The sequence below is a fragment of the Zingiber officinale genome, chromosome 5A, assembly GCF_018446385.1.
Source record: "Zingiber officinale cultivar Zhangliang chromosome 5A, Zo_v1.1, whole genome shotgun sequence".
Lineage (NCBI taxonomy): Eukaryota > Viridiplantae > Streptophyta > Magnoliopsida > Zingiberales > Zingiberaceae > Zingiber > Zingiber officinale.
In genome coordinates this window covers 121447087-121519175 of record NC_055994.1, presented here as the reverse complement: position 1 = coordinate 121519175, position 72089 = coordinate 121447087, and the positions used below count along the sequence as shown (strand labels likewise).

At 40.7% G+C, this 72089-nt stretch overlaps 1 protein-coding gene across 1 annotated transcript; it reads left to right on the top strand.

The window, feature by feature from the left end:
- The first annotated feature begins 37854 nt into the window (after positions 1-37854).
- On the top strand, positions 37855-40204 carry LOC121983183 (exocyst complex component EXO70B1-like). The gene has a single exon (XM_042536138.1). It carries the CDS (start codon positions 37992-37994, stop codon positions 40032-40034), a length of 2043 nt encoding a protein of 680 aa, XP_042392072.1. The 5' UTR covers positions 37855-37991; the 3' UTR covers positions 40035-40204.
- The last annotated feature ends 31885 nt before the right edge of the window (positions 40205-72089 follow it).

Genomic DNA, 72089 nt, shown 5'->3' with positions numbered 1-72089 from the left:
GTGTGAGTTCAGAGAACCAGGTAAGGAGGAAGAGGGATTGGCTGCAGCGATGATTCTGTGCAGTTTGACCACGATCCGTGACAGCAGAGAACAGGGGCTTAAGAAGCAGTAAAAAGCGAGTGGAAACAACAAGAAAGCAAGAAAGTGAAAAAAAGGGAAAAAAACGTTCTGTTGATCGTTGAGGTGTGCTAAGTTCTTGAGCTCTCGGGTGAGAAACTGCTATCTGTGAGTTCTCTGTTTCCACTGATCCTCGCGTGGTTGTAAGCGTTAGTTCATTCTTCTTTGCCACCGAGCTCTGTAAGTCTTGTGCTTTAACATATATATTTCTTGAGACTTTGTGGAGAGGTTACTCCACCGAGAAGGAGGATCTTTAGCCGGAATTTATCCGGGGTGTGATCTACCGAAGATCAAGGGGTCGTCCACCTTACGGACACGCCGAGGAGTAGGGGCAAGTTATCCCCGAACCTCGTAAATCCGTGTGTTAGTGTGCTTGTTTCCTCTTTGTTTTAGTTTCCTAATTCCGCTGTGCTAACAAGTTTCTTTGTAGAAATTTGTGTTTAAGTTTTTAAGAGGCTATTCACCCCCTCCCCCTCTAGCCATCTAAGATCCCAACAAACACTTCTAAAAAATCTGTTGTATTTTAATTATAATGCAACACTTATTTGAAAGTGTTGCATGTTTTTTTAAAATTTGATATATATGACAACAATTTACTAAAGTGTTGCACCCAAAGTGACACCTTAGGCTAATTTTGTAGTAGTGATTGGACGAAATCCTAGTGTCGAGGCACTAGGTGAAAATCTCAGGGGTCGCAGACACCGGGTGAAAGATTGGACGGGTTGGGGATCGAACGTTCAGCATGAAATCATAACATCTCGAACGTTGAGCAAAAGTCCATTCGATCTAGAGGATCGATCTGACAAAAGGTAATTTCTCCTGAGAGGAATAGTTGAGATTGCATTCCTCGTTGAGGGAACAGTAGGCGTCGGTTTGACTTAAAATTTTTGAAAAATCAGAAAGTCAGAATTGGATAGTTCGGAGACTATCAAATAGTTCTATTAATCATATTTTATCATGCTAACTTTGTTTTATAGGGTATGTTTGGTATTTAAGATTAACGTATCTTGTAGGGAGTGAAAAACATACAAAAAAACTTGAGTGAACAGTGTTTAAGACACCTCTGAGACTATTGGAGGCACCTCGGGTGGCTTGGCCGAAGGCCCGTACAGAATAGGCGCAGAGGCGCCTTCAAAGCACCTAAGGTGCTTTGGATATTGGATGGAAGACGTCTTCCATGAGCTTTAAGGCACCTTCAAAGGGATAAACTTCGTAGAATGTGGGAGTAATCGTCTCCATAGATTCGGGGATAAGGATCTGAGCTGGAGGCGCCTTCAATGGGGTTGAAGGTTCCTTCAACAACCCATAAAAGGTGTGCTTGACCAGAGGCTTTGATACACTTCATTTTTGCATCCTTTCTCCTGTACGCTGCTCCAAGGACAATCTTGCTACTCCGCGACGTGACTCCGACGACCGAAAGCACGACATTCCAGATCCTCAAAAGTCGTCCGTATATTTTCAATTGTAGTACTTAAACCATCAATCTATTGTACTTGTCTTTGTAAAGATTTTTTGAATTGATAGTGAATTGCCCAACAAAAGCGATCGATGACCGCGGGCCTTGGAGTAGGAGTCATCAAAGGCTTCGAACCAAGTAAAACTAACATGTATTAGCGATTGTTTTACCTCCACTATTTTGCTTACTATTTTCGTTGCATTTATTTTGTGTTTTTCGAAAAGTGAAAACAAGTCGCGAGTGTTATTCACCACGTCTCGATTCTACAATTGGTATCAGAGCGAGACTACTCTGAATTGGTGAAACCACCAATAGAGCAGGAGGTTCCTTTTTGAAAAAGAAAATTGTATATCGTTTTTGTTTAAAATTTATTCTTACACCTTTCGTTTTTTCCACCTATTTTTTTAAAAAATTCACTTTTATTTTTTCACCATTAGTCAGAGTTGGTAAAATATCGCATTTTACAAATTTGTTATACTATATTATTATTATTATTTAAATTAGTGAAATACCCTTATTTTATTCTTCTCTAGCACTACTAATCCAACACCAAGTCTTGAAACATTTGTCATTTTTTTTATTGTGTGGAAGATTTTTCTAAATGGCCCACCAAGAAGGTTACATCACCGCTCGTCCATCTCTTTTCTATGGTGAAGACTTTGAGTATTGGAAAAGTCGAATGGAGTACCATCTCAAGACCCAAGTAGAAATGTGGATCATAATCTAAACCGGATTCACATTTCCCACAGAAGATAGATTATCCATCCCCTGCAACAAGTGAGATGCACAAACAAAGAGGAAGATTGAAGCAGATGTAAAGGCAACCCAGACTCTTCAATGCAGCTTAACCCAAAAAGAACTGAACCGGGTCATCCCCTTCAATAGCGCCAAGTAATTATGAGAAAAATTAATCGAGTTGCACGAGGGCACCTTCGACACTAACGTACATAAACGTGGCTTAATATTAAATAAGTTATATAACATTAAAATGTAGGAAGGTGAGTCGGCGAGTTAGTTACACGTTTACATCCAAGATCTTCTGAACAACCTCTAAGCGATCAGACAAAAAGTGGAGAATTACGACATCATCAAGTACGTGATAAACACCTTTCCTAGGAATACACTTTGGGCATCAATGGTTGATGCTTACAAGATATCCAAGGATCTTTCCATAATTAGATTAGATGAATTATTTTCTAAATTTAAACTTATGAACAAATTAATACTACTCAGGTCGAGAAAGGTATTGCGCTACTTGCAAAGAAACTCATAAACTTGAAGTCGAAGCCTAAGTACAGAACCAAACCTCAATCTGAAGACGAATTGGATTCCGAAGACGAAGACGAAGACGAAGTCACCACCGAACTAGTCAAACCAGTTCGAAAAGTACTTAAGAAGAAGGTGTCTCAATTGGGCATGAAGGCCAAATCCGAAGTTATCTGCTATGGCTGCAATAAGAAGGGACACTACAAGCCGGAATGTCCAAACCAGAAGCAAAGAAGAAAGAAGGCTTTGAAAGCAACACGGGTTGAATCCTCGGAAGACTCTGACGAACAACACAAGCAAGCAAGCTCCCTTGCTCTACTTGTACAAGCATACGTTGCCGAAATTGAGTCTGAGTCCGAAATCGGAGCTGAATCAGAAATCGATTCTGAAAGAAGCCACGGATCCGTATTCATTTCTGAAGGACCAAACAATATTGTAAGTTCTCTAGTAGTTGGTACTCAAGTAGATGAATTACAAAACTAAATTACACACTTATTGAGAAAGTTGGTTGATCCCGTCTGGAAGCTGAGTCAGACAGACCGTCGGATGAGGTGGATGGATTGTTGACCGAGTCGTGATGTCTCGGAGGGGGAGTGTGCTGAGATGGCTTCCGTGTTGAGCAAGTCTTCAGAAGTCCTCTGGTCAACGCTACCAGCATCCAGCGACCGAGTCCCCCCGATCTCTGGTACCCCGAGGCTTGAGGCAGATCCAATGGACATATAAGTAACAGACTAATAATATAATAATGAAATAAATGAGAGGCGAATACGAAAAATATACCCTGGCCCAGAGGGCACCCTCGGATGGGACGTTGCTCGAGTTGTCGTGACCCGAAAGAGTAGAGGACTTGGCACCGAATGAAGAGCTGGATCTGACGACGCGGAGCCAGGTGCGGCACATAGCTGGAAGACGAGCTGCAGGTCGGGTAATACTAACGGCACGTAGATCGGGACACGAGATCGGCACATAGACCGGGACACAAGATTGCCACGCAGATCGAGACACGAGATCGTCACGCAGACCGGGACATGAGATCAGCACGCAGACCGAGACATGAGATCAGCACGTAGGTTAGGACACGAGATCATCACATAGTCCGGGACACGATATCGGCACGCAGACCGGGACACGAGATTGGCACGCATGCCGGGATACGGCGGACGCGCCCATGTAAGACAACGATACAGGATCAAAACATAACCTCGGCTCGCAGGCCGGAAAGCAACAAAGACAGAGCACGATCAGACCAGAGTCCACGGGCAACAAGGGCCTGGAGGTCTGACCCACATCGAAAGAACACGACATCCGCGCTTGAGCAGCAGCGTCCTCAGCCAACTTTGCGAGGAGAAAGAAGGAGGAAAGGTGGGAGGCTTCTCCGGCAGCAGTGTCACGAGGAGGAAGAGTCTCTCCGACGGCAGGGTTGAGAGGAGGAGGAGGGAGAAAGGATGGGCTGTGGCTGTCGCCGGGAGGAACTTCACATGAGGGAAGGGGGGTTATGGTCGTCGCCGGGAGGAGAAAGAGGAAGAAGGGAGCGGTAGCCGTCGCCGGCGAGGTGTTGCCCGAAGGTGGCAGCGAGAGAGGGAGAAGAAGGCTTCCTGCCTTCACTGTGCGTCGAGCGGTAGAGGAGAAGGAGAGAGGAAAGGGGAGAGGGGCGGCGATGAGTTTATCCGGTGGCGGCATCTTGAGGAGAAGGAGAAGGAGCAGTTGCGAGTGCTGGCGAAGAGCGGAGCATGAGGAAGAGGGGAGGGGCAGTGGCCGGTCCGCAAGGAAGAAGAGAGGGAGAGGAGAAGAAGTGGAGGTCGGCAGACGGCGTCGGCGAGGAGCTTGGTAGCGAGATCCCCATGACGTCGACAGCAAAACACGAACGAAGCCCCCCTTTCGCATGCTACAGTGTCCCCTCTTAAAACCCTACCCTGTGCTTTTACCAAATTACCCCTCCCTTTTCCACTAATTACCTCCTTGCCTTAAACCATATCCACATCACAAGCCTCCCCTTCAAGTTTAGTCGAAGGAGACACAAGTCCGACTGACTAGACCAAGCCTCAAAACAAAATCGCTACCGAACGCGGAATCAGATCACTGGGTTTGTCTTATCATGTCGAACGAGTAGATGTGGCGTTTCCAAGCAAGTGACTCAAATAATATCGAGTGAGTGGCGAGAAATAATACAAAGCGCATGCCGAGCAAGCGATCGATCAGATGCTGAGGGAGACCGAGTGATACAGGGAAAGTGTCGACCGAGCGATAGTAGACCACGACCGAGAAAATGTCAACCGAAACATCAGGAGAACGTTAATCGGGTATAGAGATGCTAGGTGAGCAGTCCCGAGCGCACGATCGAGCAACAACAAACCACGACCGAGCAATCGAAAAGTGTCGACCGAGCGCCAATAAATCGCGACCAGGAAAATGTCATCCGAACGATAGTAAATTGTAACCAGGCAATAGAGAGATGGATTGACGAGTAAAGCCATGAGCGCGACCGAGAAAATACCGACTGAGCATCAATAAATCACGACCGGGCAATACAGAGAATGCTGCCTGGGCAATAGGGAGAAACCCAAGCTAGCGGAACGACAATGGACAAGAGGTGACAAACGCGCGATGGAGAAAAAATGTCAAGCGATAGATCGATCGACATAAAACGAGTAGCAAAGTGGTACCAGTGAATGGTCGAGCAAACGACCAAGCAACATCGATGAGCAAAACATGAATGGCGAGTGTAGGGCAGAGCAGCGAGTGAGGAGTGAGTGTCGACCAAGCAACAGTGGTGAGTGAAAACACGAACTGAGAGTGCCGAGCAGAGCGGTAAGTGAAGCGAGTGTGATGAGTGTCGGGCAGAGCAGCGAGTGAGGAGTGAGTGCCAACCGAGAGGTTGTTGGGCGTGAGAGCATGCTCACTTATAACTCGCACTGGGGTGAGAGTCTGGGACCCGACCTGCCGATCGTTGGGCGTGAGAGCATGCTCACTTATAACTCGCACTGAGGCGAGAATCTAGAGGCGTGAGAGCATGTTCACTTATAACTCGCACTGGGGCGACAGTCTGGAACCGGACATGCCGGTCATTGGGTGTGAGAGCATGCTTACTTATAACTCACATTGAGGCGAGAGTCTGGAGGCATGAGAGCATGCTCACTTATAACTCGCGCTGGGGTGAGAGTCTGAAATCTCGACCGGGAGGTGTTCTGGAGGCCTGACCAAGAAATGCTCTGGAGGCCTGACCAGGAAATGTTCTGGAGGCCTGACCAGGAAATGTTCTGGAGGCCTAACCAGGAAATGCTCTGGAGGCCTGACCAGGAAATGTTCTAGAGGCCTGACCAGGAAATGTTCTGGAGGCCTAACCAGGAAATGCTCTGGAGGCCTGACCAAGAAGCAATCTGGAGGGCTGACCAGGAAACAATCTGGAGGCCTGACTAGGAAACAATCTGGAGGCCTGACCAGAAAATGTTCTGGAGGCCTGACCAGGAAATGCTCTGGAAGCTCGACCGAGAGTTGGTCTGGAAGCTCGACCAAGAGATCGTTAGCGATACTCCGATCCGAGATCAGTGGTGATACTCTGACCCGAGACCAGTGGCGATAACTCGACCCCGGTCGAGGGATAATAAGCCTTGAAGCCCATATCAATATGAGAGGATAGAGCCTTTATCATACCTGATGGTAAAGTGATGTCAACCGGCTGGCTCGAATCCTAAATGCCCGTACAGTTAGTAAGAGAAATAGTATCGATCCCTTGACTCCCAAATGTCTGCGGAGTCAGGGAGAAGAATAATCTGAGCCCTGACCGTCAAAGGGAGTGAAGCCCATACCCATATAAGGGAGCAGAGTCCATAGCAATAGAAGGAAGCAAAGCACCGCGGGTGAAGGGAGCAGAGCCTGTAGACGTAAAAAAGTACGCCAAACAGGTGGAGCATACAAAGCATATAGTAATAATAGAATGAAGTGCCTATAGCAGTAAAAGAATGCAGAACCCCATGGTGAAGGGTGCAGAGCCTGTAGCAGTAAGAGGATGTAGATTCTCCTGGTGAAGGATACAGAGCCTGTAGCACACCTGATCGAGGAGCTGGGCCCTTGGTCCCTGATTAGAGAGTAATGCCCCTAGCTTGTAATCAAAGAGCAAGGTCCCTAGATCCTGATCGGGAAGTCGTACTGCGAGTCAATGATCGGGGAGCTGTGTCCCTAGTGTAAGAGCAGAGAGCTGTGTCCCTAGTGTATGAGTGAGGAGTTAGGCCCCTAGTGTCTAATAAAAAATCGAAGGCCCTAGTCTTTGACCAAGTACTAGGATCTTACTCTCTTATCAGGGAGCTATAGCAGCTCCTATAACCGTAAACAGGGAGCAGAGCTGGTAACGTACCTGATCAGGGAGCCGTTCCAACCAGCTAAGGGTTGGTCTCGATCCCTTGACTCCTGAATACCCATGGAGTCAGGGAAAAAATGTAACGAAAAAACTAACCTGTCGGCCAGCTAATACTCCAACTCAATTTCTCGACTCCCAAATTCCTGTGGAGTGAATGTAGAAGATAATATGTCTATCAGGATCCTTCGGGACTGTGATAATGGCAGAGAACCTTCCGACGTCGTCCATCTTCACGTTCCAGAACAGGTGAAGGAGATTCCTACAGACGGCGCCAAATTTGATCCCATCCGGAAGTTGAGTCAGACAGACCGCCGGGTGAGGTGGATGGAATGTTGACTGAGTTGTGATGTCTCGGAGGGGGAGTGTGCTAAGATGGCTTCCGTGTTGCCCAAGTCTTCAGAAGTCCTCTGGTCAACGTTATCTGCAGCAGCGACTGGGTCCCCCCGGTCCCTGGTACCCCAAGGCTCGAGGCGGATCCAACGGACATATAAGTAACAGGCTAATAATATAATAATGAAATAAATGAGAGGCAAATACGAAAAACGTACCCTGGCCCAGGGGGCGCCCTCGAATGGGATGTTGCTCGAGTTGTCGTAACCCAGAAGAGTAGAGGACTTGGCACCGGATGAAGAGCTGGATCTGACGACGTGGAGCCGGGTGCTGCAAAAAGCTGGAAGACGAGCTGCAGGTCAGGAAATACTAGCGACACATAGACTGGGACACGAGATCGACATACAGATTGGGACACGAGATCGACACGCAGACCGAGACACAAGATCGGCACGCAGACCGAGACACGAGATCGGCAGGTAGACCGAGACATGAGATCGACACGTAGGCTGGGACACGAGATCGACATGCAGACCGGGACACGAGATCGGCACGTAGACCGGGACAGGAGATCGACACGCAGGCCGGGATACAACGGATGCACCCACGTAAGACAACGATACAAGGATCAAAACATAACCTCGGCTCGCAGGCCGGAAAGCAACAAAGACAGAGCACGATCAAACCGGAGTCCATGGGCAGCAAGGGCCTGGAGGTCTGACCCACATCGAAAGCACACAGCATCCGCGCTTGAGCATCGACGTCCTCAGCCAGCTTCGCGAGGAGAAAGAAGGAAGGAGGAAAGGTGGGCGGCTTCTCCAACGGCAGTGTCGCAAGGAGGAAGAGTCTCTCCAACGGCAGGGTTGCGAGGAGGAGGGAGAAAGGATGGGCTATGGCTGTCGCCGGGAGGATCCGTGAGGGAAGGGGGCTATGGCTGTCGCTAGGAGGAGAAAGAGGAAGAAGGGAGCGGTAGCCATCGCCAGCGAGGCGTTGCCCGAAGGTGGAAGCGAGAGAGGGAGAAGAAGGCTTCCTACCTTCACTGTGCGTCGAGCGGCAGAGGAGAAGGAGAGAGGAAAGGGGAGAGGGGCGGCGATGAGTTTATCTGGTGGCGGCATCTTGAGGAGAAGGAGAAGGAGTAGTGGCAAATGCCGGTGAAGAGCGGAGCATGAGGAAGAGGGGAGGGGCAGTGGCCAGTCCGGCAGCGACCACACGCAAGGAAGAAGAGAGGGAGAGGAAAAGAAGTGGAGGTCGGCGACCAGTGCCGGCGAGGAGCTTGGTAGCGAGATCCCCATGACGGCGGCAGCAAAACACGAACGAAGCCCCCCTTTCGCATGCTACAGTGTCCCCTCTTAAAACCCTACCCTGTGCTTTTACCAAATTACCCCTCCCTTTTCCACTAATTACCTCCTTGCCCTAAACCATATCCACATCATTGGCCAAATCCAATATCCGTGTCAAGTCACGCCAAAAGGAGGTAACAACCCTTAAGGAGGAGACTAACCTGATCTCTTTAACTGAACAAGTTCAAGATAGAACCTTAACTCAAGTTCAACAATTTGAGGAAGAGAATTCCAATTTAAAAACTCAAGTCAAAGAACTCAAAGACTCATTGGAACAGTTCACTTTAAGTTCCAAGAACCTTGATCTGATTCTTGAAAAAACAAAGGGTCATATTCAATCGATTCGGAATCGGATATAAAGCCAAACAAAGATTCAGATCATACCTATCTTTAGTAAATCGATCAAATAAAAACGTAGTCCAAGCATGGGTCTCCAAGTCTTACCTGAGTATTCAAGTTGAACTCAATCAATATTGGATCCCTAAGAATCAAATCTATTACCTTGATAGACCTTATTGAGACTATAATCCAATGGGAGCTAATAAAAAAATCATTTTTGTTATCAAGTAGACTTGTTTGATATTTAATTTACTGCTTTCCCTATACATGCTTAGATTAGGATATATAAGGACTTAGGCTTGATCTACACTTGACTAGTTAGACCTATGATTTTCAGAAAGAAAATTAAATATTCAATTTCCTTAAAAGACTTTGTCTAGAAGTGGTTGTTGTTCCAATACCCAAGAAGGTCTAATGCCTCGCCACAACCTGGAAGCCAATTATTGAAATAAATATTTAAATTGACTAACTGTAAAATCTTAGTCCAACTCAAATATAAATCAATCCTTAAATTTTAATCAAACTTGAAAATATAATTAACCATCTCACAAAACAAATAAGGTTCTTTGATTGACAATTTAGAAAAAGGGTGAGATGAATTTAGATTTAAATTAGTTAATTAAAGCTTAAACCTAAATTAATCAATGAAAATATAATTCAATTTAATTAAACTTAAACCAAATCTTAATTTTAATTTTAAAATCTTAACTATTTTGAATATTAATTAATTTTTATATTATATTTTTTAAAAAAGTCTAATATCAAAATCTTAATTATTTTTAAATATTAAGTAATTTTATATCATAATTAATCTTCAAATTTGAATTTCAAAATATAATTCAGACTTAAATATCTTTCAAATTTTATTTTTAAGACTCAAATATAAATTTAATCTTAATTATTTTCAAGAAGTCAGATTTACATAAATTTAAAGTTCAATATTTTTAAATTCAAACGTACATATTTTATTTTCAAAAAATAATCTTAAATATTCTAAAACTTAAATTCAAAGATAATGTTCTCAAACTCAAAATCAACTTCAAAATTAAATTAATATTAACTCAATCTCACACAAACTCATAAGCCTAACATGTTTGACAACTTAGAAAGGGTGAGATGGATAATAAAAAAATAAATAATTATTTTAAATATATTCTTAACTTTTTATTCTTGGACTCTAGGATTCCCAAACTTAGATAAGTTACCTAAATTTTTTTTTGGTATTAATCAAGGGAGAGAAAAAAGAGAGTTAAGTTAAATATTTTTATTTTCAAATGTTAAAATATTTTTTAAAAGGATGTTAAGTTTTTCTTTGTATAACTATTTTTGAAAGTTTAACTATTTTTTAAAAAATAATCTTAATTTTTTTTTGAAAATGCAAATTTAAATAGATTTTTTGGAAAAATAAGTTTTTGAAAAAATTAACTAAGTTTTTCTGAAATCTTTTCAAAAAGCTAAATATTTGATAAAGTTTTTTTAGCTAAGTTTTTAATTAAAGAGAAAGCTAAGTTCTTTCTCAAAACCTTTAAGTATCCTTTAAAAGTTTTCTTTCAAAGCTTTATAAGAAAGCTAAGGGTGCGTTTGGTACGAGCGTTTTTCATTTTCATTTTCTGAAAAATACACGTTTTCTAGAAAACAGAAAAATCAATTTTTTGTCATTTTCTATTTTTCTAGAAAACGCTATCTATTTTTTTAGAAAACAGGCACGAAAAATATAAACCAAACATCATTTTTCAGAAAACGCATGTTTTTCAGAAAATGAAAATGAAAAACGCGCATACCAAATGTACCCTAAGTTTTTAAAACTAAAAGTTATAATTTTTTGAAAAAATAAGTTTCAAAAACTATGTTTTTAACTGCGTTCCTTCTAAAAATTTAAGTATTGTTCAAAAGTTTTTTCACAGCTTTTAGCTATTTTAAACTCCCTACTTGAATTTTTTTTTTAAAAAAAAACACTCTCCTTTTCAAAATCTTTCAAAGTAAAACTTCTACTATCCGAAAAAAAAAGTTTTTTGTTCGAAAGTATTTTTTAAAGCATTTGAATAGCTAAAGTACTTTTCCTCCCTAAATTATTTTTTGATATATGTCAAAGGAGGAGAGAATTGTCAAAAGTCAATGGGGAGTGATAAATTAAGGGAACGCTAAAATTGCTTTAGTATGAAAATTGCTATGTTTTTTCTTTGAAATACTATATATTTTTTACTTAACTTTTGAACTAGGTTGCCATAATTAAAAAGGGAGAGATTGTTGGTGTAGGGAATACCAAATGATCAAACCTAAGTTTTGATTATGACAAAGGGCTCAAAGTTAAGGTTTCTTGTTGTCTAACAAGTTGAATTGAGTGTATAAGAAAGTCCTAAGTGATCTTAGGAAAGGGAAAGCCCTAGTTGAGGCTAGGTAGGTGGAAAGCCTAGCTGCGGTTAGGCGACAAAGTCCTGGTCCGGGGGACTGGGCAAAGCCTTGGCAGGTTGAGGATGTTGGGAGAAATCCTAGTGTCGAGGACAGTTGGTAAAAATCCTGGGGGTTGCAGACACCGGGTGGAAGACTGGACAGGTCGGGGATTGGACGTTCAACATGAAGTCCTTACATCTCAGATTCTAAGCAAAAATCTAGTCGGTCTAGAAGATCGGTCTGACAAAAGGTAATTTCTCCTAAATGAGTAGGTGAGGATGCATTCCCCGTTGAGGGAACAGTAGGCATCGGTTCGACCTACGATTTTTAAAAAATTTAAAACTTAGAACCAGATAGTCTAGAGACTGTCAAACAGTTCTATTAATCATATTTGATAGTGCTAACTTTATTTTGCAAGGTGTGTTTGGTATTTTGGACTAACATATCTTGCAAGGAGTGAAAAGTGTTGGTGCGGGAAGCATCCGACGATCGAACCCAAGTTTTGACAATGACAAAAGGATTCAAAGTTAAGGTGTGTTGTTATCTGATATGTTAATTGAGCTTTACAGGAAAGTCCTAACTGCGGTTAGACAGGTAAAAAATCCTAGGGGGCGGTAACCCTAGGTCCTAGGGGGTGGTAACCCTAGGTAAAAAAGTCTTGGCGGGTCGGAGCTTCGGGCAAAAACCCTAGGGGCGATAACTCTAGGTGGAAATCTTGGTGTCGCGAACTAAGTGGAAGTCTGGACAAGTCGTGGAGCGAGCGTCCAGAATGAAGACCGGAAGATTCGAGCGCCGAGCAAAAGTCCTGTCAGTTGGGAGGACCAAACTGGCAAAAGGTAACTTCTCCTGAGTGGAGTAGGTGAGGACACGTTCCCCGGAAGAGGGAACAGTAAGTGTCGGTTCAACCTAGGGTTTCCGGTCGAAAATTTGAAGTCAGAACCGGGCAGTTCGAACACTGTCAAACTTAAGTTTCTAATATATTTTGTTTAGTTCTAACTCTGTTTTGCAGGAAACTAACAGTTTTGTGCAGGGGTAAAATTGATAGGGATCGATCGACCGAACCCTCAAGCCAGCAAATCAAATTTTCAGAGATTGGACCAGGCTCGACCAGAGGATCGGTCGACCGAACCCTGAGATCGGTCGACCGAACCAAGGCTCATCATCGACTGGATCAAGCCCGGTTGATCGGGTCAAAGAAGCGGATCGGTCGATTGAATGGCGGGATCAGTCGACTGAACCCCGGATGAGACTTGACCAGATCGAAGCGGAGCGAGCGGATCGGGTAGATTGGATAGGAGGAGATTGCCTGATCGGTCGACCAAACACAGGGATCGGTCGACCGATCCGCCTCGGGTCAATCTTGATCCCGAGACTTGGGGATCTAGATCAGCATCACAGAGCCTATAAAAAGGAGCCTCGAGAAGCAGTCGGATCATCAATCTCGAACAGAACAACCTGTGCTTCCAAACGCTCTCTGAACGCTTCCAACACACGTTGCTACTCTGACAACTGACGACCTCGTAATTCTTGTGTATTGTCGATACCATTTCTTTATTCATCACTTGTAATCCTTGATTGTAAAAGTTTTTCGAACTGATAGTGATTGCCCACCGAAAGCGATCTTCGATCGTGGGCCTTGGAGTAGGAGTCACGTCCTAGGTTCTGAACCAAGTAAACCCTTGGTGTCTCTCTGTGTTTGTGCTTATTCTGTTTATCATTTCCACTGCTTTAACTCGAACATTTTCCGATTCCGAAACGAGTGAAAGCCACGAGCGCTATTCACCCCCCTCTAGCGCTTTCGATCCAACAATTGGTATCAGAGCGGGGTAGCTTTGATTTGGTGCAACCACCAATCAAGCAATTTTTCGTGGTATTTTCAGTTTTTCGGAGTCGACCGAAATTAGTATAATTACTTTATTCCGATTTATTTCTCGTTTGAATCGATTTTTGCTCGAAGTTGGTGCAACACAACTCGAGTTCGTTTTTCCTTTATACATCCCGCACTACTAATACAAGACCCAGTCTTGGAACAGATTCCCTTTCTTTGTGTGCAGGTTTTAAAATGGAGCTTCAAGAATGTTATAGCACCACTCGACCACCGCTCTTCACCGGAGACGACATCGAGTACTGGAAGGGCCGGATGGAGGCATATCTCCAGACTCATTTTGAAGTCTGGATGATCGTCAAAACCGGGCTCCAACTACTAACTAACGGCGCCCACAAGCAACTACCATACGAGGACTGGGACGCCACACTAATCAAGAAAGTAGAAGCAAACGCAAAAGCAACCTGCATACTCTAGTGTGGTCTGACAAAGGAGGAACTCAACAGAGTAGGACCGTTCTCAAGTGCAAAGGAGCTGTGGTAAAAGCTAATCGAACTACATGAGGGTACATAAGAAACCAAGGTAAGTAAGCGAGATTTGCTTTTCAATAAATTATATAATATTAAAATGCAGGAAAATGAGACGGCTAGTCAACTCCACGCCCGGATACAAGATCTACTCAACGGGCTTCACGCGATCAAACAGAAAGTGGAGAATCGCGATATATTGAGGTATGCTTTAAACGCCTTCCCGAGAAATGCCTTGTGGGCATCTATGGTAGATGCCTACAAGGTCTCTAAGGATTTGTCTTCCATTAAATTAGCTTTGGTTGCAGGTAGTAGCAGAATGCGCGAACCGAGATCAAGGCGTAGAACCGAACCAGAGTCAAATGAAGAACCTGACTCAGAAAATGAAGATGACGAACTTATAACTGAACTCATCAACCTGGTAAAGAAACTTTACAAGAAAAAGAAAGGTTTCAACAAGAAGGGCCTGAAGAAGGCAATTCAAACCAAGGAAGTGTTGGTTGCTACTCGAAAAACCTAATGGTTCCACTATACAAAAAGTTTGTACAAAGGTCTGAACATTTTCCTAGCTACCATGTGTTCTTTTAAATTAAACTTGGATCGCCTGTGGAACTTAACACGTTTGATCCTAAGTTTAATTTATTTGTTCTTTTAGGTTTAGACTTGGATCTCCTGCGGAACTTAACACGTTCGATGCAAATCACCTAGGTTATTAATTCCATTAAATATTAATTTCCAAAATTGGCTTCCAGGACTGCATGACGAGGCACATGACCTTCTTGGATATGGGAACAACTACCACCGCCTAGACAAAGCCTTTTAAGGAAAGCTAATATTTAATTTACTTAAATAACTTTAGGTCAACCAAAAAGAACAATCAAATCACAAGGAAAAGAAAAATAAAAGAACACAACATTGAAAACTAATTTGAAATACTAGAATCACATGCCTCTTGTATTTGGTATTTTTACATGGAGATAAAACTAACATGATGCGGAAAACAATATTAGTTATACCTTACTTAGTAGATAATGACCTCTTGATCTTCTACCGTATTCCTCTTCTAATCTCGGACGTTGTGTGGGCAACGATCTTCCGAGACGAGGACCACCAAGGCACCTTCTTCTTCCTTCCTTCAAGTTTCGGCCAAGCATATCTTCTAAAGGATGAAGAACTTTTTTCACCAACCAAGCTCCAAGGGACACAAGCTTTCTCTCCTTCTTCCTCAAGCTAGATCCGGCCACCTCCTCCAAGCTCCAAGAGATAAAGGATTTCGGCCACACAAGAGGAAGAGAGAAAAGTAGAAGGGCCGGCCACACCAAGGAAGAAAAGAGGGAGAAAATAGAATAGAGTCGTTCGTTATGAAGGCACCTCTACCCCCTCTTTTATAATCCTTGGTCTTGGCAAATAAGGAAATTTAAATAAAAAACTTCCTTAATTCTTTTGCCATGAAAAGGAAAATTTATTTAATTAAAAATAATTTTCTCTTCTCCAATTTATTTGGCCGGCCATATTAAAGCTACACACAAGGAGAGTTTTAATTAATTAAAACTTCCTAATTTGTCTCCGGAAATTTATAAAAAATTTCTCCAATAATTTTCATCCCTTCATGATTGGTTAATAAAAAGGAAATTTTATAAATTAAAATCTTTCTTTTAAACATGTGGATAAAAAGAAAGTTATCTTGTAAAAATTAAAATCTCTTTTAATCTACAAATAAGGAAAGATATCAAATCTTTTCTTAATCTTTTGTAGAAACTTATAAAAGAGAATATTTAATTTTTTAAACTCTCTTTTAAATCATGAACATGGTTAAAAAGGAAATTTTTCTTAAAATTTAAAATCCACCTTTTAATCAACAAATAAGGAAAGATTTCAAATTTTAAACTCTCTTTTAAACATGTAGATGATTTACAAATAAAGAAAGTTTTTACCAAAAATTAAAACTATCCTTTTAATCTACAAATGAGGAAAGAAATTAATCTCTTCTCTTAATCTTTTGTAGAAATCTATAAAAGAAAATTTTTAATTTTTAAACTCTCTTTTTAAAACCTTGATATCCACATAAGAAATAATTTTAATAAAAATCGTTTTTAATATTCTAGTGGCCGGCCACCTAAGCTTGGGACCCAAGCTTTGGCCGGCCACCAACTTGGCTCATCCACTTGGTCTTGGCCGGCCCTAGCTTGGGTTCCAAGCTAGCTTGGCCGGCCCCATTGGATGGGTAAGAAGGTGGGTATGTGGTGGGTATAAATCTTTATACACAAGAGGCTACGATAGGGACCGAGAGGAGGAATTGGTTTTGGTCTCCCGATGAAATTAAGCATCCCGTGTTCGCCCCGAACACACAACTTAATTTCATCAATAATAATTCATTCCACTAAAGAACTATTATTGAACTACCGCACCAATCCCAAATTACATTTTGGGCTCCTTCTTATTATGAGTGTGTTAGTCTCCCTGTGTTTAAGATGTCGAATGTCCACTAATTAAATGAGTTACTGACAACTCATTTAATTAATATCTTAGTCCAAGAGTAGTACCACTCAACCTTATCGTCATGTCAGACTAAGTCCACCTGCAGGGTTTAACATGACAATCCTTATGAGCTCCTCTTGGGGGCATTATCAACCTAGATTACTAGGACACAGTTTCCTTCTATAATCAACAACACACACTATAAGTGATATCATTTCCCAACTTATCGGGCTTATTGATTTATCGAACTAAATCTCACCCATTGATAAATTAAAGAAATAAATATCAAATATATGTGCTTGTTATTATATTAGGATTAAGAGCACACACTTCCATAATAACTGTGGTCTTTGTTCCTTTATAAAGTCAGTATAAAAAGAAACGACCTCTAATGGTCCTACTCAATACACTCCAAGTGTACTAGTGTAATTATATAGTTAAGATAAACTAATACCTAATTACACTACGACCTTCCAATGGTTTGTTCCTTTCCATCTTGGTCGTGAGCTACTGTTTATAATTTATAAGGTACTGATAACATGATCCTCTGTGTGTGACACCACACACCATGTTATCTACAATATAAATTAATTGAACAACTACATTTATCATAAATGTAGACATTTAACCAATGTGATTCTTATTTCTAGATAAATGTTTATACCAAAAGCTAGACTTTTAGTATACATCCTAACAGGAAGTTCAACCAAAGGTGAAGTTCGAGGTAACGTGTTACGGGTGCAATTAGAAGGGGCACATCAAGGCCAACTGTCCGAACCAGAAGGATCCAAAGAAACCAAGAAGGAAGAAGGCCCTGAAGGAAACCTGGGACGAGTCATCCTTGGAAGAATCCGATGACGAAGAACTTGAACAGACGAGTTTTCTCGTATTGACAGCCCGGGACTACACCAACAAACCCGGAAGCGAGGATGAATCGGAAGCCAAGTCCGAGAGAAGCCACGGATCCGTATCCATTTCCGAAGGGCCCGACCCCACTGTAAGTATCCCGTGTTTACACAATTTAGTTAATTATTTATTACGCAAATTAGCGAAATCAAACATTAGGATCAAGTCACTTCTAAAGGAGGTAACAATCCTCAAAGGAGTGACCAACTTCGAATCCTTGCCTGACCCAGTTCAGACTGGAAACTCAACTCAAGCCCGAAAACTTGAGGAAGAAAACTCCAGCCTGAAAACTCAGATCAAGGATTTGAAGAAAATGTTGGAACAGTTTTCTTTGGGCTCTAAGAATCTTGACCTAATTCTTGGGACACAAAGTGCCGTTTACAACAAATCTGGCTTAGGTTTTAAGAACAAAAAGAAATATCGATCCTATCTAACCTTAGTCAATAGATCAAATAAAAAGGTAGTCCAAGCATGGGTACCTAAGTCCAACTTGGTCAATCAAGTTGTACTTGGTCAATATTGGGTCCCCAGGGATCAAGTCAATTACCTTAATAGACCTTATTGAGGCTATGATCTAAGGGGAGCAACAAGAAAAATTATCTTAATAAATAAATAGAGGAATATAATTAAAACTATAATTACGTAAAAATAAGTTAAAAAGAAATTTAATAATATAGGGAGGATCCAGAATAGCTGGCACCTCCAAAACTAACCTACCCAGTAGGGTAATCCAAACCAAGCTACCCGGCAGGGTAATTAGCGTTAGAATTAACAGGATTAGGTTTAACTTGACTTACAGTACTGGTGAAGTTTTGGATGATAGTACGTTAGGGAAGCTTAGTCTATGCATGTCTAGGAAGATATGGCTTCGACCTGGTGTATTTAGCTAAGTGGAACTGACCGAAGCTACCCTTTACGGATCTTAACTAGTTAGACCAAGGTTTTGTATTAAGTTCAGTGGATAGGACTATTTGGAAAACTTTGAAGGTATGGTTACTTTAATGATGTCCAAGTGACTCACCATAACCCAAAGGTTTATCCAAAGAATGTCTGTTTGCTGAGCCCAAAGCTAAACCTGAATCTAACACAAAGTTAAATCAAACCCCAAAATTAAACCTAATTCATCTCACAAAATTATATGATTTCCTGATTTAAAAATTTAGATCGAGTGAGATGACCAAAGATTAAATAAATCAAATTAATAAAAGTAAATTAAATTAAATTAAATTAATAAAATCAAAACTTATTTAAAAATCCTTTTAAAAAACTTATTTAAAAATCTTTTAAAAACCTATTTAAAAATCTTTTTTAAAAACTTATTTAAAAATCTTTTAAAACTTATTTAAAAATCTTTTAATTTTTTTTAAAAATCTTTTAAAAACTTATTTAAAAATCTTTTAAAAAATTTATTTAAAAATCCTTTAAAAACTTATTTAAAAATCTTTTAAAAACTTATTTAAAAATCCTTTAAAAACTTATTTAAAAATATTTTAAAAATTTATTTAAAAATCTTTTAAAAAAAAGGAACTTATTTAAAAATCTTTTAAAAACATATTTAAAAATCTTTAAAAAAATGTATTTAAAAATCTTTTAAAAACTTATTTAAAAATCTTTTAAAAACTTATTTAAAAATCTTTTTAACTTATTTATTTTTTTTAAAAAAAACTTATTTAATTTTTTTTAAAAAACTTATTCAAAATTTTTTTAAAACTTAGTTAAATATTATTTCAGACTAAAATTGTATTTTACAGTATGTTTCAATATCTTAATAATTAATTACTTTAATTATTTAACTTAATTCAAATTATACTTAAATTACTTCAGTCAAACTATCATTTCATCTATTAGACTCCAATTCAAACACTTGATGTGTAGGAATATAAAGAATATGATCAATGGATGTTGGATAGTGGATGCTCTAGACATATGATTAGAGATAGACTGAAGTTCACAAAGCTCAAATTAAAGAATTAGAAGCGACCATTAGGGGGGGATTTGAAAATCATAACTTTATTAAATTTTGTGAACTTAATGGGTATAAGCATGAATACTCTTACCCTAAGACCCCTCAATAAAATGGTCTAGTAGAACGTAAAAACAGAACTCTACAAGAAGCCGCTAGGACCATGCTAAACGAATACAAACTATCTAATCAATTCTGGGCTGAAGCAATTAATACAACCTATTATATACAAAATAGGATTTTAATTAACAAATTTCAGAATAAAACACCCTATGAAATTTACTATAATAAAATTCCTAACTTAAGCTATCTAAAAGTATTTGGATGTAAAGTCTTCATTTTAAACATTAAAGACTACTTAGGGAAATTTTCATCAAAAACAACCTCAAGAATATTTTTAGGGTACTCAACAACTAGTAGGGCATACAGAGTATACAACAAAAACACCCTAAAAGTTGAAGAAATAACAAATGTAATATTTGATGAAGAAAATAAACCACCCAATATAATAAATAATAATACAGAAAATGTTAATTCAAGAAACACAGAAGATGATGATGAAATTCAACTTGAACTTAATGAATCACAAGAACCAACTTCCAACCCAAATATAAGACCAACTAGAACAAGTACTAATCACCCATCTGACCAAATTTTGGGTGACCCAACTCAAGGAGTCAGAACTAGGTCATCTTACAGGAACCTAAGCCAAATAGCCTTAATTTCTAAAATTGAACCCAAAACTGTAAATGAAGCCCTACCAGACCCAGACTAGACCTTAACAATGTAAGAAGAATTGGCCAAATTGGAAAGAAATCAGGTCTGGGAATTAGTGCCTAAACCTGTAAACAAGACCATAATTGATACTAAATGGGTCTTTAGAAACAAATTAAATGATCAAGGCGAAATAGTTAGAAATAAAGCTAGGTTAGTAGCTAAAGGGTTTAATCAAGTAGAAGGGTTAGACTATGATGAGACCTATGCCCCTGTAGCAAGACTTGAATCCATTAGGATGCTACTAGCCTATGCAGCACATAAAGGATTCAAGTTATTTCAAATGGACGTAAAATCCGTGTTTTTAAATAGATTTATTAAAGAAAAGGTATATGTAGGTCAACCCCCAGGATTTGAGGACTTAGAACAACCAAACCATGTCTTTAGACTAAAAAATACCCTATATGGACTAAAACAAGCACCTAGGGCTTGGTATGAACGTCTGCCCAATTATCTAATATCAAAAGGGTTCAACCAAGGTCAAATAGATCCAACCATTTTTGTAAAAACCTTATAAAAAGACATTTTTATAGCCCAAATTTATGTAGACGATATTATTTTTGGATCAACAAACTCTAAATTTCTAAAAGAATTCACCAAACTAATGGAAAATGAATTTGAAATGAGTCTGGTAGGTGAACTTAATTTCTTCTTAGGTTTACAAATTAAGCAAACCAAAGATGAAATTTATATTTACCAAACTAAATATGCTAAGGAATTAATTAGAAAATTTGGAATGGAGAACTCAAAAATTATTAATACATCAATGGCTACGAATGCTAAAATTGACTCGGACTTAGAAGATAAACCAGTAGACTTGAAATACTATCGAAGTGCGATAGGAAGTTTACTGTACCTAACTGCGAGCCGACCAGACATTATTTTCGCAGTAGGTATGTGTGCAAGATACCAATCTTGTGCAAAAGAGTCACACTTAACCCTTGTCAAAAGAATCTTTAGGTATGTTAAGGGAACCCTAAATATAGGACTATGTTACCCTAGATCTTGCACCCTTGACCTAACTGGCTACTCTGACTCAGACTATGCCGGGTGCAAGCTAGATAGAAAAAACACAAGTGGTAGCTGCCAATTTCTAGGACAATGCTTAGTAAGTTGGTCAAGCAGAAAGCAACACTGTGTTGCTTTATCTACCACTGCAGCTGAATATATAGCCCTAGGTGAATGCGCATCTCAGTTGCTATGGATGATGCATACCCTTAAATACTATCAACTAGAATATCAGAAAATAAAAATTTCAATTGATAATATAAGTTCAATAAATCTAACAAAAAAACTCAATTCACCACTCAAGGACTAAACATATAGAAGTAAAGCACCATTTTGTAAGGGATCACGTAGCTAAGGGTGATATTGTACTTAACTATGTTGAGTCAAAATCAAACCTAGCTGACATTTTCACAAAGCCCTTACCTGAACTTGAGTTCAGTTCACTTAGAAGACAAATAGGGATGTGCTTAGTAGAATAGGACTTATCTTTACTTGAAAATTTTGTCTTTAAATCAGTTTGGTTTTAAAATCTTAGGAAAAATGTGTTTCAAAGTTCCAAATTTTGTTAGTTTTTCAAAAATCTGGTTCAGCATAGGATTTTACCCCCTAAAAATCATGTACCCCTAGTTTCAGCCAGAGCATCTCACAAGTACACTAGGACTAACTTGCTTCTGTTTGAAAACACTTAGAACGGTGTGAGGTGCATAGGATACTGCCTGGACTTAAGAATGCTTATGTCAGTGCATCGATATAAGTCTGGGCATTAAATACCAAAAATATATTAATCAAGTTAAGTAATCCTGTCTTAGACAAATCTAACTAGATCACTAACTTAACTTGACTAACCAAGTAAAAATTGTTGCCCTCTAGGTAAACAACGAATAGCTAATGGTTAGACATGTGGCTAAGGAATTGAAATTACTTATGCTTGACTCTTTGAAGGTTTGTTGTGAAAGTGACCTCAACTAAAATTATTTAAATCAAGGAGTTTCAAAATCATTTTTTGATCTATTAAACACTTTTTTATCCTAAAAGTTTTCTAAGTCAAAAAGTGTTACAAGGAAAATTATTCCAACAAGCTAAGTGCATTAAGTTAACATTAGCTAAGTTGTACTAATATTTTAAGCAAAACAAAATTTCTCTAAGTCAATATTTTTATCTTTTTGAAAGCTAAGTTATACTAATATTTTAAGAAAATATTTTATTGCTAAGGCCAATAGTCACTTATGCTTCAAGGGAAAGTATAAGAAAATTTTGATGTATGGCAAAGAGAGAGAGTATAAGAAAATTCAAAGAAATTAAGAAAAAGAGAGCTATTATTAAGGGGGAGTTCTTAACTTACTGTACTGCACTTAATTGTTCTTCACTTACTGTACTTAGCATTATTTTACTTAACTTTGAATTGTTGTTGCCATAATAAAAAAGGGGGAGATTGTTGGTGCGAGAAGCATCCGACGATCGAACCCGAGTTTTGATAATGGCAAAAGGATTTAAAGTTAACGTGCATTGTTATCTGATATGTTGATTGAGCTTTAGAGGAAAGTCCTAGCTACGGTTAGGCAGATAAAAAATCCTAAGGGGCGGTAACCCTAGGTCCTAGGGGGTGGTAATCCTAGGTAAAAAGTCTTGGCGGGTCAGAGCTTCGGGCAAAAACCCTAGGGGGCGGTAACCCTAGGTGGAAATCCTGGTGTCGCGAACTAGGTGGAAGTCTGGACGAGTCATGGAGCAAGTGTCCAGCATGAAGACCGGAAGATTCGAGCGCCGAGCAAAAGTCCAGTCTGTCGGGAGGACCAAACTGGCAAAAGGTAACTTCTCCTGAGTGGAGTAGGTGAGGGCGCATTTCCGGGAAGAGGGAACAGTAGGCGTCGGTTTGACCTAGGGTTTTCGGTCAGAAATCTGAAGTCAAAACCGGGTAGTTCAAACACTGTCAAACTTAAGTTTCTAATATATTTTGTTTAGTTCTAACTCTGTTTTGCAGGAAACTAATAGTTTTGTGCAGGGGTAGAATTGATCGAGATCGGTCGACCAAACCTTGGGATCGGTTGACCAAACCCCCAAGCCAGCAGATCAGATTTCCAGAGATTGGACCAGGCTCGACCAAAGGATTGGTCGACTGAACCCTGAGATCGGTCGATCGAACCAAGGATCATCATCGGCTAGATTAGGCCCGATTGATCGGGTCAGAGAAGCGGATCGGTCGACTGAATAGCGGGATCAGTCGACTAAACCCCAGATGAGACTTGACTAGATCGAAGCGGAGCGAGCGGATCGGGCGGATCAGATAGGAGGAGATCGCCTGATCGTCGACCAAACGCAGGGATCAGTCGACCAATCCGCCTCGGGTCAATCCTGATTCCAAGACTTGGGGATCTGGATCAGCATCACAGAGCCTATAAAAAGGAGCCTCAAGAAGCAGTCGGATCACTCGAACAGAACAACCTGTGCTTCCGAACGCTCTCTGAACGCTTCCAACACACGCTGCTACTCTGACAACTAACAACCTCGTAATTCTTATGTATTGTCAGTACTATTTCTTTATTCATCACTTGTAATCCTTGATTGTAAAAGTTTTTCGAAGTGATAGTGATTGCCCACCGAAAGCGATCTTCGATCGTGGGCCTTGGAGTAGGAGTCGCCCTAAGCTCCGAACCAAGTAAACCCTTGGTGTCTCTCTATGTTTGTACTTATTCTGTTTATCATTTCCACTGCTTTAACTCGAACATTTTTCGATTTCGAAATGAGTGAAAGCCACGAGCGCTATTCACCCGCCCCCTCTAGCATTTTCGATCCAACAAAAAGCACACAAAAAGCTCGGATGAACAGTGTTTAAGGTGCCTCTGGGGTTGTTAGAGGTGACTCGGGTGGCTTGGCCGAAGGCCCGTGTGGAAGAGGCGCGGAGGTGCCTTCGAAGCACCTGAAGGAGCCTTGGATACTGAATGGAAGGCGCATTCCATGAGCTTCAAGGCACCTTCGAAGGGATAAAGTTCGTAGAATGCGGGAGTTATCATCTCCACGGATTCGGGGGTAAGGATCCGAGTTGGAGGCACCTTCAATGGGGTTGAAGGTGTCTTCAACAACCCATAAAAGGTGTGCTTGACTAAAGGCTTAGATACACTTCATTTTCGCTTCCTTTCTCTCACGTGCTGCTCCAAGGACGATCCTACTACTCCGCAATGCAATCCGACGACCGAAAGCATGACCTTCCAAATCCTCAAAAGTCGTCAGTATATTTTCAATTGTAGTACTTATACCTGTTGGAACCCCAAGATTGTTTTGGTGTGATCAACAAGTTACGTTAGGTCTTGTATTGTTTTAACCTTGTGTCTAAGTGTGCAGGAGCTTAGGAGCACAGGTACTCGAGTGGAAGACGCAGCTAGCGAGAAGGACAGCACGCGATGCGTCCGAGGGATGAGGTGCTGCGGAAGAATACACCGACGGACGAGAAGGAAGCGTGCGGTGGTTCCGAGGGACGAAAGCCGGAGTGGAAGATTGCTCGGGGCGCAAGAGATGCAGCTAGCGAGAAGGTCGGCACGGGGTGCGACCGAGGGACGAAGACTGCGGATAAGTACACTAGTGGACAAGAAGGAAATACACGGTGATTCCGAGGGATGAGAAGCCGGAGGGAAGCCTGCTCGAGAAGACCGGAAGTTGGGTTCGGGTGAGCCCTTTTCGGATGGCAGAGATTACCCAAGTGAGCAGATCCAGAGTAGAAGACCCGGACCTAGGCGGACCGAACCGGAGCAAAGGTCCCGACGGAGAAAAGTCAACATCTGTTGACTTGGGGGTCCAGGGCGCCCGGAACAGTCCGGGGCGCCCGGACCAGCCCGGGGCACCCGGAACCCCTCCGGGCGCCTGGACCAGGATGTTTGACCAGAACACATCTAACGCATTCTGAACGTTGGGGGATAAAGTTTTATCCCCCCCAGGGTGCCCGGAACCCTTCGGGGCGCCCCGACTAAGGTTATAAATATAGCCTTAATCCAGAAGCTTTTCAACGAACTCCAGTAATTCATTTCCAACGCTTGTGTGCTTTAGAGTTGTAATTAAACTTCTGTTTTCTGAGCTTCAATGTTGTAAGAGGCTTCTCCGCCTGAACGAGTATTCTAGTGCGCTTAATCTTCCTTGGATTAACAACAACATCGGTTGTAACCAAGTAAATCTTGTGCCTCGTCTTTTTAATGTTTTATTTATCTGCTTTGTTTATTTTACAAGTGTCAACTTAAAGAGTTCGAGGAAGGGTTGTTCGTTTTTAATTTTGCAGGATATCCAACAACCCCCTTCCAGCCGGCCGCAACGGTCCTACAAGCGGTATCAGAGCCGAGGCGCTTCAGGAGGACTAACCGCCGATCGAAGCAACAAGGTGATGGCCGGAGCTAGCATCTACCTACCAGTATTCGAGGGGGAGCTTGCTTCTTGGAAGCAACAAATGAAGGTATATCTTAACTCTGATGTTGGTATTTCTTTAATAATGAAATTTGGTTATGAAGTACCAAAGAAAGCAAACGGCGAAAAGCTCGAGATATACCTCTGGAACGAGAAGCAACGCGACGAGTCTATGGCAAACGCTCGGGCAGAGTTTCATATTCTAAGCGCAATACCGAATGAAGATTTCGACAGAGTCGGAGAATACAAAAGCGCGAAAGAACTGTTTCAAAAGTTCTTGAAACTCTACGAAGAACAAGTCGAGGTTGAATCCAACGCCGATCCATCATCTAAAGAGTCCGAAATCTAGATAAGTGCCGCAACAACCCCAACAAACTCAATGGTCGAATTTCATCCCGAAGCCACAGAAAGCCCATCCCAGATGAGCAACGATGAAGGGGGAGAGACTTCGGAAGAAAGCAACTCGATAGGGGGAGAATCAACTATCGAAAAGGTAAGTCAGGTATGGACTCGAATTTCTGATCAATTGGTTCAATCAATCGAAAAATTGCCTGAAGATTTTTTCGAATCAGAAATTGAATCTTCGGAAAAGTTTTTTAGATTAAGAAATCTATTATTAATAGACTCCTGCAAATTAGAATTTTTGTTGTTAAAAAATTCCTGTAAACTACAAAATATTTGTTCGAACGAATCTTGCACATTGCTGAAAGAATTTTTTATATTGTCGAAAAATTTTATCAAGTTAGAATTTATGCTATTGAAATATTTTTGTGAAATTGAAATTCAAAAAATAATAGAAATTAACATGATACAAATTTTTGCATGCTTAATATTTGTGGCTTTAAATATGAAAAAGTGTGATTTAAGAAGTTATGAAAAATTAAAATGGAAATTTAAAACTTTCTGATAAAAGCATTAGAACTAAAAAATAAATAAATAAAATGCATAGATTTTTTAAAAAAATTTTCTTGTATAAAATTTTGGGCTTAGAAAGTTTTTTCTTGATGACGAAAACTTAGAAATTTTCCAAAAGTTATTTTTAAACTTAGAAATTTTCTCTGATATTTTGAGGTTGCTTTTGTGAAAATTTTCTCAAAATTTTCAAAATTCTCAAAATTTTCCAAAGGTTCTTAATGACTTAGAAATTATTCTTGACTTAGAAATATTTTCCAGAAAATCAATGAAATAGATTTGTAATAAATTTTCTAAGTGTCAACCCTTAGATTTTACTTGCAACCCCAATTTTTTATGTGATCAAAGGGGAGAAGAAAAAGTGTAAGTCCAGGGAGAGGTAGAAATTGAAAATTGGAAATTTTAAAATTTAATTTTTTCTATCATGTTGCATGTTATTGCAATTATTTCATTTTCATGTCTATTTTTTGACCCTAGCTTAACTTGGGTTGATTACATCAAAAAGAGGAAGATTGTTGGAACCCCAAGGTTGTTTTGGTGTGATCAACAAGTTAAGTTAGATTATGTGTTATTTTAACCTTGTGTCTAAGTGCAGGAGCTTAGGAGCACAGGTACTCGAGCGGAAGACGCAACTAGCGAGAAGGACAGCACGCGGTGCGTCCGAGGGACGAGGTGCTGCGGAAGAGTACACCGGCGGACGAGAAGGAAGTGTGCGGTGGTTCCGAGGGACGAAATCCGGAGCGGAAGATTGCTCGGGGAGCAAGAGACGTAGCTAGCGAGAAGGTCGGCACAGGGTGCGACCGAGGGACGAAGACTGTGGATGAGTACGCTGGTGGACGAGAAGGAAACACGCGGCGATTCCGAGGGACGAGAAGCCGGAGGGAAGCCTGCTCAAGAAGACCAGAAGTTGGGTTCGGGTGAGCCCTTTTCCGGATGGCAGAGATCACCCAAGTGAGCGGATCGGAAGTAGAAGACCCGGACCGAGGCGGACCGAACCGGAGCAAAGGTCTCGACGGGGAAAAGTCAACATTTGTTGACTTGGGAGTCCAGGGCGCCCAGAACAGTCCGGGGCGCCCGGACAAGCCCGGGGCACCCGGAACCCCTCCGGGCGCCCGGACCAGGATGTTTGACCAGAACGCGTCTAACACGTTCTGAACGTTGGGGGATAAAGTTTTATCCCCCAGAGTGCCCGGAACCCTTCGGGGCGCCCCGACCAAGGCTATAAATATAGCCTTGGTCCAGAAGCTTTTCAACGAACTCCAGTAATTTATTTCCAACGCTTGTGTGCTTTAGAGTTGTAATTAAGCTTCTGTTTTCTGCGCTTCAACGTTGTAAGAGGATTCTCCACCTGAAGGAGTATTCTAGTGCGCTTAACCTTCCTTGGATTAACAATCACATCGGTTGTAACCAAATAAATCTTGTGCCTCGTCTTTTTAATGTTTTATTTATCTGCTTTGTTTATTTTACAGGTGTCAGCTTAAAGAGTTCGAGAAAGGGTTGTTCATTTTTGATTTTACAGGATATCCAACAACCCCCCTTCCAGCCGACCGCAACGGTCCTACAAGCGGTATCAGAGCCGAGGCGCTTCAGGAGGACTAACCGCCGATCGAAGCAACAAGGTGATGGCCAGAGCTAGCATCTACCTACCAGCATTCGAGGGGGAGCTTGCTTCTTGGAAGCAACAAATGAATGTATATCTTAACTCTGATTTTGGTATTTCTTTAATAATGAAATTTGGTTATGAAGTACCAAAGAAAGCAAACGGCGAAAAGCTCGAGATATACCTCTGGAACGAGAAGCAACGCGACAAGTCTATGGCAAACGCTCGGGCAGAGTTTCATATTCTAAGCGCAATACCGAATGAAGATTTCGACAGAGTCGGAGAATACAAAAGCGCGAAAGAACTGTTTCAAAAGTTCTTGAAACTCTACGAAGAACAAGTCGAGGCTGAATCCAACGCCGATCCATCATCTAAAGAGTCCGAAATCTAGATAAGTGCCGCAACAACCCCAACAAACTCAATGGTCGAATTTCATCCCGAAGCCACAGAAAGCCCATCCCAGATGAGCAACGATGAAGGGGGAGAGACTTCGGAAGAAAGCAACTCGATAGGGGGAGAATCAACTATCGAAAAGGTAAGTCAGGTATGGACTCGAATTTCTGATCAATTGGTTCAATCAATCGAAAAATTGCCTGAAGATTTTTTCGAATCAGAAATTGAATCTTCGGAAAAGTTTTTTAGATTAAGAAATCTATTATTAATAGACTCCTGCAAATTAGAATTTTTGTTGTTAAAAAATTCCTGTAAACTACAAAATATTTGTTCGAACGAATCTTGCACATTGCTGAAAGAATTTTTTATATTGTCGAAAAATTTTATCAAGTTAGAATTTATGCTATTGAAATATTTATGTGAAATTGAAATTCAAAAAATAATAGAAATTAACATGATACAAATTTTTGCATGCTTAATATTTGTGGCTTTAAATATGAAAAAGTGTGATTTAAGAAGTTATGAAAAATTAAAATGGAAATTTAAAACTTTCTGATAAAAGCATTAGAACTAAAAAATAAATAAATAAAATGCATAGAATTTTTTTTTAAAAAAATTTCTTGTATAAAGTTTTGGGCTTAGAAAGTTTTTTCTTGATGACGAAAACTTAGAAATTTTCTAAAAGTTATTTTTAAACTTAGAAATTTTCTCTGATATTTTGAGATTGCTTTTGTGAAAATTTTCTCAAAATTTTCAAAATTCTCAAAATTTTCCAAAAGTTCTTTATGACTTAGAAATTATTCTTGACTTAGAAATATTTTTCAGAAAATCAGTGAAATAGATTTTTAATAAATTTTCTAAGTGTCAACCCTTAGATTTTTCTTGCAACCCCAATTTTTTATGTGATCAAAGGGGGAGAAGAAAAAGTATAAGTCTAGGGGGAGGTAGAAATTGAAAATTAGAATTTTTGAAATTTAATTTTTTCTATCATGTTGCATGTTATTGCAATTATTTCATTTTCATGTCTATTTTTTGACCCTAGCTTAACTTGGGTTGATCACATCAAAAAGAGGAAGATTGTTAGAACCCCAAGGTTGTTTTGGTGTGATCAACAAGTTAAGTTAGATTCTGTGTTATTTTAACCTTGTGTCTAAGTGTGCATGAGCTTAGGAGCACAGGTACTCGAGCGGAAGACGCAGCTAGCGAGAAGGACAGCACACGGTGCGTCCGAGGGACGAGGTACTGCGGAAGAGTATACGGGCGGACGAGAAGGAAGCATCCGGTGGTTCCGAGGGACGAAAGCCGGAGCGGAATATTGCTCGGGGAGCAAGAGACGCAGCTAGCGAGAAGGTCGACATGGGGTGCGACCGAGGGACGAAAACTGCAGATGAGTATGCTGGTGGACGAGAAGGAAACACACGGCGATTCCGAGGGACGAGAAGCCGAAGGGAAGCCTGCTCAAGAAGACCGGAAGTTGGGTTCGGGTGAGCCCTTTTCCGGATGGCAGAGATCACCCAAGTGAGCGGATCGGGAGTAGAAGACCCAGACCGAGGCGGACTGAACCGGAGCAAAGGTCCCGACGGAGAAAAGTCAACATCTGTTGACTTGGGGTTCAGGGGCGCCCGGAACAGTTCGGGGCGCTTGGAACCCCTCCGGACGCCCGGACCAGGATGTTTGACCAGAACGTGTCTAACGCGTTCTGAACGTTGGGGGATAAAGTTTTATCCCCCAGGGCGCCCGGAATCCTTCGGGGTGCCCCGACCAAAGCTATAAATATAGCCTTGGTCCAGAAGCTTTTCAACGAACTCCAGTAATTCATTTCCAACGCTTGTGTGCTTTAGAGTTGTAATTAAGCTTCTGTTTTCTGCACTTCAATGTTGTAAGAGGCTTCTCCGCCTGAAGGAGTATTCTAGTGCGCTTAACCTTCCTTGGATTAACAACCACATTTGTTGTAACCAAGTAAATCTTGTGCCTCGTCTTTTTAATATTTTATTTATCTGCTTTGTTTATTTTACAAGTGTCAGCTCAAAGAGTTCGAGGAAGGGTTGTTCGTTTTTGATTTTGCAGGATATCCAGCAACCCCCCTTCCAGCCAGCCGCAACGGTCCTACAAAACCATCAATCTATTGTACTTATCTTTGTAAAGATTTTCTAAATTGATAGTGAATTTCTCAACGAAAAGGATCGACGATTGCAGGCCTTGGAGTAGGAGTCGTCAAAGGTTCTGAACCAAGTAAAACCAACACATGTTAGCAATTATTTTACTTCCACTATTTTGCTTACTATTTCGATTGCATTTATTCTGTGTTTTCTGTAAAGTAAGAAAAAATTACGAGTGTTATTCACCCCTCCTCTAGCACATCTCGATCCTACATAAACATACTGAACATGCTCTTTCTTGACCTGTTTGATCACCATCAGTCGATTGATAAACGCTATAGTCGACTGATCATGAACAATCTGCTTTGACTTGCTTTTGTTTGGTTCCTAATCAATATCAATGGATTGATATAAAAAATTAGTCAAATCGAATAGTCAATTTTGAAGTTTCTGTACACTACTATACTACCTATCAGTCAACTGATTAAATCCATTAATCGACTGGAACTGTAGCTTAATACTGTTCATCATCACTATAGCAACCATATTAAGATTTTTGCGTCCATTAGTTGATCGATACATCCTATTAATCGACTAATACTTATGTTTCAACCTTACTAAAGCTGAATTCTCATCTTATTCGGTATTAAATTGACCTCAAGTAACCAAGACTTCTTTTGCTTGATATCTGGTCAACCTTAACCTACCAAGACTTCCTATTGTCTAGTATTCGGTCAACCTTGACCTATCAGGATTGTTAGGGTAGGTAGAGAGCAGAGGCTGTGAATAGCTTCGCTCGCTTCTTCAAACTTGATGTTGTAGCGGAAAACTTGAAGCAATGCTCATATCTTGATTTTACTTGGTATTCATCTCTTTGAGGTGACTAATCCAATGGTTCACTCCTTACTCTCATAGATGCATTACGGAAATCTCCTTCCCAGAGACGGAGAAGCCTCATACAAGCTCAAACATGAGAATACAGCAAGAAAACAAGAATGCAACACACAAAATATAATCAAGAACGACTTGTAGGGTTTATAATGAGGAACTTTGCGTTCCTTACTCTTTTCTCGCTTTCATTGCCTCTTAGTGGATGGAAATGCAACATCACTTTGTTCCAAACCTTCATGAACTGGCTCTAGCTGTGTGTGGTTCAAACCTTCATGAAAACCCTTTTCTAGGGCCGACTTGTACTTCCTAATTGAATGGCCTTACTCTTAATCGATTGTCACGTTATATGACCGTTCAAAAACTTATAAAATGACTTTTTGCTCATCTAATTGATTGGTGAGACATACCAATCAATTCAGCAGCTTCTAATCGATTATGAAGCTTTCTATTCTCTCGAGAAAACATGGCTAATCGATTACCATGAGCTAATTGATTGCCTCAGTCAATTTATCACCTTTCTGTTCACTCAAGAAAACACCTTCACTCGATTTCCCTAATCGATTAACCATGCTAAATCAATTACCCAATTAATTCCAGCACATTTTGTGCTCTCTTGCAAAAGCCTTCAATCAATTATCCTAATCAATTGGTGAAGTTTGAATCGATTCCAAGATCTTCTATTCTCACATGAAACACCCTTAATCGATTTCCCTAATCGATTAACATAAAACTTAATTAATTAGCGAATCGATTCTGAGCCTTATTATACTTAGCAAAAAGCATCCAATCAATTAGCCTAATCAATTGGACTTGGGCTAATTGATTGAGCTAATCGATTGCCTAACCTAAACTCTGAACCTGAGTGTAGGGCTCCTCTGCCCAACCTTGGAATCATCCGTGACTCATTGGAACGTCCTGTTACCTAGTATTCGGTCCAACATTGACCTGCTAGGACTTCTTCATCAAATGTTTAGTCAACCTTTGACCCACTTGGACTTTCCTTGCCAGCTTCCCATTAGACTTTTGTTGCCTAGTTCCCAACTAGGCCTTCTACTGCCTATCCTCGCTAGAACTTTAACTGCCTAGTTTCCAACTAGGTCTTCATTACCTAGCCCCCTAGGACTTTCGTTGTCTAGTTCTCAATTAAGTCTTCATTGCCTAGTCCCGCGAGGACTTCTTGTTGCCTAACCTCCAGTTAAACTTTCTATTGTCTAACCTTCAGTTAGGATTTTCCATTGTCTAACCTCTAGTTAAAATTTTCCATTGCATAACATTTAGTTAGGATTTTCCCAAACAAGTATCTAGTCCTCCCCTTATCTACTTAACTTCTCTCTTATATATTGTCAAACATTAAACTCAAGTTCGAGTCAACTTAAGCTTAGTTAAACTGGTCAACCTAAACCCGAGGATAATTGCACCAATAATCTTCCCTTTTTTTATGTTTGATAATATATTTAAATTAGGATAACCCATATTAGCCCAACTCCCTTTTTCATCCCATGCCAAATATAAATGAGGGTTTCCTATCTTGAACGCTAAATTTTCTCCCCCATTAACACATATTAAAAATCTTTTCCTAAGATTCATTCCTTTTGTCATTCAAACTTCACAATGAAGGTCTTATACGTTTTTATTGTCTCCAATATTCAACCTTAAGCATACACCCATCATCCATAAAAAATTTTCCTTTCTTGCCCAAATCATGCCTTTAAGATGTATCTCCCCCTCAAAGCATGCTTCAACTTCTATTATTGTACCAACAATGATTTGGAGTTCCTAAACCTTTGAAAAATTCTAAAATTGAAGTTATCAGGCTAAAAATTCAACTTTGAATCTAAACCTTCTCATTAACTCTAAATTAGTCTCTTTTAATTATTCTTTTCTCATTTTCATCAAGAAAATTACTCTTAAATTCTTTTCCTTGCATTTCATGGGTTTAGGTATAGTTAAGTGACCTAAATGTGGCTTAATCGACTAAAATCAAACTTTTTCAGCCAAAAACAACCCTGCTAATTAATTGGTTTTAGCTACCAATCGATTATAGTCTTTGCTAATCGATTAGCGTGAGTTGCCAATCAATTACCGTATGTGCCACTGTTGGGAATTAGCTCTGATACAACTGTTGGATTCCGTGCGAAAGTTAAACAAAAAAATGTAGCAGAAATAGAAAAGGAACTCATCCAGATCCATACAAGTTCTAATTAGATCATTGTTTTTATAAAGATGTTACCTCTTGATGCGTAAAATCCTTTACGTATCTAGAGAGTCTGATCGATTTTAGCATGATTTCCTTAACTCATTAAGTGAGTTGTTATTATATTTTCATTTGATAATAACAATCAAACTTCACAAACTATTCATGACATATAGATCCATTATTGTAATTAAATCATAATTTTAATTTGATTATTAATAGAATGATTAATATCTTACAATATTCACAATAGATTACCACAAAAATATCAATAGTCATAAAACCACCACCAAGTCCAATAAAATCAAATTATAGCATTCTTATTATCAAATTAACATGAAGCTACAATCACTATTGTTTCATACTAAATTAATCAAAACATCCATAAAAATCACACATAAATTATTCTTCTAATTATAATAAACATGTTTATCTATATAAGATATAAAAACAAATATATAAAAGATTTAATCGAATTCCTAAGTGGTTTGATACTATTGTTGAGTTCCAAAACATACTCAAATATTAAAACACAACAAAAAATGGAACTTGCTAGAGATCCAAGCGAATTCTTATTAAACATTTGTTAGGAAATGTTACCTTTGATGTGTGAATCTTTTGTGAATATGGAGAGTCAAGTCGAATTCATCACGATCAACATGTTCACGTTTCTATGGTATCTGCACGAGCACACCATCGTCGCTAGTCTCAGGAGTACAATTGGAGTCTGTCACCCCTACTCGTGCACGAGCGCACACACACCCACGTCGTATTTATCTACTATATATAAGTTGAGATTTTAGGATTGACATGACGTGACACGACCTTATCGGATAAGATTATGTTTCGTTACTTACTCAACTTCTAAGTGTTATCTAATAAGATATTTTATTTTATTTTATCCATATATAAAATATAACGTGAGTATTAAAATCGTGGGCTTTATTTGAATTTATGATAAAAAGTCTCATATTGCCCATATGGTGATTGATTTTTAGGGTAGACACTAATAGTATTAACATGCAAGGTTTCGTTGAATAAGGCAACTGTATCAACATATAGAGATTATCAAGAGACAATAAAGAATTAATACCAATAATATTCAAAATTAAAGAAAGACAATTTACAATCTCCAAGTGAACAACGATAACTAAATTTGTCAAATGCGGAAGTGGAAACCAAATTTCATTTGAATGACGGTACAACAAAAAGTCTCTTTCAAATCTAAATAATCACTCCTAAGTAATAATCTAAAACATCCTATAGCCTTAATTTTAATAGGCTTGTCATCACCCATATAAACTAATTTTTCAGCATAAATTCACTTTTGTAAAACCTTCTAATGATTAAGTAGCACTAGAATCCCATTAAGTTTGACTTGGTACTGAAGTTAAATTAACCTCGGCACAAACTGGAACTAGACTTGTACCTTTTTTTATTATTCGGATGTGATATTTGGCATAGTCCCTCTTTAGATATTCAGAGTGGTGGAAAAGAAAGAATTGTGTCCCTTAGCTTCTTTCTTTCATTTTTTTTTTAAATTTTTTTTTGTTGGACCGCCGCAAGCTCTTAATTTACCTTTCTTCCTTTTTCTTTCCACTCTCATCTCTTCTTTGAACTAACCTTGAACTGATTGAATTGTGCACCAAGAGAAGTCAAAACCAAATGCAAGAAAATCCTTAGACAACTCCAATATAAAGGAATGAGTTCTCTGAGGACCCTACTCCTGGCTTGAACTAGACTTACCGAGGATTCTGCTCCTCCTCTTTTTCGATTGGTTCCCCACTGATTAGACAAGATTGATCGGACAAGTTGTAAAAGAATTAACATTGACTTACTAAACTGCCCATAAAATCGCTACTCCCTTTGGGACATCGCCACAACCCATTTAGGCCATATAAAAAAATGAGTTCTCTGAGAGATCCATCTTCTAACTAACTGCCCAAATGATCTCTTGGCCCAAGAGCTCATTTGAATCATTACTACAACACATGAGTTTGTTAGAAAATCAAATCAGTGTACAAATACACAATATATACAATGTACCTTCCCATACAAGTGATGTGATTACTAGATGCAGTATACTCATGGTAAGTGAACATGTTGTCTGACAACAAAATAATGTCTTATTAAATGCGAGGATTGTGAAAAGCATTATAAAATTGGATCATTCTCTACTAGTGCAAGTACGCGCGTGCATCCACATATTTGCTTTCATTTCTTTCCTTTTTTACTCCATCATTGCCTTCTGATTTGATCGTTAAAGTAGTTGTGCCAAGGACCCCTTTCTACTTATTTACCGAGAATTTCTGTCCCTTCTCTTTGTTGTCTGTCAGTAGGAGATCAATGAAGTTTTGTAGCCAGGTAATTCTCAGAGTTCTTTGAGCAAGTTAATTTTCATACCACATCACTGACGGTTCACTCTTTATCATTTTCAGACAGGATCAATATTTATTTAATTGATATTATTATTTCATTTAATGAATCCTGCAATTAAGTGCAAAGGTGTAAAGAGAAAATTAACCAATGAGAATTTGCCTATATTGTAACACGAGAGATTAAGTCATCTCTAGAGAGGAAATGGAGAGACTTATGTCACACAAAATTCTAGACTCTTTGGATTCTGTTTTGAATATGAATATATTGATATTCCCACATATATTATTGAACTTGGTCAATATTTTGTTCTTGATCGTGTGTGATCCGGTGATAAAGGGGAGGTCATCTAGCAGGAGGTCAAGATGGTCAACATCCTGTGGGGCCCTTTCGATAGGAGGTTAAGGTGGTCAACACCCTGTCGCCCGTCCGGCAGGAGGTCAAGGTGGTCAACACCCTGTAGGGCCCGTCCGGCGGGAGGCCAAGGTGGTCAACACCCTGTAGACGCCCGACCGGGCGAATCACCTCCCCGATCGGCGGAGAGTCGACTCGGCATCTCGATAGGTCGGCTCAACTCAGGCCCGAGCTCCTAACGCTCGGCGAGTGACTAGCACAGCTTAACAGCAGGGGACGAAGGCTGAGCGGTTGTCGTCTCGACTGAACGGGAACCATGGCCACTAAGGTTCTCCCGTTCGTACGAGCAGCGCCAGGGCCTTGGTATGATTGGCTGAGCAGATGTCCCGCTCGACCAACCGCGACGTTAGCCGAGCGGTTCTTCCGTCCGGCTTGGTATGAGACAAAAGGAGCAAGTAACTCTATCTTCCTCGAGACAAGTGTCGCCGACATGCAGCATGGTAGGCGGTCGGATCAGACAGAGAATCGTACGTCGGAAGTTCCACTGTCACGTTAGGGATATGCTCACGCTATTGAGGTATGACATCATGCATGCTTTTCTGACACACTCATTACAGGTATGCTTTGAGAAGCGTGCACATATCGGTAAGCATGCACGCGCCTTCAGGGGAGCCATATATAAGGACCCTCGGACTTCAACGGAGGTATGCGCGATTCATCACTGTAGCTACAGTTCTCGCCATTCTATTTCGATTTCTTACTGCAGGAGGCTGACTTGAGCGTCGGAGGGCCGTCGCCGGGAACCCCTTCCCGGCTCGATTTTGTGCTTGCAGGTTCTCGCCGAAGGTCTACGTCACTCACAGGACTGCGCGGAGTTAACGAGAGTACCATGTCCCCAACGACCGTCGACTTGGACAGGATCAAATTGTTTAGACAATATCAAAGAACTTCTTATTCAAGGAATTGTTCCAGAAGGACAAATTCTGCTACCTTAAAACATATGTCATTAAGGAGATGCACTAGACTAATTAAGTAAAAGTGTATTGGAGTGATGAAGATGATCCAATCATTTCCATCAAGCCAAGAAAAATTCTAACTGGATTGATGCCTTTATAATATAATTGAAAAAAAAAACATCAATTAATTATTTGCAATACTTAGTTTAAAAGAAAAATGATTTAATGATTTATGTTAACTATTTATTGTTGTTATCATATTTTCAAATTTAGAAAAATAAAATAAATTTTTTAATATTATATGACACGATAAACCTAACCTAGCCTAAGCACCTAGCTAGCTAGCTACTTAAGCTTAAGTCTAGCATCGATATGCGACATCAAGGGTGCGCTTATATAGCACAATCTATGAGTGGCAATGTCGTGCCCGACCCCTCCGACCTAACTCGATATTGTAACAGACTGAGCGGTGCCCACCCAATGGTCTACTCTGGCACCACTAATTCTATCCCCCTAAACTGAGAGTGGACACCCTCACCCTAGCAAGCCAAACGACCCTTTCAAATATTCCCCCGTAATTTCCTCGATCCCCCCTCTTCCTCTCCCGTCCCTTTGTATTTTTTCCATTGCTTGTATTCCTCTCTCCTCTCCTCCTCCTAATTAAGATCTTCGCGCTGCCATTCATGTCTTTTAATTTCTCAAATCCTTACCATTTCACCAACGAGAACAACTTGGCAAATTCTTATACGATCGTTCTCCATGGAGAGATTTCATTCCTTCCCTCAAAAGCATGCCCGACATCGCGTCGTCGGCCGCAGCCTTTCATTAGGCAACGTCGACCTCGAAAGGTGCGAGAACAAGGGAGGATTCGAGCTTGACAAGGAGGAATTGATAGGCGAGGACCGAGGAGGAGGAGGAGTGAAGGAGAGCGAGGAGGCGGAGGAGGAGAAGGACGTCAGTGCCGCTTCCCTCTCTGCTGAGATCGATGATTTTATAGGCAGAGTTCTCAGGGAGCCGCCCGAGGAGACGGTGCCGGTCTTCCCGCAGTCAGCCGTCGAGAAGTTTCTTGACCTCGCAGAGGAGATGGTGGCGAAGCATGAGTCGGGGGAGTTCGGGATACTGTCGTCGCCGGAAAATGGCGAGCTCAGCCTTTTCAGCACCATCGATCTCGTGGTCAAGCTAGCGTCGGCGGCGGGCGGCTTATCTTCCGCGGAGCCGGAGTGCAAGAGGGCGATGAACCGCGCCGGCGGCATCGTCCATCGCTCGATGTGCTTCCTCGAGGACGAGTTGCACATCCTCCTCGATCAAGATCCCAAGTATAAGGTCGACCCCGGCAGCGCCCGGTCGAAGAGCAAGCGCCCTTCCTCGTTCGACCGCAGCTCGGACTCCTCTGACCGGTTCGTCCTGCCCTCTCCGGAGTCCAACTCGCTCGACCTCGCGCCGGAGACATTAGCGCCGGAGATGGTGGAGGAGCTGCGGCGGGTGGTGGGCGCCATGATCAACGCCGGGTACACGATAGAGTGCTGCCAGGTGATCGCGGTGACGCGTCGGAACGCCTTCGACGCCGGCCTGTCGAGCCTCGGGTACGAGAAGCTCAGCATCGACGACGTGGTGCGGCTGCCGTTGGATTCGCTCGAGGGCGAGATCGCCACGTGGATCCGAGTCTTCCGGCAGTCCGTCGAAGTCGCCTTCCCCCGCGAGCAGGACCTCTGTTTCGCCGTTCTTGCCGGCCAAGAAGCCATCGCCAAGAGCATCTTCCACGACCTCATCTGCAGCGCGACCATCCCGCTGCTCACTTTCGCGGAGGCCGTCGCCATGACCAAGCGCTCTGCGGAGAAGCTCTTCAAGGTTCTCGACATGTACGAGACCCTGCGCGACATCCTACCCAAGATCCACGCCCTCTTGAGGCCAGAGCCGCCGGAAGAAAACCACGACGGCGAGCCCTCGGCGCTGGAAAATCTCGAGACGGAGATGGCGTCCGTAAACGCGCGTCTCGCGGAGGCGGCCGTGGCCATCTTCTGCGAGCTTGAGAACTCGATCAAGAACGACACGACCAAGACGCCGGTGCCAGGCGGCGCCGTCCACCCGCTGACTCGGTACGTGATGAACTACCTCAAGTACGCGTGCGAGTACAGGAACACGATGGAGCACATCTTCAAGGAGCACCGGAATCACGGCAGCGGCGCCAAGAACGGCGGGGAAGACGGTAACTACTTCGCGAGCCATCTGGTGGAGCTGATGGAGATGCTGCACGCGAACCTAGAGGGGAAGTCGAGGCTGTACAAGGATCCGTCGCTGAACAGCATCTTCCTGATGAACAACGGCCGGTACATCATGCAGAAGATAAAGGGGTCAGGGGAGATCCACCGGATGCTGGGGGACAGCTGGAGCCGGAAGCGGTCGACGGAGCTGCGGCAGTACCACAAGAACTACCAGAGGGAGACGTGGGCGAGGGTGCTGGGGTGCTTCAAGGACGCGGGGCTGCAGGGGAAGGGCGGAACGGGGGTGGCCAAGCCGGCGCTCAAGGAGCGGTTCAAGAGCTTCAACGCCATGTTCGAGGAGATCCACAAGGCGCAGTGCCTGTGGGTGGTCAGCGACGAGCAGCTGCAGTCGGAGCTCAGGGTGTCGGTGTCGGCGGTGATCGTGCCGGCGTACCGGTCGTTCCTGGGGAGGTTTTCGCAGTACCTGGACCCGGGCAGGCAGACGGAGAAGTACATCAAGTTCGGGCCGGAGGAGCTCGAGAACTACATCGACGAGCTGTTCTCTGGGAACCCTTCATCCCTGGTTGGCCGGAGGAAATGATATCCACCGGATTGCGTCAAATTTCAGCTTCTCGTGACTCAAATCTCCATTAACGATGACTCTCATGTGGAGGAGGAATTACTCATTGCATGTTGTAATGGAAAAACAGGGGGAAAAAATGCCAGTAAGTAATACAACATGTGCTTTTAGAGTTGTAAACTATCCAAATCGAGCCAAGCTTAATGTTGATAAGGTGATTGAGTTAAACCATTTCGAGCTAATCAAGTTATTAAAATAGCTATTCAGCTTAACTTGGATTTTTTTTTTTTGAGCGTAAGCTTAATTCAAGTTTAGCTGGAGCATTTAGATGTTATTGCATAAACTCAAAATTGTTAATTGAATAAACTCATAACTCTTATGTGTTTCATATACCCTCTACATTGATTATTGTTGGATCCATGATGAGTGATGAGGCTAGCGGCTTGATTGCAATTGCATCTAGTCGACTACCTGACTTAGCAAATATTCGAGTTGACAGACCTAATACAGCTTGTAGATCATTTTACGGCTCTTGCCGATCTTTGCCAAATCAATTATCTTATTCCAAAATTTATATGTTGTGTTATTAGTTGATTGAAACTAACCACCAGTAAGCTAATCTCGCTTTAATTATTGACTATTAAGTTTATTGGCCTACAAATAAAAAAAAGTTGTTTTCGTTAGCAAACTAACCTGAATTGACTACCTAGTTGACTCAATAATGCAACTTTCAGTTGACTAGCATCGACTTTGATTAATTCTAAGTTTCAATCCTCACCTAAGTCAACCCAAAACATAAAGTACAAGTCACTAATAGACTATTATCTCATATAGACTTCTTTAAAAGGAGGTCATGCCTTTGAGGTTTCCTCATCTTGCCAAGAGACCTTATCTCCGAAACTTCCTGTGTGAAGAGATTTTTTTTTTTTTTTTTTTTTTGTCTTGCCAAGAGGTCTTGCATCTAGGACTTCCTCTGTCAAGAGACTTTATCTCCTAGGTTTCCTCATTTTCTAAAGTCAACCTTGACTCACAATTTCACTTGCCCAATCTTAGATCCCCTTAGGATATCCACAGTAGTTAGAACTCATTGTGAGTTTTTTCGTTACCATGTTTACGCCACATCAAAAGTTAAAAACCTCATACCTCTTTCCACTATCAAAAAACCTCTCAACAACTCCCTCATGAGTCCCACACTTTTCATTATATATAATTCTCATTTCTCCTTCATATTTTACATTACACATCATTAAATTTTTATAAAATTTAAATTTATAAATTACTAAATAACATTAATAATTAAAAGAAATTATTATATAAAAAAATTTTATAATTAATTTAGCTGTTGATTTTTAAATTTATTTTACAATTATTTAAAAAAATTAATATATAAAAAATAAAAAATATGAAAAAGCGGCTCCGTAGTTACGGAGCCGCTTTTTCGTTCTAAGGGGAAAAACCTCCCTCCACTATGGGAGGGAGGTTTTTAATTACTGCCACATCACAGTGGGAGCTCTAAAAGAACTCCCACTGTGGATGCTCTTAACTTGCCAAGATGCCGCTTGCCTAGCCTTAGATTCATCTTGACCAATTAGGACCCACACTTATCTCACCTTAGGTCCACTTTGTCCTCTAGACCTCTCAATTGTCCAACCGTAGGTACATCTTGACTTGCCAAGACTATCACTTTTGCGAACACCTATTGAACCTTTTCTTTGCCATCACTTGTTAGTCTTTCTCCATTGCTGACGCCTATTGAACTCTTCCAATGTATCTAAAGATCAAGTACAATGTTAAAGAAAAAGAAAAATCCCAGTTAACTTTATTGATTATCTCAGGATGATGGGCTCGATCCCATAAAAATTTTCCATCAGTCATCAGGATAAATCGAAAAGCGCATTCGACGACCAACCCAGAAGTCCAACATCCTTTGATTACGCTCTCCATTTGAAAGAAAAATTCCTACAAATACGTCGTAACTTAGGTTCGAACCGCGAATACCTGGGAGACAACCTGAATGTCTTACCGCGACATCATGACCCCAAGGACCAAGTACAATGCTAAAGAATCTTAGAGGAGGAGGGGATGAATAACCCAATAAGAGAAATTAAAATTAAAATAATAACTGTAACAAAAAAAATAAATGTGAAATAATAAAACAATAGAAGAACTTAGGGTGCGTTTGGTTCGGGGTTATTCTTGATAACCTTGGTTATCCATCCAAGGTTATCAACAAAAACCTTGTTTGATTTAGGTATTCGATGATTCCCAAGTAATGTTCCATGTCCGACACGTCAGCAAAAGGGTCATGCAACCCGGAATCGGAAAACCTCAGAAAACTAAGGTTTTTGTTGATTCCGGGGTTAACGATTTTTTTTTACCAAAAATACCCTCCGATAAGAAAAAACATGAAAAAAAAAAGAAAAAATGTAAAAAAAATAAAAAATGTTTTAAAAAATTTTAAAAATTATTTTTTTTAAAAAAATAATTTTTAAAAATAAAAAAATAAAAATTTAAAAAAAAAAAATTTTAAAATAAAAAATAAAAATTTTAAAAATGTTAAAATTTTTTAAAAAAATTTAAAAATTGTAAAAAATTTAAAAATTTTAAAAAATTTTTAAAAAAATTTATAAAAATTTAAAAATTTAAAAAAATTATAAAAATTTTAAAAATTAAATAAATAAAAATTAAAATTTTAAAAATGTAAAAAAATAAAAAAAATATAAATATAAATAATATAAAAATAAAAAAACATTAAAAAATAAAAAAAAACACATAAAAAAGTAAAAAAATATACAAGGAAAAAGAAAAGTAAAAAAACATTAAAAAATAAATAAATAATAATAATAATATTATGTATAGTTGGTGATCCTGTCCGAACCAAGAGTCAGTGGACGCTGGGCACGTGGCGCTCTCTGCTGGATCCTCGAGTGCTCCGGCGAACCTGCAACAAAACCGAGCCGGGAGGGGTGTCCCGGCGACGGTCCTCCGACGCTCAAGTCAGGCGAGGAATGACAAAAAGGTGGCCTCAAGATGAAGACGTGCATACCTCCGGTGAAGAAATTGAGGCCTTATATAGACCCCTCGAAGAAGTCTGGGCGCGCCAATCAAAGCAATCACCAGATTTGACCATGCCCAGGCAAGGGCCATGCCCGATATGGATCCGCCGAAAAGGCGCCACCGAGGCCATACTGCCATCAGATCAACCTTTCCATGATGTGACGGCAAGATCCTCCATCGTGCGATCTTGTGTACGGCCTAATCATCGACATGCTTCTACCGATATCCCATATCCCGAGCCGAGCGCATAGGCCGCTCGGCCACCTTTTGTCCCTCGCCTTATTTTGTCCGGGTGGGCTGCCGTTCGGGCTCCCGGTCGGCCCTTCAATCCTCCTGCCTTGGCGTCGGACACCCAACCCCATGGATGGGTTATCTCTAACTCCGCTCGGACCAACCCGGCTGATCGGCTCGGCCATTAACCGCTTAGTCAGCCCTTCATCGGTTCTCAAGCTAAGACCCTTCAGGAAGTGGGTCCCCCATTCTTACTGCCGGATCACTTGCCTTCCCTTCAAGTCTAGTCGAAGGAGGCAGTGAGTCCGACTGACTGGACTATATGTGTCCGCGCCGCTTCCATAATCTTCCTTTTAGCCGTTCGGCCCTTATGCCGGATTCAGCCGCTCGGCTCTTCGCGTCGGATGCCTTGTTGTTCAACGTGGACGTTTGCTTGCTTAAATCTTCTCGAAAATCGCGCAAATCCTTCCCATTAAGTCGCAGCATGCGCGGTATGACGCGCATTAATTGCGCCTAGTGGCAAGGCGCCACGTGGCTCTTCTCACGTGGCGGCGATGCTTAGTACGATGGGACGCGATTGCTTTGAAATAGACGGTCGGATGAGGGCCTCGTCTTTCGTGACCTGCATCCGACGGCGGAGGCCAACCAACCTCGGCAGTATAAAGCCTCCGTCTTCTCCCTTCGCCGCATGCTTGCTCGTGCTTCCTCCGTCTGCCTCCCCTGCCGCTGTAGCCTCCGACGATCCAGTCCCAGTTTCCGGCTGCTACCTTTTCCCCGGTGATCTTTTCCGCCCGTTTCCTTCTCAGTGAGTCTTCTTTCTTCACTTACTAGGTTTTCCCTGCCCATTTCGCCTCTTTCGCTCCCCTTCTTTCGATTTCTTGCTATCCTCTTGCCCCTCCGAGATGGCAAGTTCCTCTGAACCCGCCACCAACGTTCACGGTCCCTGGTATATGACCATGGAGAGTCGGTTTGATGAGGAGGGTGCTCGGCGCCTTGTTCGGACGTATGGGATTCCCAACAACTATGAAATAATTATAGCCGACCCGACTGACCGACCGCATGATCCGCCGATCGGCACAATCTGTTTCTTTTTAGACCAATTCCAAGGTGGCCTTAGATTTCCTACCCATCCCTTTATTGTAGAGGTTTGTAACTATTTTCGCATCCCGCTCGGCCAACTTGTGCCGAATTCCTTTAGGCTGCTGAGCGGGGTGGTCGTCCTCTTCAAGCTGCACAGTATCCCTCTTGACCCCAAAATATTCCACTTCTTCTTCTACCCCAAACAATCCGAGCCGGGCACTTTCATTTTCCAAAGTAGAATAGGCTTTAAATTTTTTGATAACATGCCGACCTCCAACAAGCACTGGAAGGAGTTTTTCTTTTATATCCGACTTCCTGAGCGGCCAGCATTCCGAACTAGGTGGCAGACCGCTGTGCCGACTCAGCCGGAGCTCGGCAAGTTCAGAAGCAATCCAGCCTATCTTCATGCAGCGAATTGATTGTCTGGTCAGCGATACAAGATCGACCAGTTGCTGCTCAAGGGGGTGTTATATATTTTTGGGTTATCTCCCGTTCGGGCCAATCTTCCCTACCGTATGGGTAAGAGACTCTTTACTCCCTTCACCTTTTTTATCTAACTGATTTTAATTTCTTCTATTGCAGCTGAAGTCATGTGGCGCTCCAAAGCTACCGCTCATCTGAAACTGAAGGCCGTGGAGATCGAGGCGGCCACCAAAAAGGAGCTCGCCGAGCGGGGTCTCATCCCCAGCCGCCCGGCAGATGCGGGAGAGGGGGGGGCGCAGTCCGCCCCTGAAACAGATGCTGCCCCATATCCGCTTCACGAAGAACAAGGGCAATCCCGCCGCATTTCGCAGCCGTTCGCGATAGCTTCGCTTGAGCGCGGAACACGCCGCGACCGCCACGCCGCCGCGTTTCGCCTCCGTCCCGATCGCCCCGTTCACGAAATAACCTTGACGGGCCCGCTTGCCAAGCTTTTTGAGGACGCGCAGATTCAAGCGGCCCTCATGACGCCCAAGCAGCTTGGCGAGCGGGCCCGTCAAGGTTATTTCGTGAACGGGGATTGAGGGCCGATCGGCGGACAGTAAATATTCCTCCGATGGGAATCGGAGGGTGGTCTTGATGGTTGGGTGACCGGCCGGCGCTTCTTCAGCTGCAGTCGCCTGGCCAGAGGACTCCCTTATGGTGGAAGTTTCGCCCAACCGATGTAAGCGGCGACGAGTTCGGGGAGGAGAGTCGGTGGGCTGCGCAGGAGGCGATGTCACAGGAGTCCCGATCTGCGACGGCGTGCGATCGGGCGAAGTTACGCCGATCGGCTCATGTGGTTCCCCCTCTTGGGGTGGCGGAGGACCAGAGTCTCTTCGACGTTTTCGCCGAAGTTCTAGCGGTGGATCCCCGGACGGGGGAATTCCCAGCTCGGCGGGAGACGGCGCCAATTTGATCCTGTCCGAACCAAGAGTCAGTGGACGCTGGGCACGTGGCGCTCTCTGCTGGATCCTCGAGTGCTCCGGCGAACCTGCAACAAAACCGAGCCGGGAGGGGTGCCCCGGCGACGGTCCTCCGACGCTCAAGTCAGGCGAGGAATGACAAAAAGGTGGCCTCAAGATGAAGACGTGCATACCTCCGGTGAAGAAATTGAGGCCTTATATAGACCCCTCGAAGAAGTCTGGGCGCGCCAATCAAAGCAATCACCTGCATTTGACCATGCCCAGGCATGGGTCTGTCAGAAGGGTCATGCCCAGATATGGATCCGTCAGAAAAGGCGTCCCTGAGGCCATACTGCTACTGTATCAACCTTTCCATGATGTGACGGCAAGATCCTCCATCGTGCGATCTTGTGTACGGCCTAATCATCAGACATGCTTCTACCGATATCCCATATCCCGAGCCGAGCGCATAGGCCGCTCGGCCACCTTTTTGTCCCCTCGCCCTTATTTTGTCCGGGCGGGTTGCCCGCTCGGCTCTTTGGCCCCTGCCGTTCGGGCTCCCGGTCGGCCCTTCAATCCTCCTGCCTTGGCGTCGGACACCCAACCCCATGGATGGGTTATCTCTAACTCCGCTCGGACCAACCCGGCTGATCGGCTCGGCCATTAACCGCTTAGTCAGCCCTTCATCGGTTCTCAAGCTAAGACCCTTCAGGAAGTGGGTCCCCCATTCTTACTGCCGGATCACTTGCCTTCCCTTCAAGTCTAGTCGAAGGAGGCAGTGAGTCCGACTGACTGGACTATATGTGTCCGAGCGGGCGGTCGCCGCTTCCATAATCTTCCTTTTAGCCGTTCGGCCCTTATGCCGGATTCAGCCGCTCGGCTCTTCGCGTCGGATGCCTTGTTGTTCAACGTGGACGTTTGCTTGCTTAAATCTTCTCGAAAATCGCGCAAATCCTTCCCATTAAGTCGCAGCATGCGCGGTATGACGCGCATTAATTGCGCCTAGTGGCAAGGCGCCACGTGGCTCTTCTCACGTGGCGGCGATGCTTAGTACGATGGGACGCGATTGCTTTGAAATAGACGGTCGGATGAGGGCCTCGTCTTTCGTGACCTGCATCCGACGGCGGAGGCCAACCAACCTCGGCAGTATAAAGCCTCCGTCTTCTCCCTTCGCCGCATGCTTGCTCGTGCTTCCTCCGTCTGCCTCCCCTGCCGCTGTAGCCTCCGACGATCCAGTCCCAGTTTCCGGCTGCTACCTTTTCCCCGGTGATCTTTTCCGCCCGTTTCCTTCTCAGTGAGTCTTCTTTCTTCACTTACTAGGTTTTCCCTGCCCATTTCGCCTCTTTCGCTCCCCTTCTTTCGATTTCTTGCTATCCTCTTGCCCCTCCGAGATGGCAAGTTCCTCTGAACCCGCCACCAACGTTCACGGTCCCTGGTATATGACCATGGAGAGTCGGTTTGATGAGGAGGGTGCTCGGCGCCTTGTTCGGACGTATGGGATTCCCAACAACTATGAAATAATTATAGCCGACCCGACTGACCGACCGCATGATCCGCCGATCTGCACAATCTGTTTCTTTTTAGACCAATTCCAAGGTGGCCTTAGATTTCCTACCCATCCCTTTATTGTAGAGGTTTGTAACTATTTTCGCATCCCGCTCGGCCAACTTGTGCCGAATTCCTTTAGGCTGCTGAGCGGGGTGGTCGTCCTCTTCAAGCTGCACAGTATCCCTCTTGACCCCAAAATATTCCACTTCTTCTTCTACCCCAAACAATCCGAGCCGGACACTTTCATTTTCCAAAGTAGAATAGGCTTTAAATTTTTTGATAACATGCCGACCTCCAACAAGCACTTGAAGGAGTTTTTCTTTTATATCCGACTTCCTGAGCGGCCAGCATTCCGAACTAGGTGGCAGACCGCTGTGCCGACTCAGCCGGAGCTCGGCAAGTTCAGAAGCAATCCGGCCTACCTTCATGCAGCGAACTGGTTGTCTGGTCAGCGATACAAGATCGACCAGTTGCTGCTCAAGGGGGTGTTATATATTTTTGGGTTATCTCTCGTTCGGGCCAATCTTCCCTACCGTATGGGTAAGAGACTCTTTTCTCCCTTCACCTTTTTTATCTAACTGATTTTAATTTCTTCTATTGCAGCTGAAGTCATGTGGCGCTCCAAAGCTACCGCTCATCTGAAACTGAAGGCCGTGGAGATCGAGGCGGCCACCAAAAAGGAGCTCGCCGAGCGGGGTCTCATCCCCAGCCGCCCGGCAGATGCGGGAGAGGGGGGCGCAATCCGCCCCATCAGCATGTGGCTTCCGATCAACCGAAGCCGAGGCGAAAGGTATGGACTCCTATGTTTTTTTCTTTCCACCAGTCTGCCAGCCACAACACATGAGACTGTTGGGGGTTCGCCTCGGGTGTCCAGCCAGCCCCGAGGAACTATCATCGCCGATCGCCCTCGCCCGATCAGCGGCACCCAGATGCCAGGCAGCGATCGGTTAGCCTCAAGAAGCCTGGCAAGCGGGCCCGCAAGGTTATTTCGTGAACGGGATCGAGGGCCGATCGACGGACAAGAATATTCCTCCGATGGGAACCTGAGGGTGGTCTTGATGGTTGGGTGGCCGGCCGGCGCTTCTTCAGCTGCAGTCGCCGGCTGGAGGACTCCCCAATCGAGTCAGGGGAGGAGAGTCGTGGGCTGCGCAGGAGGCGATGTCACAGAGTCCCGATCTGCGACGGCGTGCGATCGGGCGGGTTACGCCGATCGGCCATGTGGTTCCCTCTCTTGGGGTGGTGGAGGACCGGAGTCTCTTCGACGCTACCAAGTTCTAGCGGTGGATCCTGACGGGAATTCCCAGAGACGGCGCCAATTTGATCCCGTCCAACCAAGAAGGACGCTAGGCACGTGGCGCCGCTGGATCCTCGAGTGCTCGCGAAACCTGCAACAAAACCGAGCCGGAGGTGCCCCGGCGACGGCTCCGACGCCAAGTCGCGAGGAATGACAAAAAGGTGGCCTCAAGATGAAGACGCATACCTCCGGTGAAGAAATCGAGGCCTTATATAGACTCAAGAAGCCTGGGCGCGCCAATCAAAGCAATCACCTGCATTTGACCATGCCCAGGCATGGGTCTGTCAGAAGGGCCATGCCCAGATATGGATCCGTTAGAAAAGGCGTCCCTGAGGCCATACTGCTACTGTATCAACCTTTCCATGATGTGACGGCAAGATCCTCCATCGTGCGATCTTGTGTACGGCCTAATCATCAGACATGCTTCTACCGATATCCCATATCCCGAGCCGAGCGCATAGGCCGCTCGGCCACCTTTTTGTCCCCTCGCCCTTATTTTGTCCGGACGGGTTGCCCGCTCGGCTCTTTGGCCCCTGCCGTTCGGGCTCCCGGTCGGCCCTTCAATCCTCCTGCCTTGGCGTCGGACACCCAACCCCATGGATGGGTTATCTCTAACTCCGCTCGGACCAACCCGGCTGATCGGCTCGGTCATTAACCGCTTAGTCAGCCCTTCATCGGTTCTCAAGCTAAGACCCTTTAGGAAGTGGGTCCCCCATTCTTACTGCCGGATCAGTTGGTTTTGTAACTGAGGATAATACGGTAAAATATTAAACTAGGGTATTCATTAAAACCTTCAAACAAACAAGTTTTTGTTGCATTACCTAAGTTGAACCAAATAACATTTGATTATGTTTTATTCTTTATAACTTTGGTTATGTGATTATACATCACTTGAATCAAACATACCTTTAATGTGATTTGGAACTCTCGATTGTTACTGCTCATACGATGGGTTAACCACTAGCTTTCTCTTTTACATAAATCTTTTAGAGCTAGAAAATCATATACAAAACTTTGCAATAAATGAAATGCGGTAAAAAAATTGTTAAACTGGGGGGAGGCCCTTGCCTCCCTTATTATGCTAGTCATGTCACCTGCTATCTTCAATCAATTCAAAGCCATTAGAGTTGATTATTGTCCATGTGTGACTCCGACACTTGTCAATCAACTCTTTTGGATAAATATACAGGCTTAACTCTCATATCATATTGATGAGATTTATGAATTCAATCTTATTAATCAACTCAACTTATTCCTAGTCAACTCCAAACTAATCAGTCGACTCACATTGGGTAAGTTTTTATTTAATAATTACTATTTTTAATTTGAAAATACTTCAATCAATTAATTAGTCGACTGACTTGACTTTGGTCAACAATTTAATCAAGTCTATCACAAACAAAACATTCGATTTTCTTGGAATGAAACTTTAGCTGATTCCATAATTGACTAACCTATCTTCGATTGGCCAATATGAGGTCAATTGACTCATCTTGAAATATAAACTTTCTGTTTAAAAAAAAAAAATATCCCTAGTCGACTACTCATGCATTAGTTAATTGAATTATTATTCATTCGACTCGACTCAAAATAGAACTTTTTTATTTGCGAACCGTCTACTTTCAATTGACTTTCTAATCACTAACTATATCAGACAACGGTATATAATCACCAATTGACTAAATCATTAACTTTGACCAAAACCACTTATATGAGATCTATCCAAACATCTAAAATATAGGTTGCTTATATTCTCTCACAACTCACATGCCAAAAAATCCTTAACTTTGGGGTTTCTCATGTGCGAGATATTTAATCGATCTCAATCTATTAGGACTTTTTATTTATTAAGAGGCATAGTCTCTAGGTCTTCCTTGTCTACCAATACATGTTGACTTTCTTATCTTCCAACACCTACTCATCTTTTAGTCTTCATTAATTTGTCACTGTTGTCAGCATCTATTAGACTTTCTTTTTCTACCAAATATCTTGTTGACCTCGACTAACTTCGATTTAATCTGTTACACATGTAATGTCAATGTCAAGTATACTTGACACGCTACAGTAATAACAACAATATGCATCTAAGTTAAACCCTTTATCAGACATATCAAAATTATATTTTTGATTTCGACTATTTAGGGTATAATTACATTGACAATCTTTCTCTTTGTTTACTTCCTGCATTTAAAGTTGGGTCAAACTTGGTTTACTAAGTATCTCTTGGATATCTATATTATAGATATTTTCTTAATTCTCCCTTGATTTGACCACTAAAAATGATGGAAGTATATGCTTTTGTTCTTCCATTTACACCGTTTGAAATCTTTAATTTTTACATGACCTATGTCCTGGACTCGTAAGGTGAGTTAAACCTTAAAAACTATTAAATTTCTTCTTCACAAAAACCTTTAAAAGGCCAAGAGACCTATAACAAAATTTTTACAATGAATATCTGATAAATGTAGTATAATAATTGTAAACTTATGGAGCTTGGAGATAAAGACTTTAGGCTTAAAAATAAAAATAAAGAATAAAAATAAATACATATATTGCGGTGGAAGAACAAGAGAATGAGCACTTTTTATAATGGGAGAATTATTGTTGTTCTAGCTCCCCTTCCCATTTTATAACCTTGAAAGGGTTATTGATAAGCTCTAACAATTTTTCTACATAAATGTCTATCAACTGTTTTAGTCATTAATTGACTATAGCTTGATTTATGTTGACTCCATCTCAATAAGATTACGTTTGGTTGGATGTAATATAATCTTACTTATAATATAATTAAATTTGTAATATAATGTAATGTAATGTAATCTTGATTATATTACTACGTTTGGTAATGTAATGCATGTAATCTTTGATTACAAGGATGATTACATTCTTTTGTTTGGTGTACATTATTTTTTATAAAGAATGTAATTCGTATTATTATAAAATGATAAAAATATCCTTCGACCTCTACCAATGGTCGCCACACATCTGCCGGAGCTTGCGGCAACCAACGGTCGTCGCCGTTGGCCTCCTCCGCCGCCACCCGCCACCGACAATCGGCGACGGCGACGATTGCCGGCGGCGGCCGACGGTGGTCGCCGGCGACGATCGCCGATGGCAACGGCGGTCGTCGGGCGACAACCGGCGGTGGTCGCCGGTGGGGCCGACGACGGTGGGCAGCGGCAGGCGACGACAGTGGATAGCGACCACGGTGGACTAGGGGTATATTCGACATTTAAATTTTGTTAAACGATGACCTCGTAATGTAATCCGATTACATAGTATTTACTTTGTAATCCAGATTACAAAATTTCACTATCTTTTGTAATCCAGATTATATTACATTACAAGTTTAAAATTAAACTAAACAAAATAATCAATCTTATAATATAATCCTGATTATATTACCAGACAGATTATACCCTACCAAATCTAAATATTATCTTTAGTCAACTCAAAATCATTTTAATTGATTGTTGTCCATGCTAGTTGACTCTTAGTTATTTTGAATAAGCACACAGACTTAACTCTTAGACAATCTTGATGTAGTCAATTAATTCAACCTATTCTCAATTGACTCGTAGACTCACTCTAGATAATTTCATATTCAACAATATAATATTTTGAATTCAAAATTACACAGTCAATCAACTGACTTGACTTCAGTCTACATTTTAGTCGACTCTGTTATAAACAAAAACATTTTATTTGCTCAGAATAAAACTTGAGTTGATTGCCCAGTAAAATCATCTTGGAATAGAAACTTTTTTTCATAAGAAATGCATCTCTAATTGGCTATCTAGTCCACTAATCATGTATCAAACAAATGAACTACCATCCAGTCGAATTAACCCGATTGGATGAAAGATGTTTGATATTTGTATGATTGGTTCATAAAAGATCATTAGAATTGATGTGGAGCGAATTGTGGGGACCACGTGACATGTTTAGGACACGGTCAATGTGAGTCTTGGTTAGTCCGAGTCAAGACAAAATTTGGGCCAAATTAGTTTAACTCAAGGCGAGCTCCGATCAAGTAGAACCAGTCCTCCTAAGTTCATTTCTAGGAGAAGTTCAATTCAACTCAACCCGATAGGAGATGATTGAACAAGAGTCAACCCATCCCTAGGTCTCAGACCAGATCAAGCAAAGGTCAATCTATCAAGAGGTCATCAGGGATGTTGGCAAGGATCCAAGAAACTCAGGGAGGTTCCCTCATAAGGATACCCGACCTCTTTGAATTGTTGAACTACTCCTTTATAACCATGCTCGAATACAGAGGTAAAACATACATTGCGTAAATTAAAGAACTCAGGCGAGCTCATGAAGGTTTTCTTTAATTTTTGTTCGACCAACGCCTTCTTCACCAGCCTTATAGTTGGCCAATTCCTCCTTGGTGCATTCCAGTTCAACCGCTAGCAACTCACTCCTGCTCCTCTCCTCCACCGCCTTCATATCCAACGTTTGAAGTTTTACCTCAGCAACCTCCAATTTAGCTCGGACGTTGATCAATTGCTCAAAGACGCTATTTAGCTATCCGGTTAAATGGACTGACTTGGCCTCGGCCTCGGCTTCGGCTTCGGCTTCTACCAATTCATGGGTTTGGCTCTGTATTAGCGTACGGTGGTCAACATCTCACACAGACAAACAATGGTAATCCTCGGTCAAGAGGGAACACGAGTCATGAACTCCCATAGAGTGGTTAGAAGTTGTAAAATAGGAAGATGCCAATCATATGAAACTAGGGAGTCCGTTAACAGGATATATAAACAACATCACCTTGACATTGAAGATGACCATGTTATCAGTTATTGACAAGTCTCGTCAGGGAAAGGTTCTGGATCATTTCTTCTTTGTTCGTTTGGATACTGGCTACTGAGCTATTGGAAAGTGGAGACCTAGCTCGTCGGGGAATATTGTGACCCAAAGTAACTCTTGACAGAGGAGGAGAGCTTGGGCCAGAAGAAGCTGTCTCCTCCTAAGAGGATAAAGGATGTGCAGATGTCGGTTGTGCAAATATTAGTGAGGTAGGTAATTAGGGACAAGGTGTTGGATCGAGTCGCACGTGAGAGGAGAGGAGAGGAGAGGAGATGAATCACGTAGTTTTGAAAAATTTATCTTTTCATTTTTTAAATAAAGTACCTAGCGGAAAATAAGTAGACAAAAATGAAAGAAACACGAACACAAGGATTTTTACTTGATTCGGAGCCTTCGGTGACTCTTACTCCAAGATGCAGATCTCGCGGAACTATTGATGGATAATCTACTAAAATATCTCTTCTGGTATCTCCGGAAGAGAGAATCGAGTACAAAGAAATTCGGTACAAGTACAATACACTGCACTTGTCCTTTTGCAATAATTAAGTATACAAATGAAAGTTTACCAAATACTCTTTCGAAGATGGTCGACTTGAGTTCGGTGTTTGGACGGCTTCTTAGCGGTACACGAGTGTAGCAGCGTTGCAGCAGAGTTGTAGTAGGAAACTAGAGCGTTCGGAAGTCCAATTGGAAGCGCAAATGTTTGTATGAGTGAGTTGATTCATGGCTTGGGTGAGCACTCCCTTTATTGGGCATGGAAGGCGCCTTCAAAGGCCTTGAAGGTGCCTCCAATGTGGCAAGTATGATCCTGAATAGCTCGATCATTATCTTTCATGAAATCTGAATTTTATCCTGCGGAAGGCGCCTTCCATGCACTGAAGACGCCTTTTATGAACAATCCTAAGGTGCCTTCCATGAAAGCGTCTTCCATCCCTTGGAAGGCGTCTCGGGTACTGTTCACCTGAGATTTTTTTTGCTCTTCTTGTCTTGCAAAGCGTGTTAGTCCAATAAATCAAATAATAACCTGCAAAACAAGTGTTAGCACAATAATATTGAGTAATAATCAGACCCTGTTTCCTCGAGACCAGGATCTAGTCAAAGTCTCAGTTTAAAGATCCAAAATGAACCTAAACTAGACCGACACCTACTGTATTGGTACGGTTCGCACTAACGGTCTAACGCAGGTTTTAATGAATGACAAGTAAATTAAGTTAGGTTCTGTCATGATTTAACCACTTGATTGAGTGTGAAGGAAATCCAGCTAGGTCGACGGACCGACCAGATAGCTAGTACGAAATCCAGGTAGGTCGATGGGCCGACCAAATAGTTGGTACGAAATTCAGCTAGGTCGACGGGCCGACCGGATAGATGGTACAAAATCTATCTAGGTTGACGGGCTGACCGAATAGCTAGTAGGAAGCCCAGCTAGGTCGACGGACCGACCATATAGCTGACACAAAGTCCAAACAGGTCGACGGGCTGACTGGATGACTGGCAAACTGGTAAGTTAAGGTAAGTCACTAGAGCAGAGTGACCAAGTGAGGGCGCGTCCTGGTTTGAGGGATAGTAGGCGTCGGTCCAATTTAGGTCCATCTGAGATCCCTAAGCTGAGACCTTGACTAGTTCCTTGTCCTAGGAGGACATGAACTAATTACTACTCTGGATTATTATTAAATTGTCCTAATACTTGTTTTGCAAGGAAGAAAATTACCTTTGGATGAATAGTATCCGAAGGCGCCTTCAAGCAATGAAGATGCCTTCGTACTGTTCATGGAATGCGTCTTTCATAGGATAAATTTTGACGCCGCAGCGGATAAGTGCCGAGCTGTTCGGGATCAAACTTGTCTAATTGGAGGCACCTTCCATGGCTATGGAAGGCACCTTCCACAACCTGTATAAGGCAAGCTCGACCAAGGAACTCACAACAACTACCATACGAGCTACTACGCGTTCTTTTGAGGTTTTGATTGCTCCGGGCTCCTGCTACAACTCTACTGCAAAGCTATTGCGCCCGACGATTAATCTGAGGACTTCCGATCACAACCAACAACTAACATCAACACGAGCGCTCCAACTTCGATCCCCAAAGTGTCGGGAATTTTTTTTTTGTGTAATTAAATACTGCAAAAAGGACAAGTGTAGGGTGTTGCACTTGTTCTAATTTTTCTTGTACTTTGATTCCCTCTTCCGGAGGTACCGGAAGAGGTTCATAGTGACTTACCCATCGATAGGTCCGCGGGACCTGGGTTTTGGAGTAGGAGTCACCGAAGGCTCCGAACCAAGTAAACCACTTGTGTTCCTCTCGTGTCAGCCTTTCGTGTTTTTCTTTTCCACTACATTCACACTCTGTTTTTAAAAAACTTTAAAAAGAGAATTTTTAAAAACCACGTGATTCACCTCCTCCCCCTCCGCTCACGTGTGCAATCGATCCAACATACCGTCCCTCAACTGGGACGTATCCTCATCGAGTCACTCTCCTCCAATGACTTACATTTACTTACCAACTAGCAGTCGGTTGACTAGACTCTTGACCCATCAGGTCTTTATGTCAGTTGTTAGGTCAGCAAGCCAACTAGACTTCTACTATCTGTCAGGTCCCCCGGACCCAACCGGACTTTCAGCCACATATCAGGTCAGCCCGTTGACCTATCTGGACTTCTTACTAGCTATCCAGTCCTGCAGACCTAGCTAGGTTTCAGCCTGGTGTCAGATCTTCTAGACCCGTCAACTCCTGCACACTTAGTAAAGTACTTAGATCACAACAACACCTAACTTAACTCACTCGTCATTTATCAAAATTTGAGTTAGACCGTTAGTACAAACTGCACCAACAATCTCTCCTTTTTGATGAAGTGACAATCTGGGTTAAAGTTAGGAAAAATATGTAAAAACATATATAAAATGATTTAAGATAAGTCTAAAGTAAGACAGTTAATTTTGTTCTCTTGATCATTTTTAGGGTTAAGTTCTTTTGATTTTCTTAGATTTCTAACTTAAATCCTAATTCTCCCTCTTTAGCATTCATTAAAAAAATTGTGCACACAGATGAAACAAAGAAAAAATTGTAGAGTAAGCATGGAAGGTAGGCAGGGAAAGGTTTGAGAAAAATAGTAGTAAAATTTTTTGAGTAAGCTTAAAAGAATACTAAGTTAAAAATGTATAAGCAACCTTTTTAAGTCAACTTAAGAATACTAAGTTAATAAATGTATAAGTAAACTTTTTGAGTTACCTTAAAAAAAATTTGGTTGAGATACTTTGTATATCTCAGACTTAGGGAGAAGTTTGAAAGAAAAATACTACGGTAAAAAATTGCAAGTAAACTTTATGAGTGAGCTTCAAAAACTTTCTAAATAATATTAGAAAACGTTTGTCAAGATGGATGGCAAAAATCCTATTTAAAACAAGTGATTTGTTGGTAACTTTTTTTTAAAAAAAGTTTTGCAAAATATTGTTCCAAAATATTTTTAAAGAAATTTGTCCAAGAAAAACTAGTTTGAAATTTTATAAAGGATAACTGTCAATTTTTTCAGAACTTGGTAAAGTATTTTTGAAAATAGTTTTCAAAATATTTTGCAACATATGTTAATATAATTTTTAAAATACTTGTATTTTTTAAGATAGACATTTGAAAAAGTATAAGAGTATTGTTCAGAGTAAATTTGAAAGTAAGTTTGAAAGTATCTTATAGAATATTTTTCACAAAAATTAAGCAAAGTACTTTTGAACATATATCATTTTTTTTTCAAATATATTGTACAAAGTTTTTCTAAGTATGATTTTTTTTTTAAAAAAATACAAAAGTAATTTAAGGTAATTTTAAAGATTGATTACTTTTCAAAATAATTTTGGGAGTATCGTTCAACATAAAATAGTAAGAAAATTTTAAAAATATTTTTCATAATATTCTCCCCCCGAACCTGACATAATTTAAGAAAAATAATCATCTAGAAATTATCCTTAAATATCTAACCGTTAGTTACTAACTGATTATTAGAAGATGATAGTGTTCACTTGGTTAGTCAAGTTAAGTACATGTATCTAGTTAGTATTTGACTATGATGGATTATTTAACCTGATCACTGTAATTTGATATTTCTCGCTCAGACTTGTGTCAATGCACTGATATAAGCATTATAAGTCCATACAATTTGCCTATACATCTCACATCGTTCTAAGTTTTTGAATACACAATCAAGGGAGACCTAATGTACTTATGAGATGCTCAAATCTTAGTTCTATAGGAACATGCTTTCTATAGATTTGGTCTAGTCTAAGGCTAAAGTAAATTTTTGAAAATCTAAGGAATTGGGGATTTTTGGGAAAAAAATAAGAAAATTTTCCTAGAATTTGCAAATTATTTGAAAAATATTTTAAAAATAGTAGGCCTAGTCTATGAAACACATTCCTAATTATCAACATAAATTGCTAACTTCATTTTTAGGGAGTGGTTTGGTAAATATGCTAGCTAAGTTTGACTTGGACTCAATATAATTGAGTTCAATATCTCCTTTAGTGATATGATCTCTGATAAAGTGGTGTTAAATTTCAATGTGTTTGGTTATTGAATGATGCACTGGATTTTTTGTTAATTGATTGAGCTAATATTATCAATTAACACTTTTATATTTTTAAAGTTTAGATTGAAGTCTTTTAGGGTGTGCATTATCCATAGTAGTTATGTAACACATTCTCCTATTTCTATATACTCTGTCTCAGTAGTAGATAGTGTAACGCAATGTTGCTTTCTACGAAACCAGTTGACAAGTGATGATCTAAGTAGTTGACAACCACCACTTGCACTTTTCCTATCTAATTTACAAATGACATAATCTGAGTCAGAGTACCCTATAAGTTCAAAATTAGTTTTTCTAGGGTACCACATTCCTACGTTGGGCGTACCTTTTAAGTATCTAAGGATTCTTTTAACATTCACCAAGTGTGATTCTTTGGCGCAAGTTTGGTACCTAGCGCACATACTGACTGCAAATAGAACATCAAGTCGACTGGCTGTTAGATACAATAAGCTTCCTATGGCACTTCTGTAGTATTTGAGGTCTATAGGTTTTCCATTTGGATCACCATCTAGGGTTACATTGGTGGCCATTGGAGTTTTAATGTCTTTGGAGTTTTCCATTCCAATTTCTTAAGTAATTAAAGTGTATATTTTTGTTGATAAACATAGGTTTCTATTGGTTGCTACTCGGAAAACCTATTGGTTCCACTGTACAAAAAATTTTGTACAAAGGTCTGAACCTTTTCCTAGCTACCATGTGTTCTTTTAAATTAAACTTGGATCGCCTGCGGAACTTAACACGTTTGATCCAAAGTTTAATCTATTTATTCTTTTAGGTTTTGACTTGGATCTCCTGTGGAACTTAACACGTTCGATCCAAATCACCTAGGTTATTAATTCCATTAAATATTAATTTCTAAAATTGGTTTCCAGTACTGACGTGGCGAGGCACATGGCCTTCTTGGATATGGGAGCAACCACCACCGACTAGACAAAACCTTTTAAGGAAAACTAATATTTAATTTCCTAAAATAACTTTAGGTCAACCGAAAAGAACAATCAAATCACAAGGAAAAAAAAATAAAAGAACACTATATCGAAAACAAATTCGAAACACTAAAATCGTATGCCTCTTGTATTTGGTATTATTTCCAAAAATAACTAGTATGATGCGGAAAGGAAAAATACTAGTTATACCTTCTAGAAAGACCTCTTGATCTTCTACCGTATTCCTCTTCTAACCTCGGACGTTGTGTGGACAACGATCTTCCAAGATGAGGACCACCAAAGCACCTTCTTCTCCTCCTTGCTAGGTTCGGCCAAATCAAAAGCTTCACTAAGGATGAAGAAAAACACCAACCAAACTCCAAGGGATGAAAGCTTTCTCTCCTTCTTCTTCTTCTTCTCCAAGTAGTATTCGACCACCACAAGAGCTCCAAGCAAGAGAGGGTTTCGGCCACCACAAAGAGGAAGAGATGGAGAGAGGATTGTCGGCCACAACACCAAGGAAAAGAGGGAGAGAATAATAGAGGTTGTGTCTCATGAAGGCACCCCAACCCTCTCTTTTATATTCCTTAGCTTTGGTAAATAAGAAAATTTAATTACAATAAAATTTCCTTAACTTTCTTTGACATGAATTAATTAAGAAAAATTAAACAAAATTTCTTAAAACTCCATGTCTTGGCCGACCACATCAACAAGGGCAAACAGAGCAATTTCAATCAATAATTAAAATTCCTTATTTGTCTTCGGAAATTAAAAAAAAAAAATTCCCTTTAAAATCCCTTCATGGTTGATAAAAAGAAATTTTTATAATTTTAATTTTTCAACATGTGAATAATTTACAAAGAGAAAAAATAAAATATCTTTCTTATCTACAAATAAGGAAAGAGATCTAATCTCTTTTCTTAATCTTTTATAGAAGAGATATTTTAATTTTAATTCTCTCCAATAAATTATATCTTCCACATAAGAAAATTTTAAAATTAAAATTCTTTTAAATTTAATGGGGGTCGACCACCTAAGCTTGGGTTCAAGCTAGGGCCGACCACCCATGAACCAAGGCTTGGTCGGCCCTAGCTTGAACCACAAGCTAGCTTGGCCGGCCCCCTTATCATGGGTATGAAGGTGGGTATAGGTGGGTATAGTACTCTATAAATAAGAGGCTATGATAGGGACCGAGAGGAGGAATTGGTTTTGGTCTCCCGATAAAATTAAGCATCCCGTGTTCGGCCCGAACACATAACTTAATTTTATCAATAATAATTCATTCCACTAGAGAACTATTATTGAACTACCGCACCAATCCCAAATTACATTTTTGGGCTCCTTCTTATCATGAGTGTGTTAGTCTCCCTGTGTTTAAGATGTCAAATGTCCACTAATTAAGTGAGTTACTGACAACTCATTTAATTAATATCTTCATCCAAGAATAGTACCACTCAACCTTATCGTCATGTCGGACTAAGTCCACCTGCAGGGTTTAACATGACAATTTTTATGAGCTCATCTTGAGGACATTATCAACCTATATTACTAGGACACAGTTTCCTTCTATAATCAACAACACACACTATAAGTGATATCATTTCCCAACTTATCGAGCTTATTGATTCATCGAACTAAATCTCACCCATTGATAAATTAAAGAAATAAATATCAAATATATGTGCTTGTTATTATATTAGGATTAAGAGCACACACTTCCATAATAACTGAGATATTTGTTTCTTTATAAAGTCAGTATAAAAGAAACGACCTCTAATGGTTCTACTCAATACACTCTAAGTGTACTAGTGTAATTATATAGTCAAGATAAACTAATTTCTAATTACACTATGACCTTCCAATGGTTTGTTCCTTTCCATTTTGGTCGTGAGCTACTGTTTATAATTTATAAGGTACTGATAACATCATCTTCTGTATGTGGCACCACATACTATGTTATCTACAATATAAATTAATTGAACAACTACAACTAAATGTAGACAATTTGACCAAATGTGATTCTTTATTCAAAATAAATGTTTACAAAAGCTTAGGCTTTCAGTATACTCTCTAACAATCTCCCACTTATACTAATGACTAAGCTGCCATATCTTCTGCCATACATGTAACGACCACCCTTCTTACTACTACTACACTCTAAGGATGACCGTTACTTGACTACTAACTCTACTTAACCGGTATGATAAAAATCTTTAGGAAAACCCTACCGAAAAATTTCGGCAGAGTCTCCCCTGTACCGGTGACCCCAAACTGGGATACATAACATGTATACTCAGCCACAGGCGGCTGGAACAGATATTTTCACAACCACGCAGTATAATAGCACAATAAAAATATGAAACTACTCTAGCAATGGCAAACAACCATATCACTCCAACAATAGGAGGTATCAAACTACAAATGCGGAAATAAACTCAATTACAATCTCAACTTCATCATAGCATTAAGGAGAAAAGAAAATGAAACATAACAAATCTTAAACTAAGTGAGTTCTTTAGCTAAGTCTCAAGGATCTCCATAGTCCACACATCACACACCGTCACAGCATCTCCTTGTCGCCTTCTTCCTTATATTTTAGCTTTTCCTTTATCTGCAGTAGGAGGAAATGCAGTCTATAAGCATAAAGCTTAGTGAGCGCTATCTACTCACAAAACTCGATATGCATGTATACAAATAAAGACATGCTAAAACTGAAGGCTAACATGTAAAACTACTCATGCTCATAAATAGCAAAGAAATCAACTAACTGAAAAGCTAACATGTATAACTAATCATGCTCATAAATAGCAAAGAAACTAACTGAAAAGCTAACATGTATAACTAATCATGCTCATGAATCAATAAAGGAATCATACTAACTGAAATACTAAACATGTACAGCTAATCATGCTCATAAACCAATAAAGGAATCATACTAACTGAAAAGCTAACATGTAAAACTAATCATAGAACTATCATGTGTATCAATAAGAAACTGAACTGATACATAAGCTGAACTAATTAGTGCTAAACTGAGTCTAACTTGTATTCACATAACTAATTTGTGAAGTTTTGAAAACTATTTACATAATAGATTAAAATAATAATCATGCTGCTGATGGGCCCGGCAACTGTACTTGCTGTGCGCGCATCCCTAACTAAACCCGGGATTGCAAGTTCCGAGTCTAGTAGGGTTTACTAGGTTATCTAAACCTAGGGACGACTGTGGGAGCCCAACCCAATGGATATCTAATCCAGTACAGTGCCACTGCTGAAAATAAAATACTGATTTCATAGCTAATTTTCTTATCTTGCTTTAACTAGGTTATCTGAACCTAGAACTAGGTTATCTGAACCTAGAGGCGACTGTGGGAGCCCACCCATTGGACCGTAGTCCCATATAAGCTGAAGCAAGACTAAATAAGTGATTTTAAATGCTTCTACTGCATTAACTAAGCTATTAAAATGCCTACTGTAGCATTATATTGAGCTAAGCATTTTATCAAGCACTTGGTGTGCACTAGAACACACCCTACGTACTGAAATTCAGTATACAAGCTTAAACTAAATCTGAATGACAAAGCTTAACTAAATCTGCATGCTTAAAATAGAACTGCTCATGTTATTCCAATAGCAATTAGGAAACTAGAACAACTTAAGCATGCTGTGAAAGTAAAACAAATTCAACTACTAGGCATGCAATAGAATCTAGAAAATAAAGGAATCGTTGCTGCATGGAATTAACAGAATATCATGCTTCATCAGGAAATACTAAACAGCAATGAAAGGAACTCAAACTAAGTTCTGCATTTGCTAATAAAAGCATGCTTATTCATATCCAGCAAATAGCACAAAACAAAACTAATACATGCTGGAATTAAAACCTTTATAATGCTTGTTTCAATGATATAAATGAAATATCAATCTGCACATGTACAAGACTAAATTCAGGACATGCATGCTATAACAGAACACAAGCATCAAGCAAATGAATACCTTTAAGCATGCTATAACAGAACATAAGCATCAAGCAAATAGGTCCCTAGCTACCCTATTCTGTAAAGCATGATCTGGAAGCCATAGGAAAAATCCGAATACAAAGGAAGGAATTAAAACTCAACCTTAAGCTTAAAACTGTTCATGCTCGAAACATTAGTTAGGGCATCCAAAAACTAAACTTAATCATGCATATTCTTCCTTTAAGACTCACGGCAGAAACTAAAGGAACCAACAGATTAAACTAACTCATAATACTCAATGTGCATATATATGTATATACATCAAAACTGAAGCTAAAATGCTTAATAAACACATGCTGGTCCAATGAGCTATAAAGGAAATCAAATTGGCATGTCTAATTAAGCTACAAAAGAATAGGTCTACTAAGGAACATAAACAAATAAAACAATTTGTTCCAAAATCTGAAAGCATCACTAAGGAACATAAACAACCTTAAAGCTACCGGAAATCACAATACTAGGCTTACAGGAGCTAACTACAGATTTAACAAGAGCTAACTACAGAATTAACACAACCTTAAAGCTAAATTATGGATCCTACTGCTAAATCCTACTGAGGAATCCAATTTCTGCATCAGAAACCAAACCAGCTACTACCTAATACCCTCAAAACCGAATCCGAACTACAATGGAAGCAAAGAAAGCAAATCGAAGCTCGAAACTACTCCTACTGCAGGTGAGAAGCAACTCACCTTCGGTTCTTGGACTCAAACCGAGAAGGAGGAAGGTTCTAGGGTTCGGAAGGCTTGAGATCTCGGCCCTACTTCATGCTCACGACTCCTCCTCAACGAGAAGAGCTTAAGGTGGAGAAACCCTTCGGAGAACCTTGGCCGGCCGCCGGAGACACCGGATTGCTCGCTGCGTCTTCGCTGAGAAAAGCCGCGCCGTCGAACTCGAGAGAAGGGGAGAGGGATCGAGAGAAATAAATCCTCTCTTAACTTAACCTCTTTTTATAACCTAGGGTTATTCTTAAGTTCGGTTATTGCTTAACTAATTTTGTTTCCTATTCTAAACAGAACCGATTGCTAGCACACTTGGTCAGCGCGTGCGTGGGTTAAAGTTTGGCTTGTGGGTTCGAATCCTGCCTGTAACCAATTTTTATCTATTAATTCTTGTTATTAACTTCTGCTCATTAAATAAGATTCTTCCTTTATTTAATCAAGCAACAATTGCTAGCCCAGTTGGTTGATCCGGTTTTGCTCGGGTCCGAGCTCTTGGGTTCAAAACCCGACTTCAACATATTCTTTTCCCTTTTTTTCTACCTTTTCCTCTTGGTAAAAATATCAAACGAACTCCAAAAATTTCATAAAAATACTCTAAAAATTTCTAAAAATCTCTAGAATATTTCTATGACATTTCTAAATATTTTTAAGGGCTTTTAGAACTCGAAATAGGGAAAATTGGGTTGTTACAATACATCTGATTCTCATTCCCTCCACATGCTGATCGAAAGCTTTTGCTGGAAGGGCCTTAGTGAAAGGATCTGCCAGGTTATCTGCTGATGCAATCTTGGCGATGACAACTTCTCCTCGCTTCACGATATCTCATATCAGGTGGTACTTGCGCTCTATATGTTTACTTGCCTTATGGGCTCGTGGTTCCTTCGAGTTTACAACTGCACCGCTATTATCACAATAAATTTTGATGATTTTGGGCAAACCAGGAATCACATCTAAGTCCATTAGAAAGTTCCTGAGCCATACTGCTTCTTTAGCTGCCTCAGAGGCTGCTACATACTCTGCTTCCATGGTTGAGTCCGAAACGCATTTCTGCTTAACACTCCTCCATGCAATGGCTCCACCTCCTAAAGTAAACACATAGCCTGATGTAGACTTACTGTTGTCCCTATCTGATTGGAAATCTGAATCCGTGTAACCCACAGGGAGCAAATCGTCTGCTTGGTAAACTAGCATATAATCTCTAGTCCTTCTCAGGTATTTTAATATATGCTTTACCGCAGTCCAATGTCCTTGTCCAGGGTTACTCTGATATCTGCTAACCATGCCCACGGCAAAACAGATATCAGGTCTCGTACATAGCATTGCATACATTAGGCTTCCTACAGCCGAAGCATAAGGAACTGCTTTCATGTCCTCTATCTCCTTTGATGTCTTCGGAGACATCTCTTTAGATAGAGCTACTCCATGCCTAAAAGGTAAGAAACCTTTCTTGGAATCCTGCATGCTAAAACGAGCAAGGATTGTATCTATATATGAAGCTTGGGACAGACATAACATTCTTTTCTTGCGATCCCTTATAACTTTGATCCCAAGAATGTGTGCACAATCTCCTAAGTCCTTCATATCAAATTGTTTGGACAACCATACCCTTACATCCGATAATACCTTGACATTGTTGCTAATTAACAAAATATCATCTACGTATAGTACAAGAAATACCACCATGTTTCCGTTACACTTCTTGTATACACAAGACTCATCCGGACACTGAATAAATCCATATGACTGGATTACTTTATTAAACCGGATGTTCCAAGACCTTGAAGCTTGCTTCAGTCCATAAATGGACCGATTGAGCTTGCACACTAGATGCTCTTTGACTTTTTCAATAAACCCTTCTGGTTGCTTCATATGGATGTTCTCTTCAAGACTTCCATTAAGGAAAGTTGTCTTGACATCCATTTGCCAAATCTCATAATCCATATGAGCAGCAATAGATAAGAGTATCCGGATAGACTTAAGCATGACTACCGGTGAAAAGGTCTCCTCATAATCGATTCCCTCTTTCTGAGTGTACCCTTTCGCAACAAGCCTAGCTTTGAAGGTTTCTACCTTCCCGTCTGTCCCTCTTTTCCTTTTGTAGATCCACTTGCATCCAACGGCTTTTACACCATCAGGTGGTTCTACAAGCTTCCAGACCTTATTAGAGTACATAGACTCTATTTCAGAATTCATTGCCTTTTGCCAAGATGCTGCATCTATATCTTGGAGTGCTTCGTCATATGTTCGGGGATCAGGTTCATGTTTACCCGGGATCAAGTCCGAAGACTCTCCCAAAAAAATGAATCTTTTAGGCTGCCATACAACCCTCCCACTACGACGAGACACTGTCTGTGGTTGTGTATCATGTGTGACACGTGTTGCAGTCTCTTGTGGTACTTCATCTTGTACTGTTGGTACTAAAGTAGACGTGTCCTCTCTAAGTTCTTCTAAAACAACTTTGCCACTGGGCGTGTGATCCATTATATAGTTTTCTTCTAAAAACTGGGCATTGGTGCTAACAATGACCTTCTGGTCTTTAGGACTATAAAATAAACCACCTTTCGTTCCTTTGGGATACCTCACAAACACGCGAACTTCTGTACGAGATTCTAACTTATCAGCATCTAGTTTCAGCACATGTGCTGGACTACTCCAAATCCGAATATGTCTTAGACTGGGCTTTCACCCATTCCACAATTCTGTGGGAGTAGAAGAAACTGATTTAGAAGGTACTAAGTTCAGAATGTACATTGCTGTTTCCAGAGCGTATCCCCAAAACGAATTTGGAAATTCTGAATAACTCATCATCGATCTAACCATTTCCATAAGAGTCCTATTCCTTCGTTCTGTCACACCATTCTGTTGGGGTGTCCAGGTGCGGACAGTTGGGATTGAATCCCGGTCTCTGATAAGTAATTCCTAAACTCTCCTAAGAAGTATTCGCCACCACGATCAGACCGTAGTGTCTTGATACTTTTACCTAGTCATTTCTCCACATCAGCCTTGTATTCTTTGAACTTATCAAAGTACTCGGACTTACGGCGCATTAGGTAAATGTATCCATATCTTGAATAATCATCTATAAAAGAGATAAAATATTCAAAACCTCCTCTTGCCTGGACAGACATAGAACCACACAAATCAGAATGAAGCAATTCTAACACTTCTTTGGCTCTATACCCCTTGGCCTTAAAATACCTCTTGGTCATTTTACCTTCCAAGCAAGATTCACAAGTTGAAAAATTTTCCAACTCTAATGAACCCAAAAGTCCATCGGCTATAAGCCTTTGAATCCTTCTTAAGTTAATATTAAGATATGCTTGGTTCATTTCCGAAGGTTCTTTTCTTTTATTTGATTTAGAAGATGAGTTATAAATTTCCATGTTTTGCTTTGTGGGAGAAATTGGATTTAAAGTATACAAATTACCAACTAATGCACCAGAACATATAATCACTTTATTTCTCTTAATAATTACATCATTACTAAAAGAAACTGAATATCCATCCAAAAACAGTTTAGAAACTGAAATTAAATTCTTTCTAAAACTGGGTACATAAAGACAATTTCTTAAAACCAAATTTCTATTTCTATTAAAAGATAAATAGACGTCTCCTACTGCAACAGCCGCCACCTTAGTAGCATTGCCCATGTAGACGGTAATCTCTCCTTCAGTTAGTCGTTGGGTTTCCTGGAACCCCTGCAAGGAATTGCAGACATGATCAGTGGCTCCCGTATCTACACACCAGGTGCTGGTAGATAACATCGCTAAACATGTTTCAACAACTAGAGCATGAGATATACCTTTGTTGTTCTGATTCCTACGAGGACAGTCTGCCTTCCAATGCCCTGACTGCTTGCAGATGAAGCACTTGCCCTTCGGCTTCTTCATTCCAGCTTTAGGTCCTGTACTCTGAGATTTATTCACTTTCTTTGCTGAACCAACTTGTTTCTTCTTCTTCTTTCCTTTCGGTTTAGAAGTAGAACCATTTTCAGTATAGTGAATATGAGAATTGTGATGATGCCTGAAGTTCTGTCAGTAGTTCCGCCAATGAATATACCCTTTTGTTCATATTGTAATTCAGGCGAAATTGCTCAAAACTTCTAGGTAGTGTTTGGAAGATCATATCGATCTGGGTTTTCCCATCAATTTCTCCTCCAAGGATCTGTATTTCGTTCGGATAAGCCATCATCTTTAGGATATGATCCCTCACAGGAGTACCCTCTTGCATGGTGGCTATCATTATCTTTCTCATGGCTTCTTGTCTAGAAGCCCGATCCTGATGACCAAAGAGTTCCTTGAGATTGTTCATAATATCATAAGCTGTTGGTAAATCTTGATGCTGATGTTGCAATACATTTAACATTGAAGCCAAAATATAACACCGCGCCATCTCATCCGCCTTTACCCATTTCTTATGATATTCAATCTCTTCTTGGGTAGATTCACTAGTGGGTGCATCAGGACAAGGTTCAGTCAGTACAAACTTATAACTTTCGGCAGTAAGAACAATGTCCAGGTTCCTTTTCCAATCTATGTAGTTAGGACCAGTAAGTCTATTCTGTTGTAGTATGATGGACAGTGGGTTGAAAGTCATCCTAAGAATCACAAATAACTTTTGGTCAGAACTTTAAATTTAGAATAATATTGATTCCTCAAACAATACTATTTTAAATTAACCAACACCACAAAACACCGCGAATATTGTATGCCACGATAGTGTGGACATATACAAATTCAGCATTTGTAAAAGGTGGGTTTTAACCCATTAATTTTATTATCTTGTCAACCTAACTTTTTGACAAATAAAATTAATAGTTGGTATCCTTTGGTTACACGAATAATAGCAGTGACTCCGATGAGGAGGATACTATTAGACGTGCCTAAGTGTGCACCATTACTTGACACTAAGTCCATTAATAAGATTGTGCCCCTTCCGATGGGGAAGATCACACGCTCTTAATTAACTTCCTATAGTCATCCCAAATGGAAGTTTGTTCTAGTGGTCCACAAACAAGCTCATCCGATATAGAGGAAGACACTCAGAGCCAACGCACAAGCTTGTTTGCATCACTTACAAACCAGTAATGGAGATCGTGGAATTTATAAAATCTCTCTCCCACTTAGTTATTTATAAATGAGGAATTTTAACTATGCTAGCCTACTAGACATGTATACTAACATGCACACACAGCACAATATAAAAGCAATAAATGAAAAACTAATTTTCAACTATTATGACTTTTATCTATTGTTGTCCTCCGTGTGTCGCCAACCCTAACTTCTGCCATCTTTGGCCACTGCCACCGGGTCTAGTTGTCGCATCCATCTTGCTCATTGTTCCGATGCGCCTCTGGTCCTTAAAAGGTTCCACGCCTTGCAAGATTCGATCCGCGACATAAATAGAATTTTACATTTTTCGATCCTATATTCCTCGAAGGAATGTACATGTAAACTAGATCGAACATAAAATAAAAATTTACATCCATCGATCCTATATTCCATAAAAGGAATGTACATGTAACTAGATCAAAAATAAAATCCTAATAAAAACTAAATACAGCTCCTGCTGTATTTTATAATACAATCATGCACACACATATAAATGCCCTTGACATGTCCAAGGGTCCAAACACACACATAAAAAACTATAAGCCATAATAGTTGGATCATGCATACACAAAGTTAGCACATCCTACTATTAACCTGCCTAAATTATGTATGTCATGTGCATAATTAAACTAATACCAAATACACAGAGGCAAAACCCTAGCTTTGATACCAATTTTTGGTTGCTACTCGGAAAACCTATTGGTTCCACTGTACAAAAAATTTTGTACAAAGGTCTGAACCTTTTCCTAGCTACCATGTGTTCTTTTAAATTAAACTTGGATCGCCTGCGGAACTTAACACGTTTGATCCAAAGTTTAATCTATTTGTTCTTTTAGGTTTTGACTTGGATCTCCTGTGGAACTTAACACGTTCGATCCAAATCACCTAGGTTATTAATTCCATTAAATATTAATTTCCAAAATTGGTTTCCAGTACTAACGTGGCGAGGCACATGGCCTTCTTGGATATGGGAGCAACCACCACCGACTAGACAAAACCTTTTAAGGAAAACTAATATTTAATTTCCTAAAATAACTTTAGGTCAACCGAAAAGAACAATCAAATCACAAGGAAAAGAAAAACAAAAGAACACTATATCGAAAACAAATTCGAAACACTAAAATCGTATGCCTCTTGTATTTGGTATTATTTCCAAAAATAACTAGTATGATGCGGAAAGGAAAAATACTAGTTATACCTTCTAGAAAGACCTCTTGATCTTCTACCGTATTCCTCTTCTAACCTCGGACGTTGTGTGGACAACGATCTTCCAAGATGAGTACCACCAAAGCACCTTCTTCTCCTCCTTGCTAGGTTCGACCAAATCAAAAGCTTCACCAAGGATGAAGAAAAACACCAACCAAACTCCAAGGGATGAAAGCTTTCTCTCCTTCTTCTTCTTCTTCTCCAAGTAGTATCCGGCCACCACAAGAGCTCCAAGCAAGAGAGGGTTTCGGCCACCACAAAGAGGAAGAGATGGAGAGAGGATGGTTGGCCACAACACCAAGGAAAAGAGGGAGAGAATAATAGAGGTTGTGTCTCATGAAGGCACCCCAACCCTCTCTTTTATATTCCTTAGCTTTGGTAAATAAGAAAATTTAATTACAATAAAATTTCCTTAACTTTCTTTGACATGAATTAATTAAGAAAAATTAAACAAAATTTCTTAAAACTCCATGTCTTGGCCGGCCACATCAACAAGGGCAAACAAAGCAATTTCAATCAACAATTAAAATTCCTTATTTGTCTTCGAAAATTTTAAAAAAATAAAATTTCCCTTTAAAATCCCTTCATGGTTGATAAAAAGAAATTTCTATAATTTTAATTTTTCAACATGTGAATAATTTACAAAGAAAAAAAAATATCTTTCCTATCTACAAATAAAGAAAGAGATCTAATCTCTTTTCTTAATCTTTTGTAGAAGAGATATTTTAATTTTAATTCTCTCCAATAAATTATATCTTCCACATAAGAAAATTTTAAAATTAAAATTCTTTTAAATTTAATGGGGGTCGGCCACCTAAGCTTGGGTTCATGCTAGGGCCGGCCACCCATGAACCAAGGCTTGGCCGACCCTAGCTTGAACCACAAGCTAGCTTGGTCGGCCCCCTTATCATGGGTATGAAGGTGGGTATAGGTGGGTATAGTACTCTATAAATAAGAGGCTACGATAGGGTCCGAGAGGAGGAATTGGTTTTGGTCTCCCGATAAAATTAAGCATCCCGTGTTCGCCCCGAACACACAACTTAATTTTATCAATAATAATTCATTCCACTAGAGAACTATTATTGAACTACCGCACCAATCCCAAATTACATTTTTGGCCTCCTTCTTATCATGAGTGTGTTATTCTCCCTGTGTTTAAGATGCCAAATGTCCACTAATTAAGTGAGTTACTAATAACTCATTTAATTAATATCTTCATCCAAGAATAGTACCACTCAACCTTATCGTCATGTCGGACTAAGTCCGCCTGCAGGGTTTAACATGACAATCTTTATGAGCTCATCTTGGGGACATTATCAACCTAGATTACTAGGACACAGTTTCCTTCTATAATCAACAACACACACTATAAGTGATATCATTTCCCAACTTATCGGGCTTATTGATTCATCGAACTAAATCTCACCCATTGATTAATTAAAGAAATAAATATCAAATATATGTGCTTGTTATTATATTAGGATTAAGAGCACACACTTCCATAATAACTGAGGTATTTGTTTCTTTATAAAGTCAGTATAAAAGAAACGACCTCTAATGGTCCTACTCAATACACTCTAAATGTACTAGTGTAATTATATAGTCAAGATAAACTAATTGCTAATTACACTATGACCTTCCAATGGTTTGTTCCTTTCCATTTTGGTCGTGAGCTACTGTTTATAATTTATAAGGTACTGATAACATCATCTTCTGTATGTGGCACCACATACTATGTTATCTACAATATAAATTAATTGAACAACTACAACTAAATGTAGATAATTTGACCAAATGTGATTCTTTATTCAAAATAAATGTTTACAAAAGCTTAGGCTTTCAGTATACACTCTAACAGTTCCTTCATTTGTTTATTTGATTTGTAGACCTAGGAAGAATGTTAATTGTCTAACTAGACTCATTTCAATTTCTTGTTCCATCAATGTTATAAATTCTTATAAAAGTTTTGAGTTAGTTAACCCAAATATTATATCATCTACATAGACTTGAGCTATAAAGAATTCTTAATCAATAGTTTTTACGAAGAGGATTGGGTCTACTTGACCTTGTTTGAAGCTTTTTGAGATTAAGTATGTAGTTAATCTTTCATACCAAGCTCTAGGAGCCTG

Coding starts and splice junctions, on each gene's coding strand:
- LOC121983183 (XM_042536138.1), top strand. CDS start 37,992: ATGGAGAGATTTCATTCCTTCCCTCAAAAGCATGCCCGACATCGCGTC.